The sequence below is a fragment of the Armigeres subalbatus genome, chromosome 2, assembly GCF_024139115.2.
Source record: "Armigeres subalbatus isolate Guangzhou_Male chromosome 2, GZ_Asu_2, whole genome shotgun sequence".
NCBI lineage: Eukaryota > Metazoa > Arthropoda > Insecta > Diptera > Culicidae > Armigeres > Armigeres subalbatus.
Window position 1 is genome coordinate 338,542,765 of NC_085140.1, and position 72,089 is coordinate 338,614,853.

General features: G+C 42.2%; 3 protein-coding genes across 3 annotated transcripts in view; 2 read left to right on the plus strand and 1 right to left on the minus strand.

Moving 5' to 3' along the window:
* The window catches only part of LOC134212830 (uncharacterized), a 148,187-nt gene extending 138,450 nt beyond the window's left edge, over positions 1–9,737 (plus strand). The window contains exons 3-8 of the mRNA XM_062691048.1: positions 6,060–6,118; positions 6,282–6,438; positions 6,506–6,686; positions 6,752–6,908; positions 6,987–7,138; positions 9,601–9,737. Coding sequence (XP_062547032.1) covers positions 6,060–6,118; positions 6,282–6,438; positions 6,506–6,686; positions 6,752–6,908; positions 6,987–7,138; positions 9,601–9,609 — 715 coding nt within the window. The 3' untranslated portion in view covers positions 9,610–9,737. The remainder of the gene's footprint in view (positions 1–6,059; positions 6,119–6,281; positions 6,439–6,505; positions 6,687–6,751; positions 6,909–6,986; positions 7,139–9,600) is intronic.
* A 7,227-nt stretch (positions 9,738–16,964) lies between these two features.
* Positions 16,965–28,990, plus strand: LOC134212831 (putative SERF-like protein). The gene is made up of 3 exons (XM_062691049.1): positions 16,965–17,299; positions 27,541–27,646; positions 28,673–28,990. The coding sequence occupies exons 1-3, from the start codon at positions 17,293–17,295 to the stop codon at positions 28,740–28,742; spliced, it is 183 nt and encodes a 60-aa protein (XP_062547033.1). The 5' UTR covers positions 16,965–17,292; the 3' UTR covers positions 28,743–28,990.
* A 12,486-nt stretch (positions 28,991–41,476) lies between these two features.
* LOC134212832 (centrosome-associated protein 350-like) lies at positions 41,477–59,197 on the minus strand. The gene is made up of 6 exons (XM_062691050.1): positions 58,736–59,197; positions 58,222–58,619; positions 55,551–58,148; positions 44,961–45,187; positions 44,568–44,900; positions 41,477–44,507 (listed from the first exon to the last, which is right to left on the minus strand). Exons 1-6 carry the CDS (start codon positions 58,824–58,826, stop codon positions 42,080–42,082), a joined length of 6,075 nt encoding a protein of 2,024 aa, XP_062547034.1. The 5' UTR covers positions 58,827–59,197; the 3' UTR covers positions 41,477–42,079.
* Positions 59,198–72,089: the final 12,892 nt, after the last annotated feature.

Here is a 72,089-nt window from a genome sequence, read left to right on the forward strand (position 1 = left end):
ATAGTCTGCATACCGTATCGAACGACAACGGCCAACGATGCATAAACTTTGCAGCCTCCCGCGGAATGGTAGTCCGAAGCACTTTCTTCCCCCGCAAGAATATCCACAAGGCCACATGGAAGTCACCTAATCAAGTAACGGAAAACCAAATCGACCACGTTCTAATCGACGGCAAATTCTTCTCCGACATCACGAACGTACGCACTTACCGCAGTGCGAATATCGAATCCGACCATTACCTCGTCGCAGTATGTCTGCGCTCAAAACTCTCGACGGTGATCAACACGCGTCGGAGTCGTCCGCCGCGGCTTAACATTGGGCGGTTACAAGACGTTAGACTAGCCCAAGACTACGCGCAGCAGCTGGAAGTGGCACTCCCAACGGAAGAGCAGCTAGGCGCAGCATCTCTTGAAGATGGCTGGAGAGATATTCGATCCGCCATTGGAAGCACCGCAACCGCTGAACTAGGCACGGTGACTCCGGATCAGAGAAACGACTGGTATGACGGCGAATGTGAGCAATTAGTTGAGGAGAAGAATGCAGCACGGGCTGGATTGCTGCAACACCGCACAAGGGCGAACGAGGCACGATACAAACGGGCGCGGAACAGACAAAACTCGATTTTCCGGAGGAAAAAGCGCCAGCAGGAAGATCGAGACCGTGAAGAGACGGAGCAACTGTACCGCGCTAATAACGCACGAAAGTTCTATGAGAAGTTGAACCGTTCACGTAAGGGCCACGTGCCGCAGCCCGATATGTGTAAGGACATAAACGGGAACCTTCTTACGAACGAGCGTGAGGTGATCCAAAGGTGGCGGCAGCACTACGAAGAGCACCTGAATGGCGATATGGCAGACAACGGTGGCGGTATGGTAATGAACCTAGGAGCACGCGCGCAGGACATGCGACTTCCGGCTCTGAATCTCCAGGAAATCCAGGAGGAGATCGGCCGGCTGAAAAACAACAAAGCCCCTCGAGTTGACCAACTACCAGGAGAGCTGTTTAAACACGGTGGTGAAGCACTGGCTAAAGCGCTGCACTGGGTGATTACCAAGGTTTGGGAGGATGAGGTTCTGCCGCAGGAGTGGATGGAAGGTGTGGTGTGTCCCATCTACAAAAAGGGCGATAAGCTGGAATGTAGCAACTACCGCGCAATCACATTGCTGAACGCCGCCTACAAGGTACTCTCCCAAATTTCATGCCGCCGACTAACACCAATTGCAAGAGAGTTCGTGGGGCAGTACCAGGCGGGATTTATGAGTGAACGCTCTACCACAGACCAGGTGTTCGCTATACGTCAGGTATTGCAGAAATGCCGCGAATACAACGTGCCCACACATCATCTATTTATCGACTTCAAAGCTGCATATGATACAATCGATCGGGACCAGCTATGGCAGCTAATGCACGAAAACGGATTTCCGGATAAACTGATACGGTTGATCAAGGCGACGATGGATCGGGTGATGTGCGTAGTTCGGGTTTCAGGGGCATTCTCGAGTCCCTTCGAAACGCATAGAGGGTTACGGCAAGGTGATGGTCTTTCGTGTCTGCTATTCAACATCGCTTTGGAAGGAGTAATACGAAGGGCAGGGATTGACACGAGTGGTACGATTTTCACGAGATCCGTCCAGTTATTTGGTTTCGCCGACGACATTGAAATCATGGCACGTAACTTTGAGAGGATGGAGGAAGCCTACATCAGACTGAAAGGCGAAGCTAAACGGATTGGACTAGTCATCAACACGTCGAAGACGAAGTACATGATAGGAAGAGGCTCAAGAGAGGTCAATGTGAGCCACCCACCACGAGTTTCTATTGGTGGTGACGAAATCGAGGTGGTTGAAGAATTCGTGTACTTGGGCTCACTGGTGACCGCCGATAACGATACCAGCAGAGAAATTCGGAGACGCATAGTGGCTGGAAATCGTACGTACTTTGGACTCCGCAAGACGCTCCGATCGAATAGAGTTCGCCGCCGTACCAAACTGACTATCTACAAAACGCTTATAAGACCGGTAGTTCTCTACGGACACGAGACCTGGACGATGCTCGTGGAGGACCAACGCGCACTGGGAGTTTTGAAAGGAAAGTGTTGCGTACCATCTATGGTGGGGTGCAGATGGCGGACGGTACGTGGAGGAGGCGAATGAACCACGAGTTGCATCAGCTGTTGGGAGAACCATCCATCGTTCACACCGCGAAAATCGGAAGACTGCGGTGGGCCGGGCACGTAGCCAGAATGTCGGACAGTAATCCGGTGAAAATGGTTTTCGACAACGATCCGACGGGAACAAGAAGGCGAGGTGCACAGCGGGCAAGGTGGATCGATCAGGTGGAGGACGACTTGCGGACCCTCCGCAGACTGCGTGGTTGGCGAAGTGCAGTCATGGACCGAGCTGAATGGAGAAGTCTTTTAAGTGCAACACAGGCCACTCCGGCCTTAGTCTGATGATAAATAAATAAATAGCAGACATATTGTCACTATGAATGAGGTTTTAATTAATTGGTCTAGCGAAGCCAAATATTTAGGACTTTTGCTGGACCAAAAACTAACTTTTAAAAATCACATTGAAGGCCTTCAAGCCAAATGTAACAAATATATTAAGTGTCTATATCCACTTATAAACAGAAAATCAAACTTTTGATTTACAAACAAATTTTAAGACCGCCCATGTTGTATACTGTGCCAATATGGACTAGTTGCTGCAATACCAGGAAGAAAGCACTCCAGAGGATTCAAAATAAAGTTTTGAAAATGATTCTGAAGTTGCCTCCATGGTATAGTATCAATGAACTTCATAGAATTTCTAATATTGAGACATTGCAACAAATGTCCAACAAAATAATTTTCAATTTTAGACAAAAATCGTTGCAATCTTCTATTGCAACATTTAGCTCGTTGTACCCTTAGTATAAATTAGGATAAGTTTAATTTAAGTTCAAAACATTGTAATTCCTACATGGTTTAATTCAACCAGAGGAAAATTTCAAACTGCCAGAGGTAATGGAAATTTATTAATAATAACTAACAATGTAACATAGCAAATAAGGATGATAGTGTTAAGACAACACGGAACACCTAGTCTTAGAAATGAATGCATGTATTAGATAATTAGCAAATAAAATTAGTTAAAAAAAATGAATGAGCGCAATTCAGTAGAATGATATTTCAAATATATTTAGATATAAATAAGAATGGCAATTCGTTCATTAAGTATAGGAGCTAGAACATATGGGAGAAATACCTGTGTCCCATCCTTGAAAGCTAGGAGGGACACTAATCTTCTTAGCAATGTCCCTCACAACATTACCTATTGGTATATGAATAGATAACGTTGTGAGGGACATTGCTAAGAGGATTAGTAAATATGGAACAATTGGTACGGCTGTCCTCGTTTCTTACTTTCATGAATTAAAAACACTTCGTTGATATTTGTATCATATTTAAGATATACTGCAAATATTAATGCTGACAAGAAAATTCTCGGAATAACAACCGACATTCCCAGGATGATTTTCAATACTGGTTGTGCATGTGCTAAGACAAGACAGGACAAGTGCTTCGATATCATTGTTTTTTTTTGGGACTTGGCCGAATGATGTTACGGTTTCTAGCCAGATATTTGATCATGCTCACGAGCTTTTTCGATGTAAACGTAATTCAAACAACAGTGGCAAAACCATATGGGGCGGAGTACTGGTAGCCGTGAATTCCAGCTGTAAACCAAAAACTGTCGGAAACACTTCGTGGGACTGTATCGATCAGGTTTGGACAACGATCGAACTTAGTGATTGAAAACTGTATTTGGGCTGTATATTCCACTCGACCGATGTCGGGATTTAGGATATGTGTTGAAACTCACTGCAGTTCACTTTTCTATATTCTACAAATAACAACTAGTCTCGATGAAATCATAGTTCTGGGGGATTATAATCTACCGAGCGTATCGTGGATAACTTCACGTAACTTCACAATGGAGCAGTACAGCTTGCTATGGTTCAGCAGCATTACTTCAAGTTAATGCCATGTCCAACGAGAATTATTCGTCATCTTGTCGTAATTAGCGCACAGCATCTTCATCGCTTGCACCAGCGCCACATGTCAAGTCTAAAGTCACTAAAAGTCTCTAGAAAATACAAATCGAACGCAAATGAAACGTTCACGAAGGCCTCTATCTTTGCAGTGTATCAACACTTCATGAATCGAAATCTGTTCACCAAGAATGGATTTCGAATCAAAGGATCAATTTTTTGTCTTTATTATCGACACTTTCAGCCCAAGGCTGGCTCGTCTCGAGAGGATCAAATTCCATATAGCTATTTTTCACTTAATTTAAATGTAATTCAAATATAGCCGATTGATTGACTAGACTACTACTGAGAGGCGATTCTTATGATTTATTTGTCATTGATTTGCAGTTTAAATACAGTTATTTTTTGGTAAATTATGGTCAGCACGTGAGCAAATGGCACCTGAAACTACGAGTTTCCTGGGTGGTGACTGTGTGGTGGTTTTCTATTTTTGTCAGAGCCTACTCTACATTTTAAGGAACAAAAAGCATCCTGGCAAGTAGTTAAGTAGTAGGAAAGTTCTAAATGAACAGTATAAGGGCCGATGCCTGAGTAATGTTTTTTCAACGTCACGTGCATGCAGCGGTAAAATGACGCAGGTGTGCATCAGTGCGGCGACGCTGCGTTACCGCTTTTTCCCGATACACACTTGCGTCTGGAAGTCACGTGCACTCAGCGTTGAAAAGACGTTATATGCGCATTACGCCTAAGCTAAATTATTTATAAATTAAGTACATTGAACTCCCTCTAATTTATTTATTTCTCCTGTTGTGGGTGGATTTCAGCCACTCACGGTATAAGTTAACACACATAAAACTTTGGTTCGTTACTTTACTCGCTTAAGGTGATTATACAATCAAGCCATGTGGTGAATTTTAAATTCACCACGGTTTTCTACTCCTATTAACAAAAATTCCAATCTAGCATAATAATTCTCGTACAATGCTGAAATTAAAGTCGATTGGTTAGCATAAGTAAATAAACAATCTACCGATGTTTCATCCCCATGGGCGTTGTGGTTCTCTCAATTCGTGCTCTTGAAAAATCACTAGAAAAAGCACGTGGTTTCCAAGATGGCCGATTTGTGGCTTTGTTGTAGAACCACCTTAAAGTCTCTAACCACTTTCTACAGATATATGGAGGCGCACGGTTCACGGTTTTTCAAATTTGCACATTAATTATTGGTGCTGCTTCTTTTGACAAACATGGTTATGTTGCGAAATGCATCCGCAGGCGGATGGCGTAATACTGGATGCGGGTGGCGTAGACCGACTTTATTTAGATAGTAGAGATCAAATCTTTGCAGACATGTAAGCAGAAGTACAGATTGCACCAAGTGCGCAACGCGAGTAGGGTAAAACGTCCTATCGTTGTGGTATGCCCTAATGTTGCGATAGTGTTAAAGTAGTCCATTCTGGATATAATACCATTGTTAACAATTGTGGGTACGCTAAAACTCTTCGGATTGACGACTAGAACAGCTTTTGTTTGACAAAATTCCGTTCAAAACTATGAAAAATCAACATTTTTCGTTAAAAATTTGAATCCTTTGAACCCATTATTGCGGTAGTGCTAAGCTCCTATTGTTGCGGTATCGCTCTCCATAAGAATTACAAGCAATACCGCAACAATAGGACTGACCTTCAAACAATACCGCAACGATAGGCAACTGCGTCCTATTATTGCGGTAGATTGTTTTTATTGTGATAAAAACAAAACATTATAAGTTCAGCACAATTGACGTAATATTTACGAAACTATAGTTAACGAGCATTCTATTAAACTACTACAATGTGAAAATCGACCATCAGGTAATTTTTGAAGAATGGTTTTGACACGGTGCTTAACCCCTCCATGATAGGTCGTTTTACCCTACTCGTTTTTTTTTATAAAACTACAATAAAATTTTATGTAATTCTATTATACGTTCGATATACGAGGCAATCATTTCTTACAGTTTTTGTTTTGGTTTCATCTCTTTACAGTAAACTAGCCGTATTCGATGGCAAAAAGGCGATACGAGGAGGCATACCATTCGTATTTCGTAAGTTCCATTAATCATATTGAACATTATTCGTTTTGCAACTGACTTTATATTTTAAATTCAAGTAATTCAGTAATCTTCTACACTAGGGGTAATATTTTTATCAAATTACTAATTTTTTAAATGTTTTTTTTTTCAAAACATCGTCAAATTATCTTTACAGCACAATTCGGGCCCTGGAACTTCGGACCACAACACGGTTTCGGCCGAGTAGTGCGATGGACGCTAGAACGAGCGCCGGAACGTCTACCCAGCGGGGACGTGGAAGCAGTTTTCAGCCTAATGGACAACGAAATCACACGATCGATGTGGAATTATCCGTATGTTGATATTGGCATATGAGTGAATTTAGGTTCAAAACTGTAGTCAAATGTCGAATACTTTCAGTTTCCGCATAACGTACCGATTGATCCTCCGGGAGAAGGAACTTCACTTTCACATCGGTGTGTACAATCCCAGCAAAGACCTAACGTTTTCCTTCAACATGCTGCTGCACACATACCTGAAGGTGCCGGACGTGCGACGGTGCCAGATAACCGGTCTACACGGCTGTACTTTTATCGATAAAGTGAGAAACCCGAAAAGTAATCTAGTACTTCATTAATTAAATTTATTCGCTTTCCACCCCCACAGACTAGAGACGGTGCTATCTACCAGGAAGGTCGTGACGTAGTGACAATCAACGAATGGACGGATCGAATTTACCAGCACACGCCTCAGGAACATATAATCACGAACGTCGTGTCTGGCAGGAAGATGCGGTTGCAAAAGTACAACTTCCCCGATACAGGTGAGAGCGGTAGTAGTAGAATATGTAGTAGGTCACATGTATGGTTTTGATGCTAAACTATTTGTTTTTGTTTTTCAGTTGTGTGGAACCCCTGGATGGACAAAGCCCGGGAATGTCAAGATTTTGGTGATGATGAGTACCCGAACATGATATGCGTCGAGGCTGGCCACGTGTCCACACCGGTTATCCTTCTGCCGGGTACCGCGTTCGAGGCAAGCCAGATACTTCAGGTGAGTGGCTTGGTACAGAGTCTATTATATATAGAGTTACGCAAAGAGTGAAGCCAAATCTACCTATTGAACTGTCAAACCGTCTACCTATCGAGCAAAGTAAACAAATGCTAGTTGGTAAGGCGGAAGTATTGTTATCGCCTAATGATTATTATGGCGAATTAAAACGCATGAACTGAAATGTATTAGATTTGTTCTAGAAACAGCTTCACAAAACTTCAATCCACCCCCCCAATAAAGTAGCAACAAGAAACTCACGTGTTTGCACTCTGTGGGTGACTTGGTTATCAAATTAAAAAGCTTTAGCAGTGAACACTCCCGTGAAGTCACTTTAAGGGTTGAACAAAAATGAAAGTTGCAAACAGAATAACAAAAAGATCATTCAGAATAAGTGTAAGAAGATCCTCTTTGCGCAACTCTATATAATAGACTCTGGCTTGGTAAACCTTGTGAGGATTTATAACTTTGAATCAGCTGTTTGTGAGGCTACGTTTTGGTTATGTAAACCTTTTTCGATTTATGGATCCAGCCAGGGTTGTAAATTTTCGGCAGCACTGGATGAAGGTGATGTTTTTTTATATCATGTTTTTATTTTCTTCCTGCTTTGAAATCAACCTCACATTCCCGGGGAGGCAGAAAAGTAAACAACAGAACTCACATCACCCACTGCGCCGCGAAGATGAAATTTACCACAGCAAAATGTACACATTCACCCAGCAAATTGAAAAAAATCACCACGCGTTTAAATGGGCCACTCACAGTCATACGGTAAGGCGCGAACTGAGCAGCCTGTCAGAGCGACTTGTGAGTGGCTGAATGTGAAATTGAACTGTTGGTGTTGGAAATGATTTTTCGGCTGCACCCAGTCGCACTCACCACGGCGGCGATGAAGGCGACTGCAGATTATACTGAGATCCATGTTTTTCACTGCATTGACTGTGAAATATTTCTACCCTGGATCCTGCAGCTTGTGAATTAAATCATTAGCCGACTTGTTTTTGAATGAAATTTCAATTGTCGATCGAGATTTCATTTGGGGTCGAGACGAGCCAGCCTCGGGTTGAAAGTCTCGTTGAAGTCCAAAAAAAAATATTTCGGATTTTTCGTTTGCGAATTGTAGCCTAAACACAAAGTAATATGGAAAAAGCATTAGCATTGAGCAATTCGAACAAATTTGTAAGTGGTACAAGCCTGGACTATCGTATGAGAGTATTCCCGAGCAACACACATGTTGTAAATCAGTTGATGGTACACATATATGACCAAATTTGGTCATATATGAGTTATTGCAACCAAATCAACGTGAATTGTGCTGCTAGGGTTTAGCATCAGTTTCATCCGTTACCACAGATATTGATTTGGGACTAATCACTATCTCTTAGATGGAAGTAATGCACTATCCGATAGTCGAGATCTGTCCTGGCCACGTCCTTGCGAATGCTGAGGAAGGGGAAGAATGGTTAGTTGGGCACTTACTTAAGAAAGATGCAGAGAACTCTACGACCTCTTATAGGTGCCACGGGAGGTTTTGAAATTGTTAATGTGGAAGTTTATAACAAGTAGAAGTCATTTTGGTAGAACGAAATAACTAAGATAGAAATACAAAGTAGAAAAGAGACGAGCCAAGAATTGTACCCACAACCTCCTGCTTGTAAGGCAGAAGCGGTAGCCACTAGACCACCGAGCTCAACCGATGAACATGGCACAGTGCAATGAATATTGTTATTCGAATCTTGAATTGTGATCAGGATTTCACAATATTTATGATTTCATGATAACGTTTTCATAATTTTAAATTGGTTTGTTTCCGAATAGAAAACTGTTCTGTTCTGTTTAATGACTTTTGACTTTTTTTGTGCATCACAACAATGCAAGTCCGTCTAATTCTCTTTATATGCATCTGTATCCTCATCTGCAAAGTAGTACTAAAATAAAAGCTAATGTTTTTTCCAAAAGATCTATGATCTCGATACAATGCTATCATGACAGCGTTTATATTCGTCGTTTCCATATAGCCAAAATGCCGTTCATCACGTTTTATCAGCTCTGACACCGAATTTCAAATAATAGTACTTATATTGTGGATTTACTTGACCAATGGATTCGAAGGTCGGTTCACTTGCCTATTCCAAACGTTCCCTTTTCCAGCAAGGTTTGCCAAACTCAATCAATGTTTGGTAGATTACCTTGTTTTTTGCTCCTTATCTATCAAAACAGATGTCAAAACATCGAAAAAAGAAAGAGAAGTCCGAGGGGAACAGCAAAAAGCACGTGGCAGACTTGTCTGTTTTGACAGATTTTACTATGAAGACGAGTGTGAAGGTGAAAACGGCGATTTCAACGACCGTTCAAGGAGCGACTATTTCGAACGGTCGGGTCCAATAGGGAAATCCACGTACAATATATAATTTAGAACATAATTATATTACTAATAATAATGGAATTCCATGGCATAATTTCAGGTCATGTGAGTAGAAACCCAGGGAGGTGCTGTGACCCGCAGTAAAGGTTCCTCCCGAGCGAAATCCAAGAAAAAGCAACAACAGCAAAACCAGCAACAAAATCAAAATCAAGCCAATCAAAACAATCCTCCCGCTCAAAGCGCTCACCAGCAGAGCCAACAGCAGCAGCAGCAACAACAACAGCAGCAGCAACAACAACAACAGCAGCAACAGCAGCAGCAACAACAACAACAGCAGCAACAGCAACAACAACAGCAGCAGCAGCAACAAGCTACCCTCCAGCAGCAGCAACAGCTGGCCTCGAATGCTGCAGCCTTATGGCAAGTTCCGGCGGCGGCAGCAGCCGCTGCGGCATGTTGGAACAACTATGCCAACTTTCAAACTGCTGGTGTACTGGCGTTCAAAATGCCACCGTCCTGTGGGGGTCTCTGCGGCCCTCAGAACAACTGTGAACTGTGTTCGCTGAACACCAACTGAGTGAAGCTGGAAGCCAGGGAAGATCTGCTGGGTGATCTATCCGACGAACTACTGGGAGACGACTGTGAATAGGAATTTTACCGAGGCTGGTCCGTGCTGTACTAGATTTAGTAGAAGAGCTGTCTGCCGGAATAGAACACGCGTTCTAAAGGCTACCTTACACCTCGGGAAAATTTTCCGCCGGATTTTGGTCCCCGTGCATTTTAAATGGGGCTGGATTTTGATTTTCCGTGCCAAAATCCTGAAAACATCGCATATGCAAAAATACATGGGGAAAAAATCCGCAGATCAAATTCCCGAGGTGTGAGGCTACCTTAATGCCGCAATTCACAATCGCATAGCTGTTATGGATTTTGCTCAAGAAAGCGCAAATTAAGGGTATTTTAATTTTAATCGAATCAAATCAAAATCGCATGCTCGTCTAGAAATGGTACGATAATGAAAAGCGAGTGAGAATGACCGATGAGTTTTAGCAAATAAATCAATTATTTAAACATAAGCTGTAGTAATTACCTTTGTGGTGTCACTGATACTACTGCAACCCGGTTGTGTAGTGCTAGTTTACATATTATTTCTTTACAAGTTGGAAATGAAGCTACCATCGTTTAATTAGATAAATTTCTTATTTTTTAAACAATCTTCTAAGTGCATTTCCTATTGTGGATTCATTACACGTGTAAATAGAAGGAATACGGTAATCATATAGTTAGCATGAGACGTGAGACAGGGAGCGTGACTGTAATTAGACTTAAGTTTTAATGGATAATTTTTTACCAATGTTATGAAAATCATTTGTTTAGCCCATTCTACCTTCACCATTCTCTTGGTTCAGTCGCAAAGCGACTCGTTTGATCCGAAATCAAACTGCTTCTAGTAATGTGTAGATTTTTGAAATTTCACTTCTAAAATTTACTAAATAAAAATATAAAAGCAAAAAATGATAATTATGAAATCTTTACTAAACAATAAACATTTCAAAAAGTCAAACTAATAGGTAGCGTTAGCGATAAGGGGATAGGATTTTAGCTATTAATTCGGCGTTTAACTGGTAACTTCCGAGAACATAAGAAAAATAAAATATCGCAAAACAAATTTCAGAAATCACCATTCGGCCATTCATAGTGATAAGGAAGATATTTTTCGAAATTTTAATTTAAATTAAATATGGCAGCGTTTCCAAAATAGAAATCAACAGTGGGTTAAATATTTGTTTGTTCTGTTGATATATACAGATTTCGTTACTGCCATTACGTTCTCGGCGTTTATTTACAATAACGCAAAATGCGTGGAAGCTATGTTTAGTTTTGAAATTGTGGACAGGTTGACCTTAACTATAAACGATACGTTATTTTTACCATATTTAGTTACTTCAATGTGAGGTTCAAACGAATTGTATACGAATACATTTTTGTAGTGTAAATACCCATAAAATTGTAAGAGTAACACAAATTATTGACACACAGGTACATTAGAAACATTATTTTTCTGACATCTTATTTTATAAAAATAAACTTTAAAACTATATCTTTTGAATATTTATTAAAGAAATCCTTCATAGTAGTGCTTCATTCAAAGTTAAGTGGTTCTTATGGGTATTGAGAATCTTTTTGCCTCTCTCACAAACTAAGTGTTCATAAAGGCTACATTCCTGATAGGCTACAGCGTCAGTACACCTATGCCAGGCGTATTGTTTAATAATTAATAATTTAATAATTATTATTCATTTTTAGACTAAGGCTACTTTACACCTCGGGAAAATTTTCCGCCGGATTTTGGTCCCCGTGCATTTTAAATGGGGCTGGATTTTGATTTTCCGTGCCCAAATCCTGAAAATATCGCATATGCAAAAATGCATGGGGAAAAAATCCGCGGACCAAATTCCCGAGGTGTGAGGCTGCCTTAAGGCTGGAGTGCCCTGGGCAGTTTTTACCATACATGACTACACGTCTCCAACCACGCAGTCTGCGTGCAAAACCCTCTCCGCGGAGGGTCCGCAAATCGTCTTCCACCAGATCGATCCACCTGCCTCGCCTTGTTGTTCCCGTTGGATCATTGTCGAGAACCATTTTCACCGGATTACTGCTCGACATTCTTGCTACGTTGCGGCCCACCGCAGTCGTCCGATTTTCGCGGTGTGAACGTCGGATGGTTCTCCCAACAGCTGATGCAGTGATGCAACTCGTGATTCATTCGCCTCCTCCACGTACCGTCCGCCATCTGCACCCCACCATAGATAGTACGCAGCACTTTCCTTTCGAAAACTCTAAGTGTGCGTTGGTCCTCCACGAGCATCGTCCAGGTCTCATGTCCGTAGAGAACTACCGCTCTAATGAGCGTTTTGTTGGAATATCAGGTAGTGTGCGACGCTTCGCTGTAGATCGAAGATGGATAGGAAGCGGGCGCCAGTTGGTTGTAGTTGCTCTTGGGTAGATTAAGGAATATTGTTATGGATGTATTGTATATACCTATTGTTGAATAAAGAGAACTGCAGCTGCTGGCAGAAGTATCAGTCAGTAGCCTGCCGTGGTGTAGAGAGGGAACTCTAGTATTTTGTTATTCTTTGTGAGAGGGTTAACCTTCCTATGGCCAACAGGTTATGGGCCCAGGAACGATTCCCGTTCTCCATCTTAGTGGGATGTTATGGCCGTCGACGTTATCGCAGTGGGATCATGGATCGGCCGCATAAGTCGCGTGGCGCAGTGGGATCATGGATCAGCCACGTAAGTCTTGGGTAGCGCCGGACGGAATTCATCAGGAGGTTGGAACGTTCGGTAGGATGCTGGCTGGTCAGCAGAACTCCAGGAGGAGCGTCGGAACATTCAGGAGCTGGTCAACAGAGGGTGCTGTGCAAACGTCGGATAGAGGCCATTTGTACGGGCAACGGATTGGGCCAGGAGGAATTGTTCGGCGAGGAGGAGCTCTGGACGGGAGGCTCGGTGTTAGAAGGAGCCAAGAGAGTTGCGAGGCGTGCACACTAAGGAGGAGTGTTGGAATATCAGGTAGTGTGCGACGCTTCGCTGTAGATCGAAGATGGATAGGAAGCGGGCGCCAGTTGGTTGTAGTTGCTCTTGGGTAGATTAAGGAATATTGTTATGGATGTATTGTATATACCTATTGTTGAATAAAGAGAACTGCAGCTGCTGGCAGAAGTATCAGTCAGTAGCCTGCCGTGGTGTAGAGAGGGGAACTCTAGTATTGTTTTGTTCTTTGTGAGGGGTTCCCTTGTCTGCCTAACACGTTTTGTAGATTGTCAGTTTGGTACGGCGGCGAACTCCATTCGATCGGAGCGTTTGTGCAAAGTCCAAAGTATGTTTGATTTCTTGCCTCGATGAGTCTCCGAACTTCTCTTCTGGTATCGTCATCGCAGATCACCAGTGAGCCCAAGTTCACGAATTTTTCTACCACCTCGATTTCGTCACCACCGATACAAACTCGTGGTGGTCTGATGTATGTTTCTTCCATTTTCTCAAAATTACGTATCGTGATATCAATCTCGTCGGTGAAACTAAATAGCTGAACGGACTTCATGAAAATCGTACTTCGTATTACTCCCGCAACCTCCGTATTACTCACTCCAAAGTGGTGTAACCCTCTGTGCGTTTCGAAGGGTGTTGAGAATATTCCTGAAACTCGAACTACGCACATCACCCGAACCATCATCGCTTTGATCAACCGTGTCAGTTTGTCCGGGAACCCGTGTTCGTGCAATAGTTGCAGTCTGATGTAGCCTTCCTCCATCCTCTCAAAGTTACGTGCCATGATATGGATGTCGTCGGCGAAACCAAATAACTGGACGGACTTCGTGAAAATCGTACCACTCGTGTCAATCTCTGCCCTTCGTATTACTCCCTCCAAAGCGATGTTGAATAGCAGACACGCAAGACCATCACCTTGCCGTAACCCTCTGCGCGTTTCGAACGGACTCGAGAATGCCCCTGAAACTCGAACTACGCACATCACCAGATCCATCGTCGCCTTGATCAACCGTAGCAGTTTATCCGAAAATCCGTTTTCGTGCATTAGCTGCCATAGCTGGTCCCGATCGATTTTACCATATGCGGCTTTGAAGTCGATAACGTTGAATTCGCGGCATTTCAGCAATGCCTGACGTACGGCGAATACCTGGTCTGTGGTAGAGCGTTCGGGGCCCTCCTTAGCCGTGCGGTAAGACGCGCGGCTACAAAGCAAGACCATGTTGAGGGTGGCTGGGTTCGATTCCCGGTACCGGTCTAGGCAATTTTCGGATTGGAATTTGTCTCGACTTCCATGGGCATAAAAGTATCATCGTGCTAGCCTCATGATAATACGAATGCAAAAATGGTAACCTGGATTAGAAACCTCGCAGTTAATAACTGTGGAAGTGCTTAATGAACACTAAGCTGCGAGACGGAGTGTGGGGATGTAATGCCAATAGCAAGGAAGGAAGGTAGAGCGTTCACCCCTAAATCCCGCCTGGCACTGCCCCATGAACTCTCTTGCAATTGGTGTTAGTCGGTGGCATGAAATTTGGGAGAGTACCTTGTAGGCGGCGTTCAGCAATGTAATTGCGCGGTAGTAGCTACAATCCAGCTTATCGTCCTAGCAGCACAATTCACGTTGTTCTGGTTGCAGTGACTCATCTATGACCAAATTTGGTTACATATCAGTATCAACAACTGATTAACAACATGTGTGTTGCTCGGGCGCCCTTTTTGTAGATAGGACACACGACACCATTCACTCCTGCGGCAGAACCTCATCCTTCCAAACCTTGGTAATTACCCAGTGCAGCGCTTTAGCCAGTGCCTCCACCACCGTGTTTAAACAGCTCTCTTGGTAGTTGGTCAACTCCAAGGGCTTTGTTGTTTTTCCTGGATTTCCTGGAGATTCTGAGCCGGAAGTCGCATGTCCTGCGCGAGTGCTCCTAGGTTCATTACCATACCGTGCTATATCAGGTGCTCTTCGTAGTGCTGCCGCCACCTTTGGATCACCTCACGCTCGTTTGTAAGAAGGTTCCGTTTATGTTCTTACTTACACATACCGAGCTGTGGCACGTGGCCCTTACGTGAACGGTTTAACGTCTCATAGAACTTTCGTGCGTTATTAGCGCGGTACAGTTCCTCCGTCTCTTCACGGTCTCGATCTTCATGCTGGCGCTTTTCCCTTCGAAAAATCGAGTTTTGTCTGTTCCGCGCCCGTTTGTATCGTGCCTCGTTCGCCCTCGTGCGGTGTTGCAGCAAATATCGCCCATGCTGCATTCTTCTCCTCAACTAACTGCTCACATTCGTCGTCATGCCGGTCGTTTCTCTGATCCGGGGCCACCGTGCCTAGTGCAGTGGTTGCGGTGCTTCCAATGGCGGATCGAATATTTTTCCAGCCATCTTCAAGAGATGCTGCGCGTAGCTGCTCATCCGTTGGGAGTGCCACTTCCAGCTGCTGCGCGTAGTCTTGGGCTGTCTTGTAGCCACCCAACGGCGGACGACCCCGACGCGTGTTGTATGCCGTCGAGAGTTTTGAACGCAGACATACTGCAACGAGGTAGTGGTCGGATTCATTATTCGCACTGCGGTAAATGCGTACGTTCGTGATGTCGGAGAAGAATTTACCGTCGATTAGAACGTGGTCGTTTTGGTTTTCCGTTACTTGATTAGGTGATTCCCATATGGCCTTGTGGATATTCTTGCGGGGGAAGAAAGTGCTTTGGACTATCATTCCGCGGGAGGCTGCAAAGTTTATACATCGTTGGCCGTTGTCGTTCGATACGGTATGCAGATTTTCCGATCAGATGACTGGTCTATACATTTCCTCCCTTCCTACCTGAGCTTCCATGTCACCGATGCAAAGAACGCTTCTTTCTCGTCGTCGGGTCTCCCTTCGTGTGGGTTGTGCACATTGATGATGCTATAGTTGAAGAATCGGGCTTTTATCCTCAGCTTGCACATCCTTGCGTTGATTGGCTGCCACCTAATCACGCTTTGGCGCATCTTTCCCAGCACTATGAAGCCGGTTCACAGTTGTTGGTGCCACAGCTTTGGTAGAAGGTAGCCGCTCGATGCCCGCTTTTCCACACTTTCTTTCCTGTCCAGCAGATTTCCGGCAGCGCTACGACGTCGAAGTTGCGGGGATGTAATTCATCGTAGATTATCCTGTCGCAACCTGCGAAGCCTAGTGACTTGCAGTTTCATGTTCCATGCTTTATTCGTCGTGATCCTTTATTCGTCGCCTATGTCGTTGCCGATTGTATCGAGTCGTATTATCTTCTATGTCATTCGTAATGGTTGTTTTTAAAGGCGGCATATTAAGCCTGTGCAAACCTCCTGTCTCGTCGGAGGGCCGTCGTGTCAGGGCTGTTTAGCGTCCCACAACACCAGGACTTGGGCTTGTGCGCTTTGAGCGGCACACGGTCGCTTTGGCGGAGCCTACTTGCGGATACATGCAGCTTTTCATAGAGGTTTAACAGGGCCCACTGTCAAATCAACCCCCACAGGCAGGCGCCACAATTCGTAGATGGCCTGAGCAGGGATCGTCAAGCCTGGATTGGATGTGAACACATTCAATAGTGGCATGTAAAATTTTAAATCCATTCTTTCCTTTTCATGTGTTGTTCTTTATAAAGAGATGGCTGCAGGGCTGACAGGGTTACATTTTCTATCTGCGTTTCTCTTATCAAGGCATCTAGTCCAAATGGTGGAAATCGTGGAAACAGTCGCAATATTATTATATTATTGGACTCCAAGTATAAATATTTTAATATTTATTTGCCGATTTACTTTCCTTTTTGCGATACTTTTTGAATTCTTAATTTTTTCCGTGAATATATCCGCCTGTCTACTCTGTATTTTATTTCGCTTATCAATAAACGTCAAAATTTTGACATTTCAAAAAGTCGAAAAAATCTAGAAACATCGAAAACATCGACTCGCCATCGCCACCATCAGAAACAGCCATCATTTTTGTGAAGGGTCATCTTTTTGATTCGGAATCGATCACAGCCTTTCGGGGACGTCGTGAAAGAGTGAAATCCAAACTCCACCGGAAGTCTCCGCTGATAAGGATACCGATTTCCTATAAAATCAGGACACGTTGAAAAGAAAAGGATCGAACATAAATCGGCAGTGCAGCAGGTTACCGAAGAAAATCGCGTCATTAGTTGGGCGGAAGAGCACCGAAAAAAGAAGAGCCGATTGGAACTTTTCTGCTTTTGGAGGAATAAATTCATTTATAACATCAGACAAAATGACTCGTAAGTAGTAAAATGACTCGTAGATAATAATCAGTCATTGTACTGTTAATTTAGGTTAATATATGGAATATCGGATTCATTGTTACACACTTCTTCATTTCGGCAAACCAATATGGATGCTGTTCTTAAACCAGGGCTGTTACTCCATGAATAAAATGATTGTTCCACATGATTTATTGAACATCCACAAAAGCTGCGTTCTCTTACTTGAAAATTCAAAGTAAAATTTAATGTTATAAGAGATCTGAAAGGAAATTCAACTATGTGTTGACAAGGTTTGGACGATTTTGGATATTAGTAAATAAAGTTCGAAGCATCAAAAACGAATGCCAAATATGGCGTTAGTTCAGTGATAGAAAAAGTAGCCTCAGCCTTCGGGAAATTTGTCCACGTATGATGGTCTCATGCTATTTAGGATACAAGGAGACCAACGGGATTTTCGCAACATGTTGCATTCGATAGGGTAGTAGTAGTTTCATTTTCATGCCATTCTGGCACAACAAAGAAAATTTGCATCGAAATATATAAAACCATATAAGGTTGGTGTTTTGATAAAAAGGCAGTATGAGGCCGTTCACAAATTCTTCTTCTTATTGGCATTACATTCCCACATTGAGACAGAGCCGCCTCGCAATTTAATGTTTATTTAGCACTTCCACAGTTATTAACTGTAAACCAAGTTACCGTTTTTGCATTCGTATATCATGAGGCTAACACGATGATACTTTTTATGCCCAGCGATGTCGAGACAATTTCCAATCCGAAAATTTCCGGCACCGGGAATCGAACCCAGCCACCCTCAGCATGGTCTTGCTTTGTAGCCGCGCATCTTTCCGCACGGCTAAAAAGGGCCCCAAATTACAGGGACAGGGGACAAATTACGTAATGCAAATTTTGACAGATTTAGACCCTCTTCTTCCCCCTCGTAACACTATTTGTATGGAAGTTTTATTTTTTTTTTGTATGGACCGTAACGCTTGGCCTGACCCCTTCCTTCCTCCCATAGCATTACCTAATTTGTGAACGGCAATCACTAATAATTGATGAATTAAGTTGGGTTGTTTAGTATTTGTTCAAATTTTGAGAGCAGAGTAACGAAATGACTACAACAGATAAGAATGTGTTTATACCTTTTTGTTGCCTACACAGGTCTATACTTATTTTTGCTACTAGCAGCCGAACGTCGTTACTCGAGCCAGGTCCTACATCTACAGGATACCTTATTTCAAATTATATAATTAAATAATGAAATCTTTTCACAATATAAAATTACACACAGGTAGATAGGTTTATTGCCAATGATTTTATTGAACAAAAAGGGATTTTTTTTTGCTGTTGATGAAAAAATGGCTACATATTATGTGTATTGTTTTCTTAAAAACAAAAAGTATACATTATCTATGAACATGCCTTAAAATAATTATATCAGCCAGCACTGATTTGTTTATTTGAAGTTTGCTGTTTAGTGTGTGCCAGTGTGCCTAGTGTGAAACATGAAAAACATCGTTCACTATTTTAAACGCATAGGCTTTTCCACATACCATTTGAAACCATTTGAGGAACTATCCGGCTTTGTCAAAAGTATAATGAAAATGATATTGAAACCAGATTTCTTCAATGTCGAGTCTAGAGCTCTTCTCGGTAGTGATAATGGAAAGCAACATGTCACCTACGTTTTTCAAGGTTTCTAAAACCAAGAATATCTTTGAGAGTCTTAGAAGACGCTAATTAGCATTTCGTTGTGGAACTTGTGGATTCCTGAAGAATATGTTTGGTTTATATTCTCTTGAAAGCGACTCGAGTTTTGTCAGTCAAAAAGCCGCTTGGTGCGGTTTGGCTGAACCCCGACCACATGGTAACGCTGTACAGAAGAAGTGCTTTAGATTCATGAACACTATTTGGTCGTAAACCAGCATAAGAATGAAGGAAAGACTGGCATAAATGATAAAATATGATGCCATAATAAGATCAGGATTCTTAGTAATAGTATTCATTCATTTATTTAGTCTACATCTATACAGATAACACTGAATCAACAATTTGACGCCACAATACACGGTTCGAGGCCGCATCTCTCCATCCTCGAATACGCCCCACGCTCGCCAAGTCGTTCTGCACCTGGTCTGCCCATCTCGCTCGCTGCGCTCCACGTCGTCTCGTACCTGCCGGATCGGAAGCGAACACCATCTTTGCAGGGTTGCTGTCCGGCATTCTTGCAACATGCCCTGCCCATCGTACCCTTCCGGCTTTAGCTACCTTCTGGATACTGGGTTCGCCGTAGAGCTGGGCGAGCTCATGGTTCATTCTTCGCCGCCACACACCGTCTTCTTGTACACCGCCAAAGATTGTCCTAAGCACCCGTCTCTCGAATACTCCGAGTGCTTGCAAGTCCTCCTCGAGCATTGTCCATGTTTCATGTCCGTAGAGGACTACCGGTCTTATTAACGTCTTGTACATGACACATTTGGTGCGGTGGCGAATCTTTTTCGACCGCAGTTTCTTCTGAAGCCCGTAGTAGGCCCGACTTCCACAGATGATGCGCCTTCGTATTTCACGACTAACGTTGTCGTCAGCCGTTAGCAAGGATCCGAGGTAGACGAATTCCTCGACCACTTCGAAGGTATCCCCGTCTATCGTAACACTGCTTCCCAGTAAGTAATCCCAGTCTTAGTAATAGTAGAATTAATCAAATCAATAATAATTCACAGCTTAAGATAAAATACGTCTCAAGAACTGAAAATAAATTAAGGAAAAAAATAGAGATAGGAAACAAGCAATGAAGAACATAAAGGCTATTGTTATTATTATCTTAATTAACGAGATTTGCTGCCCTAGGCTGGCCCATCTCTGAAAAAATAAGGTGTTGGAAAAGATGGATGCCAAAATATTGACAGAAGCAAAAATGTTTATTTACTTAACGGATTCTTCAATTTAGCGAGCAAAGGCGTAGGACTGCCAATTCGGAGATGGCGAGTTCGATTCTCGGTCCGGTCTAGGATGTTTTCGGGTTGGAAACTTTCTCGAGACCCTGGACATAGTGTATCCATTCTCATACAATGGCGGGCATAGAACAGCTTTCAATTAATAATTGAGGAAATGCCAATAGATTACTAAGTTGAAAAGTAGGCCAAGTTCCAGTTGGAATGTGGAGCAATAGAAGTAGAAGAAGAAGGTTAACTCTAGACCAACAATTGAAAAGGGCGCAACAGCCTAAGTTTATTTTTCTCGGTTCCTCGTTGACTGCCGTTGAATCATTGCCGATTTTACTCTTAGAAGCCTTAGAAGAATTTACCCTAAATTAGTCAAAGAATTGAATGAGAACGAGGTGAACCGGCCCAGGGTCGAAAACCTCACTAATAAAGATAATATTAATAATAATTGACTGAGACAATTAAACTAGATTTTTTTTTACAGTAAATGTCAATTAAAAGTGCTTTAATTTTGACTTGAAACTTGAAATATAAACGAAACTTGAATATAAATTTTTATTTGGAATCTTCAAAATTACATCGGGAATTTTTCAAAAATATCGGGAAATATGCGGGAATTTTAAAATGTTTGACGTAAAAGTAGTAGAAGTAAAAGAAGAAGATGATTATATATCCAAAACACTTAACTACACAGCATTATTAGTTGATTTATTATACGTAGTTCAAGTCCTGCGGTCGTGTCTTCTACACAACCTTAATCTACACTTAAAATGGTCAATTTTAGCGTTATGTTATTTGTGAATGAACTGCAATCGAAATTACCTCATTTCTCAAACGCGTAAATTGGGTTGTTCAGCAAAACATGTTTTTTTGATTTCCAACATTTTCTTTTGTTTGTAAACCTTTTATTCACATGCAGCAAAACCATTTCAATCGATAGAATTACACTAACATTCATAGAATGGCTCCATAGAATGGAGCATCAGAACAAATTTTTAGTTCCATTTAAATTTAAAATAGTTACGGTGCCCCAAAAATTCTGAAAAATCAGAGTTTAGCTCAGTTTTTTATGCAGATCCAGAATATGTTAAAACATCTTTACTCCTAAACAACCCAATTCTATTTAGCTGGAATCCGTTACCAGCCCTGCAAAAAGCATCTTTAGATTTATTGCATGTTCGTTTTGCTCTGAGATGTCGAATTGTGCCATTCTACAGTATCTTAGCTTAGTGACCTATTTCTGTGTCATGGGGTCCAACCATTTCTTATTGGACAGAAAGAGAGAATAAGTTAGTTCAATCATTGATAAAGTCTAATCATTCATCAGTTGCAATGATTCATTCCTCGCTCCGCGTTTTCTATTATTAGGTACCATCATGTTGCACAGTGTGGTAATTTCGACATTTGTTTGTTAGTATTTGCGACAAAATACAAATAGGGTTCTGGCTTCTTGAACTGCATGCATTGGTCCGGTATATTGAAAAATAGTTGAATTTGCCTACCTTACATGCGTGCATCATCCCGGTATGAAGCAAAAACAGGGGTTCTGCCTTCTTAAAATGCGCAAATTTGCCCGGTATATAAGGCAAAAACTGGGATCCGTTTACATCTGTATGTTGGCTAGTGAATTTATGAACAATATAGAAGAAGGATGATTTCAACAGATAGCATTTGTTCAATGAAATTTTTTTCATATGCTTAAGTTGTTAATTCAATGATTATTGAATGCGAATGAGATAAGTTTTACACAACATTGTACAAATGTATCATACATGCCAATCTTCTATTTCAAAGTGGACAATAGCCCATATGAATATAACTGTGTAAATACTTTTTACTCAAATTTTATCACATTGCGAGATAGCATGTTTGATGTGATTTGACATACCAGGCCAAAAAATATTTGCACGTGCTAGTTTCAGTGTACCTTCTACGCCAGAATGTGCCATATGTACCCGGTCAATCATGGAACGCCACAGTGAGGGAGGAATTAAAATTTTCTCGTTCCGAAACACCAACCCATCTTGAGTTATTTGTAATACATTTTAGCGTGACCAGGAACTTGATCTATGGTTTGCGGCCATCCTCTGCGTACATCATCATCAGCTTCATCACAGGCCGTATGGCGTATGATCTCCGAAATGCGTTCGCTGGATACATTTAGGCAATTTGTGAGATTGACTTCTTCCAAATCGGCAAGTATTTTGTACACGCACTGTTTTGCATAATCATCCTGATTGAGAACATCGCTAGGTGCTCTGGATATAGCATCCGCTATCACATTATCCTTGCCTTTTACATATTTGACCGCCAAATTGTATCGCTGCAATGCTAACAACATGTGTTGCACACGTTTAGGGGCGGTGAGAAGAGGTTTGTCAAAAATGCTCAATAGCGGCTTGTGATCAGTTTTCACGATGACTTCGGGATTGCCAACAATCAGTTGATCAAAGTGAGTACACGCAAACACGATAGCCAATAACTCCTTTTCTATTTGGGCATACCCTCTCGCAGTCTTGGTGAGCGTCCTGGAAGCGTAACCAACAACTCCCTTGGATTGACACACTGCTACTCCTAGACCATAACAACTAGCATCACATTCGGTTGTAGGTCATTTGGCCTACAGTCGTTTGGCCTAATGACGTTTGGCATAAGGCCGTTTGGCCTAAAAGTAATTTGGCCTAAAGTTGTTTGGCCTAACGGTTGTTTGGCCTAATGGTCGTTTGGCATAATTTGAAAAACGTAAATTATTCTTTCAAGTAAAATATGTGAAAATGTTAATATTTTATTTAATGCTACTATTATTGGTGTATAACAACATTATCCGATAGTCATCGTCAGTCACATACGATATGTACACTCCCGGCCAAAAGTTTGGGTTCACCCTCGAAAAATATAGGCAAAAGTTTTTGGTCGTATTTTCGCCGTCTTACATCCGATTTCGGGTATTGTTAGCTCGATACAAAGAATTTGAGTAGATCTTGCACCGTAGGTATTTTAAACTAACAATTTTTTTATGTACTAAAATATTACATTTAGATACTCATTTGTCTTATTATTACGTTGTGAAAATATGTTGATTTTTCTCTAAATTGAGCCCACAAAAAAATTCGAAATGAAAAGTGAAATGGAACCCAATTTTTATCATCTTTGAGGGGCATTCATGATTTTCGGAGGAATTTTTTTAATTTTTAAAAATCAAAATGTTTACTCAAGTGCATAGTATGCATCGGCTCAAAGTTTTCTATTATTATTATTATTATTATTATTATTTTCTTTATTAGGGAGACGGCTGGCGGCCAAAAGTTTGGGTTCACCCACTATATGGCCATAAGTTTGGGTTCACTCTGCTGATAAGCGATTTAATTCAATTTTAGCCGAATATTGTCTGAAGTACAGTTTTTGATGTTTTGTTTGGAAACTCACTTTCTTCAATGTATATTTTGCCTGAAAAAAAAAGTTTTGGATAAACATTTTGATTTTTAAAAATAAAACAAAATGTTTCCGCCGAAAAATCATCAATTCCCCTCAAAGATGATTAAAATTGGGTTTCATTTCACTTTTCGTTTCGAATTAAAATTCTGTGGGTTCAATTTTGAGAAAAATCAACATAGTTTTACAACATAAATATAACAAAAATGAGTATCTTAATGTAAAAAAAGGTTAAAGTGTGGCTAGCGTCACAAAAAGTGAAGAAATGTTAAAGTATTGTGGATTTACTTGACCAATGGATTCGAAGGTCGGTTCACTTGCCTATTTCAAACGTTCCCTTTTCCAGCAAGGTTTGCCAAACTCAATAAATGTATGGTAGATTACCTTGTTTTTTGCTCCTTGTCTATCAAAACAGATGTCAAACATCGGAAAAAGAAAGAGAAGTCCGAGGGAAACAGCAAAAAGCACGTGGCAGGCTTGCCAGTTTTGACAGATTTTATTATGAAGACGGGTGTGAAGGTGAAAACGGCGATTTCAACGACCGTTCAAGGAGCGACTATTTCGAACGGTCGGGTCCAATAGGGAAATCCACGTACAATGTCATAAGAAAACAAAAATCATTCGATTTTGACAACATAAATGTTCTGAACGTGATGCCAAAATCGAATGGAGTTTGTATTTTGAGTTTTACAGTTTTGACATTGTATAGGAAACATACAATCTTTACTATATGGTTGACACCTTCTTTAAAGCATGTGCTGTTCTTTCGAGTTTTACTGCATGTTACTTTGGTATTGCATATGACAAGCATTTTCCAAAAATGTTGATGCCTTCTTTAAAGCATGATCAGTTCTTTCAAGTTATACTGTTTTCATATGTCGACATTGCCAAAACATATCTGATTCATTGTTTTTTATACCTTCCTTTTTATAAATTCCTGGTTTTATTGTATTGTAAAAGTGATTTGCAATATTTTAACGTTAGTTTGTATTTTGCTTTTTTATCACATGTACATGGCTTTATTTTGCACCTACAGAAAGAATTTCATATAACAATATATTTCAATCGTTTACGCCTATATGTACCTATTATTATTAATTTCTTTATTTTTTTGTTTGACTATTATCGGCTCTTTCAGTCTTATAAAGCAGCTAAAACGTTATTGCATCTATTTTCCGACGTTTCGGTGTATATTTCACCTTCTTCAGGGATTTCTATGATTTTGATGAAAATTAAAATTAGTTGTTAACAAATATTCTTGATAATTTTAGGCTTATTGTTGTGTTTAACTTACAGAGGCTACGTTTTGTTGTGTATGTGTGTGTCCTGTCTGACATAACGTTGTCAATTAACAATGGCGTCTCACTACGGCTAATTATGAATTTGGAAATACATTAATTACAACATTATTAATTTTCAAACTACACTCACTTCATACGTCTCATTATTTTTGCACTGCACTATTATGCCAAACGACCATTAGGCCAAACGACCATTAGGCCAATCGACCATTAGGCCAAACGACCATTAGGCCAAATGACTTTAGGCCAAACGACCTTATGCCAAACGGCATTAGGCCAAACGACTTTAGGCCAAACGTGGCACAATCTCACATTCTATGAACAGTGACTCCGTGCAGTTATAGTATTGCAAAGCGGTATGATCAGAAATAGCCAGTCTCACGTTATCAAACTCCTCCTCTCCTCCGATGTCCATCTCCAACGAGAATGTTCTGAAATAAGCTTCCTAAGCGCAACCAGTTTACTGCTCAAATTTGGAATGTACCTTGCTAGGTGGTTAACCATTCCTACAAATCGATGGACTTCCTTTGGCGACGTGGGCACAGGGTAGTTTCGTATCGCCTCTACTTTTCGTTCATCAGGTTTCACCCCTTCGGAAGTGAGAACGTGACCAAAGAAATTGACGGACGTTTGGCACAAAGTAAGCTTCTGCAAGGTTGAGTTTTATGCCATTACTCCGAAGACGAACAAGCAATTTTTCCAGTCGTTGGTTATGGCACATTAGAGCTTCTTCAAAGGTGTCCCCTGCATTGCAGAATTTTACCAGACCCAGTGTGGTACACACAGTGACCGATAATAGTGGTGCATGACTCATGTTGACAACTTGGAATACCATCCTGTATCGCTTACTCTTATGCTGACAAAAAACTTTAATTTGCCCCAGTACTTCAATCGATGTTCCGTTAAAGGCTCGTAGGCGGCACCTTGACGTATCCAATTCCGGATGAGCTCCTCCCGACAACTTTTTCAACCAGTCGATACCAATAGTGCTTGCTCTGGCACCGGTATCTAGCTCACAGCTAATAACCTTCCACACGTCTCCGAATTTCAGTGACAAATCCGCCAGAACAGCACCACTCCTGGCAGAGTTATCCGTAATTCTCCCAATAATTGCCTCTTCCTCTTCTTGAATCCAGATTTCCTTTTCTTCATCTGCGTCGTATACATCAACTGGGCGTTCGGCTCTTGATGACGATATTACTGCCTTCACTTTCCTTCCACTTTTTGGTTTACTAGATGACGATCCGTTCGACTTGCAGACTCTTTGGAAGTGGTTTTTTTCTCCACACTTATCATAACGTTTCCCGAAAGCTGGACACACTCCACGTTTGAGCGGATGTCGTCCACCGCAAAACTTGCAGACCCGGTCGAAGATTTTGTTGACATCTACGGGCGCTTCTAACGATAACTGTTTTGAATGTCGGGCGGTAATTTCTTCCATCCGACATAAATCAATAGCTTTCGACAAGTTAACATCAGTCATGGTAAGCATCTTGGCTTTTAAGCTAGACCACTTGTTTGATGTAACTATTTTGAACACCATCATATCTTGCTCCAATGTACCAAAACGACACGGTTTTCCCAGCACTTTCAAACGGCTCACATATTCTACAATGGATTCTGTCGGTGTCTGAATCGCAGAGAAAAATTTCAGTCGGTCAACAATGATATTTCGAACTGACACTACTTTCGCCCTAATGGCATCTAACACAGCTTCGGGTGTAGCTTTCTGCTGATCGCTGAGTTCGAAATTGAAATACCGCTTCAGAGCATCGGTTCCAACAACCGATAACAAAAAACTGACTTTCTTCTTGTTTTCACTATCGGGCCAATCATTCATTCCAACAGCAACAGAATAATTTTTCTAATTGAATTCGAAAAATGTTAAACTCTCCTCCATATCTCCTTTCAAACATAGTGGTGGTGGTAGTGGCACTGACTGTGAAGTTAGAATCTGATGTGCTGGTGACGATGAGTTCGGAATGGTTATCTGGAAGTTTCCCATTCTCTCTGCCCAATACGCAAAAAATTGATTCTGTTGCTTAACCAACTGTGCAACTTCTTCCGCCATCTTGATAAGGCTCCTGTGTAACACCTTCGAACGCGATAATTCGTGGTCGTCGACGATCCGTGAAGTAATTTGAAAAACCGAGACCGAGACCGAATACTATTCGTACGATTCAACGCGAACTAAGCTAATTTAATATTTCTTGTCCACTTCTGACACCATGTTTTGGTTTTTGCTGGTGCAAATCTCTGTGAATCTTCACAGATATTTGAGTAAAGAGTATTTACTCAGGTTTATTTATTTTAGTGTATTTTAGATTTAAATAATAGTGTATTTAATGTTTCTGCGAAATGGTTTATTCCGGGAAATGTTATTCTGCGAAATGGGTAATTTCCGCGACATGAACCATTCCGCGGAATGTCACACTCCGCGAAATAGATTTCCGCAATGTGGGACTCCGAGATATGGAATTCCGCGGAATGACATTCCGCAATTTGTCATACAATCGTAGAAATCCTTGTTCCACCAAACGCTGCAGAATGAAAATGAAAATGTGCACTATCTTTCCAGGTGGTAACCAGCGCGAACTTGCTCGTGAGAGAAACATGAAGAAACAGCAAGCAGCTCAAAAGAAAAACAAAGAAGACGGATTGACACATGAACAGCGAAAGCAACGGTATGTATTTGGGGGTTATTTTCGCTAAAATGCTTACATACAAACTTTTCACCAATTTGCCAGTAGTATTGAAACTTTTTATTTCAATGCTAAACTATTGAAAGTTTTAGTTCTTTCATGAATTCTCCATCATGCATATAGCGTGTTCAAATCCTTGGTAATTGACTACTTTTAGGGTACAATTATTAAACTGGGTTGTATGAAAAGGGTGGTCTAGCTACTAGACAGTGGAGTCCCCACTCCCTCACAGAGTGGGAGGGGCTGCTAAAGCTTTGTAGTAGCACGTAGTAGTGTCGGTGTGATGGTTCCTTCTCTATATAGAGCGGAATGATTGGTTCAGAGTTCTATATTTGGTTTTACGTAGTTTACGCCGACCGGTCGTGTCTTGTATACAACCCCAAGATTTTTTACCGAATTCTTTAAACGAATTCTGTACCGTTCGTTAAACGAATTCTGTACCGAACGTACGGTACTTGATTGCGACTGCTGAACTGTCAATCTTTTTAATTTCGAGCAATGGAGAGTTGCCTGGTACAGCACCATTATCGTACATTGGTACATCTTATGGAATTGGAATCTCTATTAGAGCAAGTTAATTCATTTCTTTCCTGTTCACTTTTGTTTAGAATGTATAAAATTATTAATTTTTTTTTTTGAAAATTTTTAAATCAATATTTTTACTGAATTAAAGCTTTTGCATCATATTAGTTTTCTGATATTCGATTCAAAAATAGGTATTCTATTTTATTTGTGTAATTTTTTTTTTATTCTAATATTTTCTAGGTTTCGCCCACCTTAACCTAAGATCAGTGTGCGATTATCAAAGAGTGAACATCGTTGTGTTAAGTTAGAACTGTTGTCTGAATTTACTTTACTTTTACTTAAATCAAGACATTACTAAAAATACGTTTAGAATCGAATAACGATATTCCAATTCCAATTTAGTTTTTTTCTTTCAATTTTGCAATAATTTAGTCTTTCATTGATTTTTTTTTTCACTCGAACACACAAACACTCTCGGTGCAGCGATGCCGACATTATGCGCCAGAAGCAGCAGAAGAAGGAACAGGATCAAGCGACCAAAGCCAAGAGTTAATATACACTACCGACCAGCAGCAATCAATTCATCCTGAGCTAACCGAAGAAATCCCTTCTTTTAAAGTGAAACAACACAAGCGGTAAAAAAATGCAGTTTAAAATCACCGTCACTACTTTCTCTCCACTCACGCTAGAAAGCACTTGACCCCTTTTCTACGAATATGTTAGTGACGAATGATCGTTTTGCAATAGAATTAACAACTTGCGTTAAGTAATAAAATCTTTAGTAAAATATTTCTACATAAACATCTTTGTGCATATTGTTTAATTTTGATTTATCCGACACCTCAATCATTTACAACTTAGGAAAAAGCAATGCGACATGAAATAATCGGAATCACACGAATCACTTACATAGGCGAACAATAGGGTAAACACATAGCAAACACAAGAACAACAAATACAGCAGGTATTACTATAGTAGAGACCATAATAAAACGGAGGAGTACTAATTTTCCGATAAAAACATACGAGCAGAACAATAATAGTTACTGTAATCAGCCATTTGAAAAAAATATCACGTCATAATCTATGCCGATTTATAGAGCAGTAACAGTAAGATCGCTCACAGTTCAGGTTAGCGGTGGAGATCGTTCACTGACGGGGATAGGATTGATAAAACGAAGCATATACTAGAAACAATACACGTGTTCGAAAAAGCATAAGTTATTACGCATTATATACAGCAGATTAACAGCATAAAGCGAGAGACTAGCGGCGAGAGGGATTACTAAACAAAGATAAATTGTAGTTCAAAGTCATGGCATGCATCAGAAACGAAAACTGTATAAACTATAATAGTTCTAAGTAAGAAATCCACCGAGTTGTTTTAATTCTTAGATGGAGAAAGAAAATTCAAATAGGTCGAATGGTCATTAGTTCGTCCAAGCATCCGAATGATATTCAATTTGCAAAGAGCGTAACGCAAAAATGGCAATTTTCAACCCCCGCCTCCACCTTTGTCACTTTTTTGTATGAAGTGTCTAAAAATTTTATATGGATCGTCACACTTCTGGCAACCCCACCCCGTCCAAGTTTTACGTAATTTATGGATGCTTCCTATGTCACACTTTTAGTAAGCAGCGTCTAAAAAATGTATAGGTCGTCACGCTTTAGTCAACGCTACGTGGGCATCGGCCCTTAATAGGTCTTGTTGTGTACATTTTAACGTTGAGATTATGAATATGTAAGAAGAATAATTTGGTTCTACTTTATTGTTACTCGTTTGGAGGATAAAATATCATTTTAGTAGAGTACGGCAAGGTAAAATATTTCTCAGCTATGTTTCTTATGCGGAAAATACTTTAATTAATCGTGTAATCTAAAAGATATTTTAGTTACAAGATAAAGATTGTAGCTTCGATTCCCTTTGTTCTGCTGTCCGAAACATGTGTGGTACCTAACTGTCAAATCGTATGTATTTTCCTTCATTGACATTTAGCATCCTATCCTCGCCAGCAAAAGATGTTCCGGACAGCGAGAATCTTTATCTTGTAACTTAAAATATCTTTTTGTAAGCTCATCAAGCAATGCGAACTTTAAACATTTTTAGTAGGGGGAATGACGGCTTTGGCAGGTTTTGTTCTATTATTGGCAGGGGGGTTTTTTATGACTGACTATGCTCAAATTTGGCCTAAACATTTTTTACATATCAAAGAATATTGTGGCCAAATTTCATAAAATTCGGTCGACAAAAAACCCCCTGTCAATAATAGAACAAATCCTGCCAAAGCCGTCTTTCCCCCTATTTAATTTAATGAAAGTGTCATATGTCATGAAGGTGATGGAGGTGATGTTGTACTAACTGCTTTGAAATAAATAAGTCTTGTGAGGAGTAAACTCTCAGTGGATAGAAATACGTCTGGTTAGAATGAACGAACAAATGCGAATGATTTATTTTCTAAATATTAATGACAATAATTATTCTTACGCCTACTATGACCGTTTCCGTTTTCTCTACAACACTCCTCCTAAACGGCAACAGTCAGTCCAATCAACTTGACTAACTTCTCCAGTCTTGTGCGCCCCAACGGCTTCGTTAGTAGATCCGCCACCATGTCTTCGGATGGGCAGAACACGCACTTCATTTCTTGCTTCTCAACCAGATCTTTCGTAAAATGAATTTTCGTTGCGATATGTTTCATTTTCCTTGATAGCTTCTCCCTCTCCATGATCTTCAGGCAACTTTGGTTGTCCTCGTGGATGACTACATGCTGCTCGTCGTTCAGTTCTTGCAGTAGTAGCTTTAACCAAAGTGCTTCCTGTGCCGCCTCAGCAAGTGCGATGAATTCGGCTTCTGCTGTTGATAGTGCTACACATGTTTGCTTACGGCAAGCCCAGCTTACCGTTCCTCCGTTGACCTTGAACGTAAAACCGCTATGGGATTTTCGGTCGTCTCGATTTTCCGCCCAGTCGGCGTCAGAATAGCCGATGATGGTACCGGTCTCACCTTTCCTGCTTAGTCGTAGTCGATAGTCGGCTGTACCCTTGAGGTACCGTACCACACGTTTCAGCTCGGTCCAGTCCTCTTGGGTGGGCCGATTCGTCTTCCTGCTCAAAATGGATACCGCAGTCGCAATGTCGGGTCGGGTGTTCACAGCTATGTACAACACTTTCCCGATAAGCTTCTGGTACTCGGTGTTGGTCTTCAGCGGCGTCCCGTTGCTCTCGCTCTTGATGTATCCAGGGTCCAACGGTGTTTTGGATGCTTTAGCGTCCGTCAATCCGCTTGATTCGACTAGCTCTCGAATGTACTTCTGTTGGGTCAGAAAGTAATCCCCGTGTTTATCTTTCTCTACTTCCATCCCTAGGTAATGACGAATATCACCCAGTTCGCTGATCTCGAAAGACCGCTTCAGCTTCCTCACGAGCGCTTCAATCATTGACGGATCATCGCTCACCACTACAAGATCGTCGACATACACCAGTACGTAGCACCATTGCCCCTTCAACTTCTTCCGGTACAGGCAAGGATCGGATACACAGCGTTCGAATTGCTGTCGAACCAGTTCCTCATGTAGCTTCTGGTTCCACGCTCTTGCCGCTTGCTTCAGCCCGTACAAGCTTCGATTAAGTCGGCAGACTTTGCCTTCGCTTCCTCTTTGCACGAATCCACATGGTTGCCGCATATATATCTCCTCCTCAAGATCGCCATTCAGGAATGCGGTCTTGACGTCGTACTGCTTCACCACCATGTTTTTCTTCGCTGCAACTGCCATTAGCGTCCGGAAGGTAGTTTGATGTACCACTGGAGCAAACACTTCATCGTAGTCCGATCCGTATTGCTGGCTAAAGCCTTGGGCAACCAAGCGAGCCTTGAACCGTACAATCTCTCTGGCGATGCCATGCTTGATCTTGTACACCCACTTGCATCCTACAGCTTTCCGTCCTGGAAGGAGATCAGCCAACGTCAAAGTGTTGTTGGCATGAATCGACTCCAATTCCTCCGCCATCGCCTGCTTCCAGCTCTCTGCGTGCGGCGATGCCATCGTAGTTCTTCGGTTCGCTGTTTCCCACGTTCGTGGTCATCCTTCGGTTCGAATTTGTAGTTAAGCACTGGTTTGGATCGGGGTTGCTATCCACATCGCTGAAGCCCTCAAAGTCGCTTGAATCATATGGCCGGACCTGAGAAATGTTTTGTACAGGAAGTCGTTTGCTTTGCATATGAAAATATTGGTACTTGCCTGGTAGTACGTGCTCCCGTCCGCTGCGCCTCAACACCTTTGACTGAGAAGGTGGATTTGAAGATTTTCGCGAAGGGAGCACAGTCATTTCAACAATAGTATCAGTAGAAGTGTCAGTGATGTCTTCATCTTCAGAGATTTCTTCGGCTGTTTCGTATGCTGCCTCATCATGTTCGGAACATTTGACACTTGACCTGGAGCACTCCCGAAGTCCACCGGCACCACCGTGCGTTGCTGCCTCGTTGGTAGAGCACAACCGCCAGTGCATTCGTCGATGAAACTCACCTCTCTACACGCAGAGAAAATCTACCTTTTTGAACTAAAAAATAAAATTATTGAAATGTTTTTTAAACTCAAATATTTTATTTTTAAAATCGAAACTGAAATATATTTAATTCTAAAATTTTCATTGTTGTTTCTACTGCAATCCAGTATAAATAATACAGTATATTATAAACTAGTTTGTGAAGTAAATATTTGAAACAATTACAAATATAATTATTGTGGTTTTATTTTCCACACGACGCCTAATCAAAAATGAAAATAATTGATAATCACAAGAAATTTAATATAACATTTAAAATAAATTTTTGAACACAATATTTTTTTTTTGGAATTTAAGAAAAATATTGTTGAAAGCAAACATTTTTCTTTTTGGTTTAAAAATTGTTTTGTACAAACAAAAAAATATATTGTAAATTCAACCATTTTTATTTTGAGTGCTGTTTTGGAACATTGTAGAAACAACAATATGTTTCGTCTAATCAAATCTGTTTTTTGTTGAATTCAACAAATAAAATTATTAGCCGGGGAACAATAATTATTTTTGTTGTTTTTTATACATAATATCATTGAGTTTAAGAAACATTTCTCTGCGTGTACTTTTCAGGAAGCACTTCGTACTGGGATCGTACAAGCGGTAGCCTTTCGTTTCCTCCTCAAATCCGGTCAATACGCACGGTCTCGATTTTGGATCCCACTTCCGTCGTTTCTGCTTGGGTACTTGCACCATGGCCTTCGTTCCAAACACCCTGACGTGGGAAATGTCCGGTTTTTTACCGCTCCAGACCTCTTCAGGAGTCAATCCGTGACCGCGAGTGGGAGACCGGTTCATTATGTAAACCGCCATTGCCGTTGCCTCCGCCCAGAAAGATTTCGGAAGGTTTGCTTCAAATAGCATGCACCGTGCACGCTCAGTAATCGTCCTATTTGCACGCTCTGCCAGCCCATTTTGCTCGGGCGTGTAGTCGTTGGTTGGTTGGTGCCGTATTCCCATCTGCTTCAAGAAATTTTGAAATCCATTATTGATATACTCCTTACCATTATCTGTTCTCAGGATCTTGATCTTTCGTCCGCACTGGCGCTCTGCCTGCGCCTGGAATTCCTTGAATCGGCCGAGGACCTCTTCTTCAGATTTGGTCTTCAGGAAGTATACGAACATCCTACGCGAACGATCGTCAATGAACGTCACGTAATAACGGCTTCCAGATGGTGACGATACCTCCATTGGTCCCGCTACGTCTGAGTGAATCACTTCCAGCAATTCTTCAGCTCTTGAACCGCTTTTGCTGAATGGAAGCCGGGTATGCTTCCCCATCGGACACACCACGCAGTCGCTGTGCTTTTTTGTTTGTGTTATAGTTACTTGCGCACCCCATTGCGCTCTGAAATGTCATTTGACGTTTGTCGCTCGGATAAACGAAATGAGTCGAAGGGCTCGAGTATATAATTAATAAAACCAGATAGTCAGTCTGTTCTGAAACCTCAACTGAAACAGTTTATTTTATTTAACCGCTCTTGATCGAGAACCCCTTTAGTAAAGTACCCTTATTCATTTTTAAGTATCCTCCTTAAAAGTGGCGACGAGCAGAACATAACGCTTGTGCAAAAGTGACTGAAAACCACTAGTTTAGTGGTTGCAACGGTGCAAATTGGAAGCGAATAATCATCGGAAACAATCAACGTTGGTGTAGCCATTGTGTGCTGAACTATCTCCTACCGCCGGCGAGAGTCAAGATATTGAGTTGTTCTACAACCAATCATCCGAAACCCGCAGACGTCGCTGAATCGTAAGTAAAGTGTGTAGCTGAAAGAAAACTCAAAAGAAAAGTTTTCTTTTCAGCGAATAAACAAAAAGCGTGGAAAGATAAGCGTCATTTTGGTAATCGCGGTGGTAAGAAGCGAAAAGGCCTTTTCACTGTATTGTGTGGTTGGAAATAATAGGGTGACCAGAATAAAAATCTTTATTCGCATTGACAGAACAACAAATGTGTTATTGTATTTGTCTTTTGTTCAACATATTGTTAATAGTTATTCTCTTTTATTGAATAAAGGTTTTTTAAGCAGTGTGCTAAGCATCGAGCCTCATTCCGGTATTTCAGGCAAAAAGTGAGTCGGATAGCTGGATAAGAGATGATTCTCTCCATCCGCTAAGGAATTCAGTCCCTTTGTTTTTCACGGAAATTTAGTGGTGTTCGACGGAATCTAAAAAAGCAAGCCGCAGACTGGTTAATTGTATTTCAGGAATTGAGTCCTCCATGTTAATGTGTCGTAATTTATCAAATAATTTTGGCTAGATAATCGTGATTTTATAGAAATTTAATGTGATATTTTTTGTTTATTTCTATTTTATTTTATGCTGAACATTGTATATGCGGTGATTACGTATTGCTAAATGAATTGACAATTTGTTTTGAATGGTACTGTGATATTTTTTTTATTAAATATTTGGCTTTGGTTCTATATTTTACATAAAAAAGAAACTTGTTGGCTTTGGTAGTTCGTACAATGAGCTCCAGTGTAGCCTTCTCACTAGAACCCTACCGTAGGGAACATCGTTTAACGATTGGTTCACGTTAAATATTTCTTCAGGGTGAATAAGGTGAAGGAAGAAGACCAACTGGCCCTATTTCATCACCATGGTGGTCAGTAATATTCGCAGAAATGAAGCTTCTTTCCGGAAACTTTGAACATGCAGCACTAGATGATGTGTGTCCAAGTTGAAGAATCGTCTGGACAAAACAGACCCTGATCTAGTACAAAGGTACAAATTTGGTACCAGAGTACAAAACCCAGATGAGTCAACGGAAGATTTCATTTTAAACTTGAAACTTCAAGCAGAATTTTGTTGCTTTGAGAACTTTAAGGAGGTCGCAATACTCGACCGCCTTATTGCCAGCGGCATTACTGATAACAATCTTGAGCAGCGCCTATTAAGTGAACAAATTAAATCTAGCAAATGCAGAAAATAATCGCTACATGGGAAGTAGCTAGAAGCGAATGCAGGGACAGCTAATCAACCGAACTTAGTGCATCCAGCTATGGTAGCCGCAGTTGCAAATAATGGGCCAAATGTACACATGGGCGTGGCGGCGACAAGATTATCCAAGGTTTATGATTTCGTTCGGAAAGACCAAGAAGGAAGTGATGATAGGAAAGCAATAGCAGAGGCCTGTAAGGAGCAGATTAGGGTTTCGACCGGCAGAGCGAACGCACAGAATCAGGATCGGAGGCATGGAATTTTCCGGCAAGGGAGGACAGTTTGGAAGACAAAGACAGTGGCGAAGTGGAAGAGGAACAGGCTCCGAAGGGAGGAGGAAAAGAAAACGTCGAACTTCCGAAAGTCGTCGGGTGGTGGAGCTCCGAAGATCAAGCGCCCTAGGAAAAAGAACACCGTAGTGCTGATTATCATTATGATTGAATTTTGGAAATTTTCGGATTAGATTTAGTTTTTCAATGATTTGAATTCGATATTTGTTCTTGAATTGTTTGAACTCTCGTGGATTTATTTCGCGTTCCGATTATTGTTATAACATAGTAAAGGGAAGAAATTGTTATAGTTACTTGCACCCTATGCGCTCTGAAATGTCATTTGACGTTTGACGCTCGGACAAACGAACTGAGTCGAAAGGCTCAGTATGTATATAATTAATAAAACCAGATAGTCAGTCTGTTCTGAAAACCTCAACTGAAACAGTTTATTTTATTTAACCGCTCTTGATCGAAGAACCCCTTTGGTGAAGTACACTTATTCATTTTAAGTATCCTCTTTAAAAGTTTGAAATTTGGATTCCGCACGCTATTCCATCGGCCAGTTTCTTCACGCTATTGTAGTTGAGGTGTCCCATCCGCTTGTGCCAGGTATCGATAGATGCACATGCGGAGCTCAACGATTGCTTGGCCGGGTTTTCTTACCTGTGCTAGCTTGAACAACTTGTTCTCGATGATTCCGGTTGCCATCAGCTTACCTTCGGAGTTGAAGATTTCGCAGCCCGTCGATTGGAATATAATCTTGAAGCCTTTCTTCACAATCTGTACCACCGACAAAAGGTTTGTCGACAGATCCGGGATGAACTGCACGTCGTGAACAGGAATTCCATCTTGATCCTCGCGGCACACCGGGTAAATAGTGGCTGTACCACGCGCTTCAATCTTCATCGTCTCCTTGTTGGCAGCAAAAACTACCCCGCTGGCGTTGCGCACATCATCTAGCAGCTGCAGATCCCTCGTCATGTGCTTAGTTGCACCCGAGTCCAGGTACCACTGGTCCGCATCCTGGCCCTGTATTATCGACAGCACTGTGCAGAAGGCGTCAGCCTTTTTACTTCCTGGATTCTCCGGACAGAACTTCGCGATGTGGCCAAATTTTTTGCACTTCCTGCACTGCGGCCCTCTGGGCGGCGCCGAATTTTTTCTGTTTTTCTCGTTGCCATGGTGAGCTTGTTGTTTTGTTTGAAACTTACCCCTAGTAACGAACGAAGTTTTTTCACATGGCAACAGTTCTTCCTGCAGCAAAATCGTCTTGATGGAATCCCCCGTTATGGCCGTTCCGGAATTCTTCAGCGCCATGACCATTGGCTGATACCGCTCCGGTACTCCAGCCAGCAGGAGAACCCCGACGAAACGTTCTGGAATCGGAAACCCAATTTCGTTCAGCTGATGGCACGTGGAAATCATCCTGTTTGCGTAGGCCTCCATAGTTCCGCAGGACTCCAGGTCGGTCCGAATCAGCTTGTAAAGCAATCCAACTTCTCGTGTCAAGCCATTCTCCTCGAACGCCGCGTTGAGCTTCTTCCAAGCCTCCAGAGCTGTCTTCGCGTCCCGAACGTGGTAATAATTTGCTGGTTCCAGAAACAGGATAATCTTCCCTTTCGCTTTCTTGTCTTTCACGGGGTCCACCGCCGCAAACGATCCATCTGCATTCTTCTTGGGCTCGACGGCTTCCCAAAGGTCTTCCACTTCAAGATAAGTTTGGACGGCAAATTTCCAAGTGGTCCAATTTTCTCTGCCGACCAGCCGTTCGATTCCGGGATTCGAATTCGCCATTACTAACTACTAACACTGGGACCCGTAACCTCTTGTGAGGAGTAAACTCTCAGTGGATAGAAATACGTCTGGTTAGAATGAACGAACAAATGCGAATGATTTATTTTCTAAATATTAATGACAATAACTATAGAATATATTCTTACGCCTACTATGACCGTTTCCGTTTTCTCTACAACAATAAGTTTGATCGAAAATTAGACATTCTTATGACCTTGCAAATGGGGCAAGATGGGTCAGGACATACTGAACGGCAAACTTCGTATCCAAAATATATTTTTCAGTGCTGATATAATCATTTTATGGGTATCTTTGAGCACATTGATGTTAATTTATGTATTTGAAGCAGCACTACGAGGAACATTTTATACTATTTAATTGTATCTAGCGACGTCAACAGATTGTGGGAAAATATCCACGAAGCTTTGACTACAACAGCGCAGAAAGTGTTAGGCATTGTACAGCGACGCCAACGAAATGGTTGGTTTGATGAGCAGTGCCAGCGAGTGACGGACAAGAAAAATGCTGCTAGCCTAGGAGTCGAAAGCTAGTGTCTCCTACCTGTTTAAACAAAGAGCGGTACAGTGTAGCATGGGCAGAAAAGAAACGAATCCACCGCGGGAAAAAGCGAGCCGGTGACAAGCGCGGTGTCATCATCATCAATAGACATAGACCGCTGTCATCACTGAAACGCAGTATGAAAAAAATTATAGCCCGGAACATCTTGGCTACGATCTGGCGATGGGCTAAACAATAGGATGTCAATAGGCTGGGAAAAAGGCAACACGTAGGGACTGATATCTATTTTTTTAATCTTTATCAGTGGCGTAGCCAGGGGGGGGGGTCGGACGGTTTGTCGGCGTTGGACATGCCCCCCCCCCCCCCAGAGACAAAGTTTTTAGAAGATTTTTTTTTCGAAAAACAAATGTTCAGAAACGCCCCCCCTCCCACGCTTTCACGGGTCTTCCGATGACAATTGACCGCCAGCTAAGGGTTGCGTACTTAGCTAGTAGTGCAGCCTGGGCACTGTTGTCCTTCTGACATCAGCTAGAGTGAGAGGGTGCGTCCTGTGGGGTCTGCCTAGGATGTGGTGGGGTTCGACAGTGGGCTCTGTAGAACTTCTATAAAAAGCTGCATGTGTCCCCAAGCAGGCCCTATCAAAGCGACCGTGTGCCGCTCAAAGCGCACTAGCCTAGTCCTGGTGTTGGGTGGGACTTTAAACAAATTTGACCCGACTGATCGAGCGTCTGTCCACCAAGGAGGTGCGGCTCCAACAGCGTCTGTTCTGGCATCCAGCGGCTGAGTATGAAATGCTATTCCCCGGAAGCTATACCTAAGATGGCAGCCCCATCCCGGTGGATAGGGAACCTTGGGCCAACAACCTACTGTTCCCGAAAACATCAATTTGTTCGAGAATCCGATAATGAAAGAATACGGACTGATTTTACGGCGACGACTCTTAGCGCGACACAACGGACACGAATAGGAACATGGAACGTTTTAACCCTAGCCCAGCAGGTTAAATTGGCACAACTTGCCAATGAGGCACGCCGCATGAAGCTTGAGATCCTGGGACTGAGTGAAGTCCGTTGGCCAAACTTTGGAGAACATAGAACGCCGTCGGGACAAGTTCTGCTATATTACTCTGGTTTACGAGGTGAACACGCTCCCCGGTATCGCGGAGTTGGCTTCCTACTAAGCGCTCAGGCACACTCTGCGCTTATGAAGTGGGAACCTATAAGTGAAAGGATAATCGTTGCCAGATTTAGAACACGGGTCCGAAACCTTACTATAATCCAATGTTATGCGCCAACCTATGCTGCCGATCTGCAAGACAAAGAGAACTTCTACAGTCAACTCAATGCCGTCGTAGATAGAATTCCGAACGGTGATATCAAGATCTGTTTGGGCGACTTCAATGCGAATCGGATCCGACAACTCGAACCATGAGCGCATTATGGCACGCCATGGTCTCGGAGAAATGAGCGAAAACGGAGAGTTGTTCGCAGAATTTTGTGGTAGAAACGACATGGTGATCGGGGGATCGCTCTTCCCTCATCGACCGGTTCATAAGGTCACGTGGGTCTCCCGTGACGGCTTTACAGAAAATCAAATCGACCATATCTGCATCAGCCGAAAATGGAAGCGGAGCCTTCTTGATGTACGGAATAAACGTAGTGCCGATATCGCATCTGATCATCACCTACTCATCGGCGAAATACTCCTGCGCATTGCGCGGATTCGTCGGCAGGAGGAAAGAGTAGGACAACGATTCAACACACGCCGACTGGAAGATGCCACGGTGAAACGGTCGTTCGTTGAAGAACTGCAGACGCGTGCTGCAGATATTCCGGAAGGTGGCAGCGTGGAAGACCAATGGACCGCCATCAAGAATGCCTTCATCGCCACCAGCGAGAACAGTCTGGGCGAACTACGCACCCAGAGAAAACAATGGATCACCGATGAGACCTGGAGGAAGATAGAGGAGCGAAGAGAAGCCAAAGCCGCGATAGAGCGATCGAAAACCAGAGAAGCCAAAATCTTAGCCCGTCAACGATACGCGGCTCTTGAGAAGGAAGTAAAACGCTCATGTCGACGGGACAAGCGAGCGTGGGCAGACTCTCTGGCCAACGAAGGAGAGAGCCGCCGTAACCGGGGACATTCGCCTCCTCTACGATATCTCACGACGCTTAAGCGGGGCGAAGATGAATGCAACGCTGCCTGTGAAAGACGCGAATGATCAGTTATTGACCGACCCAACTGACCAGCTGAAACGCTGGATGGAGGACTTCGAACAACTTTTTCAAGTGCCAGCCAGGCCATCACCACCTCGGCATAATCTGCCTAGGATCCGACGTATAACACGCGTCAATACCGAAGCTCCATCACTGCTAGAGATTCAAACAGCCATCCAAAGCATGAAATCGAATAAAGCCCCAGGGGTCGACCGCATATCAGCCGAGATGCTCAAAGCTGACCCCATGACATCCGCTCAACTACTGCATCGTTTATTTCGAAATATCTGGGACACCGCAACTTTCCCGGTCGACTGGATGCAAGGTTTCTTAGTGAAGGTGCCCAAAAAGGGTGACCTGACTGTATGCGATAACTGGCGAGGCATTATGTTGCTGTGTACCGTTCTCAAAAGTTCTTCAAAAGTTCTGTGCAAAATTATCCTAGCCCGGATTCAGGAGAAGATCGATGCGACTCTCCGGCGGAAGCAGGCCGGATTCCGTGCCGAAAGATCCTGTGTGGACCATATTGTCACGCTCCGCATCATTCTGGAGCAGGTCAACGAATTCCAAGAGTCCCTTTACTTGGTATTCATTGACTACGAAAAAGCTTTCGACCGTCTCAATCACGAGAATATGTGGGGCGCCCTGAGACGCAAGGGGGTTCCTGAGAAAATCATCGGCCTCATCGAAGCACAGTACGAGGTCTTTTCGTGTAGAGTGCTGCACAATGGGGTCTTGTCCGACCCTATCCGGGTCGTAGCTGGTGTGAGGCAAGGATATATTCTATCACCGATAGTGTCCCTCATCGTAATCGACGAGATACACTGATATTCTTCCCTCCCCCTTCATACGGGAGTTTGGAAGACGTTTGCACTAGAAGTCCGCCCGGCGATCGCTTCGCAATCGCAACAATTGGGTACTGGCTTACAACCCGTGCAGTATCAACCAGGATAACGTTCTTAAAACAATAAACAAAATTGTATCAGTGCCTCTTTTAACGTGTTTTATTTTATTTCCATGTTTGTCCTCAAGTTAAATTGTTCTTACTTTGTTTTTCGTTTTGTGGATAAGTTAGTTTAAACAATATATTCAAAAAAAAATAAAAAATTGTTGAAAGTCCTTCGGTTGGGCCTAGAAGTGGTCTTTGACCCTTCTCTGTGTAGAACTGGGGTATACATCCCTAAATTCACTTGGATTAAAAAAAAAACATACACATTCTCAATTTTATATTGCTTCTATGTTAAAATTAAAGCAGTACTTCAGTAGCTTATATATCATTTAATGACTAATTAACTATAATCAGATCTCTTCCTCAAGCAAAAAATAGTTGTAAAATTGAGCAAAAATTAAAATCATTTGTAGCTGAATGTTGTAGTAGTAAGTACTTCAAAACTAAATTAAGAAACTATCGATAGTATATTAGTCAAATACTATCAAAAACGAAAAAAAAAACATTCTTAAAATTATTTAAAAAAATCCTTACTGGCTAACCTTAAAAAGGTATAAAATTGAAATGCACTTTCAAACATCACATTTGATTTTCCTTCTGTCTATTCTGTTTTACACATCAGAAACCTAGAAGATTATCAGTTCTACTCCTCTACCAGCTCTTCTACCAAAGTACTGTTGCTGCCACTTTCGCCGCTGTTCCCGTTTTTCTCCTTCCATGCCTCCTCCATATCCTTGAACGCATCCGCCACCAGCAGCTTGGTCACTTCGCCCACGATACGTTCCTTCACTTCAATTTCTTCGCGGTCAAAATTGGTCCAACGCGCTTCCTCGTCAAACATTTCCTGGGCCAGAATCTCGTCCACCTGATCCCGCTTGCGCTTGGCACTGCTTCCTGCGAACATCAGGAACGGCACCGGGCAATGGTGGAGGTTTAGCTGTTGCTGTTGTTGCTGAAGCAAAAAATCCTCGTTAAGGATCCGTTTGATTTTCTGCTTCATATAATTTTGAACGCAGATCAGGCGATCGGGTGGGTTGTAGAAAGTCAGAGGACGCTTCTCGAGTTTAACCGTGCGGAATGATACGTCCTCTTTTGGGGAACGTACGTCCGTGTACAGCTCTTTGCACATATCCAGGATAAGCTTTTCGTAGATGTTGGTTACGTTGTCGGCCTGAAGCTTTTCTTGAGTTGGTTCATCAAAATACAGTTCCTTTGTGCGCGTTTCGATAAGGTCATTAATTCGCGACTCCGGTGGAAAGATGAGTGCTAGAGGACTCCCGTTTGCTGGAGGGATGTATGGCGGTGGAGGTTTATTGGGGATTTCACGGAAGAAAACGACCTGTTGTTCCAATTGCTTGATCTCTTGCTCGATTTGCAGCTGTTGCCGGCGGAGTACTTCGGCTTCGTTGATGATGTCTGGCATTCGGTTGGGAATAACACTTGCTTGAGTGGAGTTACTGGGACCGTGCGCTGGTGGAGTCAGATAAGAGAAACTGGAAACACCGGAAGTGGAGGGAACATTCACTGTGGATGAGTGAGGAAAATTTTCATTCACGTTCTTATTACGAATCTTGATTTCGATCTTATGGCTTTCAACGATTTCTCCTGCTAGCGGTAAATCCTTGCTCTTTAAAGCGGTCGTATCATCCAGAAACGAATTTTTGTCCATACTTAGCTCTTCAGCGACAAAATCCATATCCGTGGAGTATTCCTCCTCGACGATGGAAGATGTGATTATTTCACTTTCTGGCGATTGCTGTCGATCCACTTTTGGAACTTCTGGGGATCGTATTACAGAAACTCGCTCAAAGCCTGCATTGAGATCACCCAAATTTTCATTCAGTGTGATGAGACGTTTTTCAAGATCCGATGTTGTTGAATCCTTAGACGCCCCTTCAACCGGAGTATCGTTACACTCAGTTTCTGTTTCTTCTGCGGTGGTTGGCGTTGTTGCCGTAGAGGAACTTGCTTCCTCTAAGGAAACGTTATCGGGTATGTCTTCAGATACCTTTTCAATTGAGTCTGCCATCGAGTCGGAAATGGTTTCTTCATTTAACAAGGAATCGTCATTCATCATAGGCGGGAGCGACGTATCTTCAATCAGCAGTTGACTATCTTCCGCCGAAAGAGCTATTCGGTTATCCTCAATTGTAGGAATGTCGAAGGTGACTGAGTACGTATCTGAACTTAACTTAGGATGACTGCCAGAGTCCTGCTCTTCTTCTATGGTATGGAATTCCACTGAAGTGGATTGATGCTTTTGTTGTTCTTCATGCTGCAACAGTTCATCTATGTTGGTTGTGGAAGATAGGAAACCATTTATGTTATCCGTAATGTCGCTTACACGTGATATGATCTCCTCCACATCTATGAGACTGCTTCGTTCATCATTCTCACTGTCATCCTTTGTTTCCGTTTCCACTTCTTCTTTTGCCATATTTACAATTTGGGATGTTTTATGTATCAATTCAGCCGAGTTGACCGTTGTTTGAAAGGAACTGCCTTCACTGGAGTCGATTGACGTATGAATATGCTCTGCACTAACATTTTTTAGATCACCGATCCCACTCATATTCCTTTCAGCGGCGCTTCCGCTGCTATTCATCCCACTTGTTGACTGTTCTAGCAGTGCTTTCCTCATGCTGCTGTTTTGCCTGAACCCTTCCAATACTCGCTGCTTTGCATCTTCGTATAAACTTTCCAAGTTTGCCTTCGTTAACGTATATCTCCCTCCCGGTTCATATCTGCTTTCCTTTACTCCTGTCAAACGATGCCATAGCCGGTTGAGCCTATTCCCACTTGCATGCACTTCATCATCGTCATTGTCCGATGATTTAGTTTCCGGTATTTGTTGCAGCGTTTTCAAACTTTTCTCGATGCTTCGGATGCGGTTGAGGGTGTGCTCGTCGGCCACTTGACTTTCGGCAATTTTGCGCTGATTGTACTGAAGCAGGTTTCTTTCGATGTCCAGGATTTCCTGTTCTTCCCGATCGAGTTTCTGGTGCCACTCGAGCAGTGTCTGGACATGATGCCGCCGTTTTTGAAGTTCCTCCTCCCGTCGTTGCAGTATGCTGAAAATACAGAATACTTTTAGAACATTTGATGCAAATATGTGGAATATTGCTACCCACTTTTCTAAGCTATCACTAGGCTGCAGTTCCATTCCGCGAACAGCTCCGGTCGTCATCATTAGCTGAAGCTGCGCATTGGAAATCGTCGTAGTAGTAGTTCTGGTCACCATTCTGTTCTGAGACATCAGATCGCTATTTCGCGCAGGCGTTGGCGATGCCCCAAGAAGCGAGGCATTGCGTTGATCACTTTTACCGCTGCCGCTGCTCGATTTCCTCAGCGAAATCTGGTTGGAATTGTGTGACGAAAACGAGTTCAATTTTTCCAGCGACTTAGGAGTCATGGGTGAACGGACGGTGCTTCTGGAGGAGACATCCGGGGTGAATTTTTTAAATCTGAAACAAAAGACCCATTCTAAAATTGAAACGCATCGACGTGAGCAAACTTTTACATACTTGTTTAAATCAGCACGTTCCTTTTCTAGTCGCATCAGGATGGCACGTTGCTTTTTCTTGATTACGCTTATTTGTTCCAGCATACCGCGTTCCCTATAACGTTGTTTCTGCAGTTCTAACCACGCAAGCTGACCTTTTGTGCGGTTGAGTAGTGCCTTTTCCTTAAGCCGAGCGTGAGCAGCCAGCTGATCTCCTTTGCACTTCTCGCTCTGGATCAGTTGATCGTACTGTAACGAACGTATATCAATGAAACCTTAATACTTGAAAGGAAAAATCTTTCTCGCTTAACTTTGCAAAAGGGCCTAAGTAACATTTTTTTTCATGAATTAATTTGAATATTGCAATCGACAGACCAATGTCAAAGTACAGACAAACAGACATAACACATTGAACATTCATTCATCAAATTCATCGTCGTTCAAACACTAACGACATCTGTTGATTTTAGTTAGTTGGGCAAACCACGAACCAGATGGCGGTAGTGTGCAAACGTCAAACTCGAGCAAATGATTATATGAATTGACCAGTAAATCAGGGAGCGATGGAAATTTGTCGAGTGTTATATCTGTTTGTCTGTGGTGAAAACTTAATTTTGATTGCAGTACTCAAATTGAAACCAGTAAAACCATTGCAGTACTCAAGGGGGACCCTTGAAAACAAAACACAATTTTGTCAAAAATTCAAAAACCATATATACAGAAAGGCAAAGCTTTTTTCACGATAATCACGTAATAATCTAATGCAGGAGATTCAAAATAATATATCATTGTCGTTTTTTTAACGAAATATTACTGAAAATCCTCCTTCCAATCGAAACTTACGATCTGTTCGTAAAAAAACTGTTCTCAAATTGACTTTTTTTATGGCTCAAATTAATCTGGAGTGTTACTAGGAAGCAAATAAAGCCACTACATCACTACTAAAAATCCACACATATTTATTGGCAAAAATCCATAGATTTAACTTATGATGTATATCAGAGCACACATAATCATTCTCCACGCGAACTACTAATAAAATATATATCCAAATAAACTTTATGTGTGGTCTCGAATTAGCAATTATTTAATTTATGTGTTGTTCGATATCGATTATATTAGGGTGGAGCTATTGCAAAAATTTATAACGGCGACACATATATCTTATATAGATATTTTTGGCAGTGATGGGAAATAATAAACTAAGCTCTTGTTAATAAATAGAAAAACATATAATTTGTTGGTGACAATATAGTTCAATCAATCAATATAGTTCATCAAGCCGGTGCAACCCAGTCGTCAAATCGTTCACCGGGACGCACAATCGATACTAGCTGTAAGGAAGCCCCTATTCCTCTCAGCGCAGTCGAGCTTCCGCTGCCAGCGACCAGCAGCCGTCCCGGTCCTGCGTCTGAGTTGGGAGACGGGGTCTTCCGAAATCCTATAACCGGCAAGTACAATCAGTTACCAGTATCTTCTGTACCTGAAAGCATTCCGATTTCCAGTATTGCTACACCATCTCCACGCCAGTTCAACTCCATGTTACCGGATGTTTCAAGAGATAGGCGTGCGGTTCAAGAATCTTCGAATGTATTGATATACTACCAGAACGTGGGCGGGATCAATAGTTCTCTTGCCGATTATCATTTGGCCCTTAGCGATGGCTGCTACGACGTCTATGCCTTCACCGAAACCTGGCTCAACAATAATACCACCGTAAATCAACTCTTCGACGAATCATACTGCGTTTATCGGCAAGATAGGTCATCTTCTAACAGTAACAAAAGCACTGGAGGGGGTGTTCTGCTAGCCGTTCGCTCCTGCTTCAAATCTTGCTTAGTGAGTCCTCCTGGAAACTCGTCAGTTGAGCAATTGTGGGTCGCTGTAACTACTGCTGATGCCGCTCTCTTCATCTGCGTTCTTTACATCCCTCCCGATCGAATCAATGATGCGGAGTTGATCGACAGTCACCTCGCTTCGCTTAACTGGGTGGTCTCGCAATTAGGACCAAGGGACAAAATGATTATCCTCGGTGACTTCAACTTGAGCACAATCAACTGGCAGCGCCATAAATCGGGATTTCTCTTCCCGATTGCATCGAGATCCCTGATCGGCCAGACGTCTCGTTTGCTGCTTGACGCGTACAGCACAGCTGGACTGAACCAGATGAATGATGTGGAAAATGAAAACAACCGAATACTTGACCTGCTTTTCATCAGCAACGAACTCCGCGGGAGCTGTTCGGTTATGCAGGCCCCATCACCGCTCGTCAAGATTGTCAGACATCATCCTCCCGTCCAGATGCAACTCAAGATAAATGCGCTCCATAACTTCCACGAGCCGACTGAAAGCATTTCATATGACTTTACAAGGCCAATTTTAACGGGATGAATGCCTTTCTTGCTCAAGTTGACTGGGATACGGCTCTTCGAGATTCTGACGTCAACCTAGCTGCTTCGACCATGTCAAACATACTACTTTACGCCATCGACCAGTTTGTTCCCGTGAGATCCACACCAGAACCGGTCAAACCAGCCTGGTCTAACGCTCATCTCAAAAATCTGAAAAGAGTCAAACGCGCGGCCCTCAGACAACACTGCAAGTATCGTACGGACTCTACAAAAGCTAGCTATATCAAGGCCAACTCCGAATATCAGCAACTCAACGATCATCTCTATAACGCCTTTCAAAATCGTTTGCAAAGTCGTCTCAGGAATAATCCCAAAAGCTTTTGGCGGTACGTCAACGAACAACGGAAGGAATCTGGATTGCCCTCAACGATGACTGACGGTTTATCTGAAGCCCAAACTACCAACGACATTGCTAATTTGTTCCGTACTCAATTCAGTAGTGTATTTACTAATGAGTATCTCGACCCGCAAGATGTAGTTATTGCCACTAGGAATGTTCCCAGTCTTCCTGCCGCTAGACAGCCATTGGTCATCACAAACGATTCAATAATAGCTGCCAGTAAGAAGTTGAAATCCTCCACGGGATGCGGCCCAGACGGTATCCCATCGGTTGTTATTAAACGTTGCGCAGAGTCGCTTGTCAGACCACTTACTGCAGTATTCAACCTCTCGCTGACTTCCGGGGTGTTTCCGGTGTGCTGGAAGCAGTCATATGTATTTCCAGTTTTCAAAAAGGGCTGCAAGAGGACCGTATCAAACTACCGGGGAATAGCTGCGCTGTGCGCCGTTTCCAAGCTATTTGAGTTGATTGTTCTTGGCGAATTGACTTCAAGCTACGCCCATTACATTTCAAACGACCAACATGGGTTTATGCCCAAACGTTCAACGACCACTAACCTAGCGTGCTTCACTTCCTTTGTAATAAGACAAATAGAGAATGGCCATCAGGTGGATGCAATCTATACAGATCTTTCTGCTGCATTCGACAAAATGAATCACCAGATTGCCGTAGCAAAATTTGACAAATTAGGCATAAATAACGCTCTGCTCAGCTGGCTTCAATCCTATTTATCAGGTCGCAGTATGGCGGTGAAAATTGGAGACCACATTTCTTCACCGTTTGTAGTCCGATCCGGCGTTCCACAGGGTAGTCATCTTGGACCGTTTCTGTTTCTGCTTTATATGAATGACGTCAACTTTATTTTGAAATGTCTAAAGTTATCGTACGCCGACGACTTGAAACTGTATTATTGTATCAAGCAAACTCAAGACGCAATGTTTCTGCAACAACAGTTTGAATCCTTTGCAGAATGGTGCCGTATCAACCGAATGACGCTCAATGTTGCTAAATGCTCGGTCATATCTTTTGGACGCAAACACTCTCTTCTCCAGCATGAATACGCTTTGGCAGATAAAAAGCTTCAACGAGAATCGACAGTCAAAGACCTAGGTGTTTTGGTCGATACGAAAATGACATTCAAGGACCACGTAGCATATATTGTTTCGAAGGCATCTTCACAGCTAGGTTTCCTTTTCCGATTTGCTAAGAAATTCCGGGATGTGTACTGCCTAAAATCATTGTTTTGCGCCACTGTTCGACCAATATTAGAATATTCCGCGGTCGTCTGGTCCCCGTATTATCAGAACGAAATTCAGCGCATCGAAACTATCCAACGCAAATTTGTCCGCTTTGCTCTACGACATTTGAGATGGAGAGATCCAGTCAACCTTCCCAGCTATAGTAACCGTTGCATGCTCATCAATCTCGATTCGCTTGAGGCAAGACGTAATGTGGCTAAAGCTTGCTTCATCGGTGACCTTTTACAAGCAGACATCGACTGCCAAACGCTTCTTAGCATGCTGGACATCAACACACGCCGCCGTAACCTCCGAACGCACTCGTTCTTCAATCTTCCTGCATCCAGAACTAACTATGGGCTACACGAGCCCATACGAAGCATGTCTCGCCTATTCAATAGATGTTATTCTGTGTTTAATTTTAATGTGTCACGAGAAACTAATAAGTGCAATTTCAGACGTGTTTTATGTTAATCTTGACAATACTAATGTATTTAGTTTTAAGTAAACGGTCATTGGGGTGACCATTTCACCTGTTGACAATAAAATAACAATATAACAATATAGTTGCTACTGCCTTATAAAGGGTTAAACGATCAATTTGAATTTGATTGAAGAAAACTGGACGAAAGAATAAGGGAGAAGAAAGAAAGATGGAGGAACAAGGAAGAAATGAGGAAAGAATGAAGATGAAAAAAAACGAAAGGAGAAGAAAAAAACTTCTTGAGCGATTTCAGCCTTGGGCTTGTTCATCTCTTAAGAATGAAAAGATGGGCGACTGTTACACTTTGTTAAATTTGATTCTATAGTTCTGCATTGGCACGGCAAATGCTGGGTAAAGCGTACCATTGGTACTTCGCGTACCTGAAGGAATGAAATAGACCCCATCTTGCGGTCCTTAGCCTCTTACCCAGCTACTCCTATCCCTACCTCCCCGTGGTGCTGGCCGGGATACGAGCAACCTTAGAGAAGATCGGGTAACCAACCCCGGTGGGAACTATGGTCGCATGCTGACAGGGAAGGGGGGTTTGCTCCTCCCCGGAGGTGCAAATCTTACTGAGCGTCTGTTCTCCATGTCAGGATCGGCTCACAACAGCGTCTGTTCTCCATGTTAGGGGCGGCTGATCATCGTCCGAGTGCCAGCGAGGGACTCTAAGTGAAACTGTGCACCATGGTCAACCGGGAATAAGGAGGAATGGTCCTCCGAAAATTTAGGGGGTTTGGTGTCAGGCCCTGCAAGCCAGCCTTTAAAAAACATAAGCAACAAACAATCAACAAGAGAGTACGGACCGGAACCATCGGCGAAGACCACCGCGACGAAAAGGGACTAGCGATTGGAAACTTGGTTCGTGGAACTGCAAATCTCTCATCTTCATCGGGAGCACACGCATACTCGCCGATGTGCTCAAAGACCGTGGATTCGGCACCGTAGCGCTGCAGGAGGTTTGTTGGAAGGGATAAATGGTGCGAACGTTTAGAGGTAATCATACCATCTACCAGAGCTGCGGCAACACACACGAGCTGGGAATAGCCTTCATAGTAATGGGCGATATGCAAAGGCGCGTGATCGGGTGGTGGCCGATCAATGAAAGAATGTGCAAGTTGAGGATCAAAGGCCGGTTCTTCAACTTCAGCATAATCAACGTCCATAGCCCACGGACGTCAAAATCATCATAGGAAATTTGAACGCTCAAGTTGGCCAAGAGGAGGAGTTTAGACCGACTATTGGGAAGTTCAGCACTCATCGGCTGACGAACGAAAACGGCCTACGACTAATTGATTTCGCCGCCTCCAAGAATATGGCCATTCGCAGCACCTACTTCTAACACAGCCTCCCGTATCGGACTTTTTCAGGAGAAGAAACGCCGCCTGGAAGAAGCGAAGTGCGGAGGAGATGGAACAGCTGTGCCGTTCTCAAGAAACACGCAAGTTCTACCAGAAGCTCAACGCATCTCACAAAGGCTTCGTGCCGCGAGCCGAAATGTGCCGGGATAAGGATGGGAGCATCTTGGCGGTGGTGATCGAAAGATGGAAGCAGCACTATGAGGAACACTTGAATGGCGCTGAGAGTACAGGCAGTGAAAGTCAAGGCAGCGGAGGATATAACTACGTCAGTTTAACGCACGATGGAAGCCAACCAGCCCCCACCTTGAGGGAAATTAAGGATGCCATCCAACAGCTAAAGACCAATAAAGCAGCTGGTAAGGATGGTATCGGAGATGAGCTCATCAAGATGAGCCTGGAAAAGCTAGCCACTTGCCTGCACAAACTGATAGTCAGAATCTGGGAAACTGAACAGCTACCGGAGGAGTAGAGGAAGGGGTTATATGTCCCATCTACAAGAAAGGCGACAAGCTGGAGTGTGAGAACTTTCGAGCGATCACCATCCTTAATGCCGCCTACAAAGTGATATCCCAGATCATCTTCCGTCGTCTGTCACCATTAGTGAATGAGTTCGTGGGAAGTTATCAAGTCGGCTTCGTTGACGGCCGCTCGACAACGGACCAGATCTTTACTGTACGGCAAATCCTTCAAAAATGCCGTGAATACCAGGTCCCAACGCACCATCTGTTCGTTGATTTCAAGGCGTCATACGACAGTATAGACCGCGTAGAGCTATGGGAAATTATGGACGAGTACAGCTTCCCTGGGAAGCTTACCAGACTGATCAAAGCAACGGTGGATGGTGTGCAAAACTGTGTGAAGATTTCGGGCGAACACTTCAGTTCGTTCGAATCGCGCCGGGGACTAAGACACGATGGACTTTCGTGCCTGTTGTTCAACGTTGTGCTAGAAGGTGTCATGCGGAGAGCCGGGTGCGTGTAACAGCCGGGGTACGATTTTCAACACATCCAGTCAATTTATTTGTTTCGCGGATGATATGAAACGCCTGAAACGCGAAACAACAAAAGTTGGACTGGTGGTGAATGCGTCAAAGGCAAAGTACATGCTTGTGGGCGGAACCGAGCGCAACAGGGCCCGCCTGGGAAGCAGTGTTACGATAGACGGGATACCTTCGAGGTGGTCGAGGAATTCGTCTACCTCGGATCCTTGCTAACGGTTGATAACAATGTTAGTCGTGAAATACGAAGGCGCATCATCTGTGGAAGTCGGGCCTACTACGGGCTCAAGAAGGAACTGCGGTCAAAAAAGATTCACCACCGCACTAAATGTGTCATGTGCAAGACGCTGATAAGGCCGGTAGTCCTCCTACGGACATGAAACATGGACAATGCTCGAGGAGGACTTGCAAGCACTCGGAGTATTCGAGAGACGGGTGCATGGTCCTAAGCACCGGTTTGGCGGTGTGCAAGAAGACGGTGTGTGGCGGCGAAGAATGAACCAGCCCAGCTCTACGGTGTACGATGGGCAGGACATGTTGCAAGAATGCCAGACAGCAACCCTGCAAATATGGTGTTCGCTTCCGATCCGGCAGGTACGAGACGGCGTGGAGCGCAGCGAGCGAGATGGGCAGACCAGGTGCAAAACGACTTGGCGTGCGTGGGGCGTATTCAAGGATGGAGAGATGCGGCGTATTGTGGTGTAAAATTGTTGATTCAGTGTTATCTGTTTAGATGTAGACTAAATAAATGAATGAAAATGCAATGTCTTCTTCTTTTGCCTTGGAAGCAGCTGATGTGGTTTGAAAGGTCACTTAGTCATATAGTTCAATTATAAGTTATTTAATTTGTTAGCTTTATGTGACCACATTGAAAATATAAAAAAATGTTGCATATTAGTGTTCGGTAAGACGCGCGGCTACAAAGCAAGACTATGTTGAGGGTGGCTGGGTTGGATTCCCGGTGCCGGTCTAGGCAATTTTCGGATTGGAAATTGTCTCGACTTCCCTGGGCATAAAAGTATCATCGTGCTAGCCTCATAACATACGAATGCAAAAATGGTAACCTGGCTTAGAAACCTCGCAGTTAATAACTGTGGAAGTGCTTAATGAACACTAAGCTGCGAGGCGGCTCTGTCCCAGCGTGGAGATGTAATAGAGATGGTCGGGTTTCACATTTTGTAAACCCGAACCCGATTTAGAAATTCATTTCAAACCCGGACCCGACCCGAACCCGGAATGAAAAATCTTATCAAACCCGAACCCGACCCGTACCCGACAATTTTTGCAGTCTCAAACCCGAGCTGGACCCGAACTAATTTTTTGGCGGAAAATTCAAATTAGATTCTTTATATTTCTCTTTACACCCAAAAGGGTATAGGCCTAAACAACGAACAAGCCTTAAAATTACCAGAAACGAATAAAAAAATATTCAAAACTTTATTTTTCAAACTTGTACCCGACCCAGACCCGGCATTTTATCATCTCACAAACCCGTACCCGACCCGAACCCGACATTGGTCGAATTTTCCAAACCCGAACCCGTCGGGTTCTCTAGGATGTAATGCCAATAAGAAGAAGAAGGAGATTTATGCAGAATGAAAATTTATTAACATTGTGTGTTCTGGGTTTAGGGTATGCGATACCATCACGACAGAATATGTTTTTGGTTACCATATCAGTGCTAATGGCTAATGGTAAGCTCACCCATCGCGGCAAGATCACATATCCGAGGGGAGGGAAATCCCTATTGAACGTATATCCGAAACAGTTATTAGGTCGAAAAGTAAATAAATGTAGTTTGGCCGAAAACGATGTATAGCTGAAAGAGTTTTCGGCCAAACGACCGTTTCGGCCAGACAATCTGTTAGACGACTTTTTCGGCCAAATTACCAGTTTAGCCGTCTGTCGTTTTCGGCCAAAAGAATTAGCCTTGAAAAAAAAATGTCTTATGGACAATACAAAGAAATTCCTTGAAAATTCCGAGCAATTTCACGTTGAAAACAAAATTTTTTTTTTGGTTGTGATCTACACTTTGACCAATCTTCCTCAAAAGCTTTGAAGAATTTTCAGTGAAAATGCTTAGGTAATCTAGATTAACTAAGCATCCCTTCTACAAATCAGAAGCTCCCACAATTACGAAGGATTTTTTGTGTAAATTCGAGGAATTCTCAACAGGAACTTTCCACGGATATTTTTTGTAGAAATTTGGAACAACTTCCAGTGAAAATTCAGAGGAGGCTGTTTACCATGTTTGCTCTCTGTCTGGTGTAATGGTGTAAGCTTGTGATCGGTGTTTCAAAATGTGCGGTGATGGCCTTCCACCGTCCCAAGAGTTCGATAATTTTGACTTGACTTCCAAGTCGATAACTGCTGCTGCGCGCCGCCGTTTACAATTTGTCACGCCACTTATCTATAATTTCCCACGCCGATTCAAATTTGAAGAAATCCGTAAAGTTTCCTGATTGATCCCTACCACATCTCGTTGTAACACCAGAGAATTTTTCGTAAAAATACCAATGATTATCTTGAGAGTTTAATTCAATTTCTAATTGAAATTTCTAAAAAGTAGAGGGTTATATCAAAGATACGACCGCATATTGAACGTAGAATTTACGTAATTATGTAGTGCGATACTGGATGCAAAATTTGACCCTCAACATTTTATGCATGTTCATGCCGGATGGCTAATAGCCGAAATGTAGGCAATTTACTCTTTAAGTGCAATTTCAACATTGGCTGGCGAAATTCAAATTTCAATAGCTAATCAATAGCTAAATGCAATGAATCAATTGTTTACAATAGTTGTATAGAATCTTAGAGAGAGTTTATTGATCGACTCATACAAAAAGTTATTGGCGCGTACTTCCTGATCTTTTCGTGACGGCCTCAAATTTGACACTTTGGAATGACCCCCCTCTATCTTACCGAAGGACGTAATTCTACGTCAAAACTCTCCGTAAAAACTAAGAAAAAACTCGCGTAAAGTTCCGAGATTTTTTTTTTAAAGTTCGAGAATTCTTTGGAATTACCAAGTGGAGCTCTTTGGATTTCCCAACGGAAATTGTTTGACCTTTCATCAAAAAAACTTCGGATTTTACATGAGAATCTCATCAGGATATTGTTGTTGAAGTCATCAGAAGTTGTTCTAAATTTCTACAGAAAAATATTCTGAATATCCGCGGAAAGTTTCTGTTGAGTACTCTTCAAAATTTACACAGAATATCTTTCATAATTGTACGATATTGTGATTGGAAGATGCTTTAACGTTGATTTTCTCAATGCAGATTAATTTGACTAGGTTGGCATAGCCAACGTTAAAACAGACAATTCTTCGAAAAAATCACGGGAGACTCCCTGGAATTTTCAAAAATTCTTCAAAGCTCCCGCGTAAGATTATTCAAAATTATTCACATCAACGGAAAATAGCTCAAACTTGATTAAGGATTTTTCTTTGAATTTCTACAAAAAATTCTTTGTATGGTCCATAAGAAATTCGATTGGCCGAAAGCACCAGACGGGCGAACTGGTAATTTGCCTGCAAAAGCCGTTCGCCCTAATAAGCCCTCTGACCGAAATGATAGTTTGGTCACAGAACTACCGTCATACGCATATTTGTCGAAGTCATTAGACAAAAATGCTATTTGGCATACGGCATTTGGCATAATATCAATTACTGAATGAGGCGCATGCACCACAATTCGAATCAGCTTACTTGAATAGTTTACCACAGAAGTTTAAGGTGAACGGATTGAATCCTATAGGTAAAACATCAATAACTCACCAATCCAATCGTGGAATAGCTCAGATTCGTCTCCGAAATGGTGGTAGACATAACCGACAGTTCCATATCGGTCCGATTGAACACTGCCATGATGTCGCTGCCCATCGTGGTGTCGTTTCCGATGCCCGTTGCCTTCGTTGCCATTTCGATGGCTTCCAGTTCGGAGTCGTCTGCGCTGGAACTGTAAGCAGCTTTGAGTATTTCCATTTCGTACTGCTCTTTCGGCGATTGATCGTTCAATGCTTCACTCCGTTCCGAAATGAGCATGCTGATGGATTCCAGACTCTTCGAGTGGTCGAGGGTGTCCCGCAGGGTTGTGGATGCTACCGGAGCTTCGTCGCTGATTTGTGTTTCGATGCTGGTCGAGCTGTGAGCAGGCTCGATTCGGATTTCGATTTTGTTTGCGGCTTCCGTGGAGTTCGATAGTAGTTGTTGCTTTTGGCGAAGGCTTTCCTCGAACGAGGGAAGGTACTCCTCTGGCATGGGTGGATTCGTGTTGTGGCTGTCCGACAGGCTGAGCGATTTGGAATCGAGCAGTTGCGATTGTGATTCGCTTGATTGGGTTTTACCGGTGGGACTTTCTTCCGGGCTGGTGGAGCTAAGCGGGCCGGTCGATGAGGAGGATGTTGTAGTGGCTATCGATATTGAGCTTTTCTCCGGTGTTGATTGAGTTGAATCAGGAGGATGCTGGTTGGACGGCAGCTTAGAGTCATTAGATCGTTCAAAGTCTTCGCTATAGTTGGAATTTCCGGAAGCGTTGGCAACGATTGAGGGAACCGGAGTGGTTTGGGTCATTTCGTCGCGGATTTTAATCCGCTCCATTGGTACGGAATCTACAGGCTTCTTCAGGGCGGAATAAAGTTGCTGATTAACTTCGATCACTTGTGTAAGGCTGCGATTGAAGGCTTCAAGCATCTTTTGGTACTCGAGTTCCTTTATTGTCTTTTCCGTAGGTTTCTGCAAAAAGTGTTGCTGCTTTTCTGAGGTGTTAAGACTGAGTTGGCTTTGGCGCAAATTTTCCGGATGAACGTTGCGGTTGTTGAAGGAGACTCGGTCGGGTATTAGTTCCGCGTTGGGCATGTGGTCCCCACGGTGAACGTTGATGCTCCGATCGAACGCTGAGCTATTGGCGGTAATCTTGAGGTTCGATATGCGATCTACAGAAAGGGGGCTTATTGGACCCGTTAGTTCTGGGCGAATAGATTCCCGAGTAGCCGCATGAGTGGTGTCAAATTTAGTGCTACTCAATGGTGGCAGTGGTAAGGCAAAGTCCGACTTAATAGAGCTTATCTCCGAGGTAGTATTAGAGTCTGAGTGATGAAGTAAAACTGACGAAATATTCTGTTCGATTTCGGATGATGGCTTGTTAACGTAAGGCACAGATTTCAGCGTTTCCAAATAATCAATACACTTTTGACTGTTTGTAGTTTTGGAACGCCTTGGAACAGTCTCTTCAATTTTCTTAGGAATGATTGATTCATTGGGGCGCGCAGTTTGATTCGGATTCATGCCACGAATCGCTTCCAGCTTTTTTCGAACGGCCATTATAAATGGGTAGGGATCCGGCTGCAGCAAAGTGTGCTTCAACCACGGAGGTACTGGTCTGAATTCTTTCTTGTCTGGTGGTGGAGTTACTTGAAGTGGTTTCATAGTTGAGTCGGGCACAAGCGTTATTTCCGGAACCTTCAGCTTAAGCTCTTCTTCCAAAACAGATACACGCTTCTCGGGTGAGATCTCAATTGATTCGTCTCGATCCTGTTCAAGGTGCTTTGATGGACTTTTTACTGCAGGCTGTTGAGCTGGATTCGGTGGAGTTTTTAATCTCAACGGACTCATCATGACCTCTTCCAGTGCAACTTCGTCAGGTTTCCGCATGATTCCCATCTTTTCAGTAAGATTTGCTTTCAGCAAAGAAGACCTTCGTTTGGACTCTTTACTGTTTACTGAAGACTTACCGGAATCCGACTTGGCCGTATTCGGAGCTGGAGCTGGTTGGAGTGAAGAAGTCGAAACACTTTTTCTCAACGGCTTTACGGGAGGCGTTTTACTTCGTTCTGCAACTTTTACAGGAGCAGCACCGGATTTTTGACTACCTGTTCCGGAAGCCGAAAGCGATCGTTTACGAGCTTTCTGCACATTTTTTGACACGAGCACCTGCGTATTTTTCTTGAGATCGTCTAGTCGCTTCTTGATCAATTCCTTTTTGTTGGTTTGTGGACCCAATGCTTTCTTGTCCTGCTTACGCTTCGCCTGTTGCTCTTTAATAAACTCTCGGGCTTTTTGAGGGTCGTATGATTTTTCTTTTTCTTTCTTGGGTTCCGAAGTTGATTTTCTGCTGTCCGTCGTTTTCGGACGCGACGGACGCTTCTGTACGATCGGCTCCACTAACTCTTTAGGCATATCTGAAGGTTTCGATTCTTCCGACATTTGTCCAATTTCCGACGCAGTTACAGACTTTGTAGAACTTGGCTTATCAGAGTTGCTGTTACTATTGCTGGCATTTTTGGTAGAACTGTCAGATTTGTTGTTTTCAGTGATATTCTTCTGAATCGAGTCACCACTGCTCATGCTCGTTGCCTTAGAAATTTCAAAGGCCGCCTAGAAGAAAAATTGCAAAGAATCAATTTGCATTTATAAAATCAGGAGCATCTCCTCTTTAATAAAACTATACCTTGGTCACATTCTCCTTCTGGATACTTTCTAGTAAATAATTCTGAAATTCACTACTCGCTTGATTTCTTTCGTTCTTTTTTGCTTCGAATTCCTCCTTGAGTCGACTGGAGCTTGTCTGCGGAAGGGGAAGAATTCTGTATCCCTCCCCTTGAGTTGCAGGTTTAGCTTCATCCTCCACACTTAATGAGTGTTTGTGATGTTGCAAAACATGACCATTTTCAGTTATGGCAGCCGAGGAGGTAAACGTTTGAATAGACTTGATAACCATCGACGGTGGTTTACGCTTCGGACTTGTTGGCGGATCTTTGAGCACAAGCTTTGTGATTTGCATTGTTCCTTTTTTTCGAGGCGATCCCGGTTGAATCGAATCTGTGCTGCGTTCACGAATGATTTGAACTGAAATATAAGAAACAAGAGTTGATTACATTTTAACATTTTGGTAAGCATTGTTGAATTAAAATACACCCTTTAACAGCCCTGCAATTGAATCAAAACTCCACATAGATACCAACCTGCACTTCTCCGAATTGGGACTTCGTCCAGTGAGCGTATTGAATAAGTAGCTGAATTACGGCTATCATGACTCTCGGAATCAGTTGACATGGTTCCCCTCGCATTAATTTTCTGTCAAAAACGTTAAATCAGAACCGCATTCCTTCTCGTCCTCAAAGATTGATCCGACTCAAGAACACAACCACCAAGAAGAAAATCTTGCTGTGATTTGATTCCGGGAACCGTGCAGACATTCCACCACTTTGCATGCTAGATTTCCGTGCTGAACTACATGAATTCCGAAAATGTTTTATCACTTTCACCTTCTGCGATAGGCGAACTATACAATTCACATTATTAGATAGCAGATTATTACGGTAAAAGCACTTTTTAACCAATAATATAAATTCACTTTCTCGACCTTGTTACCGGCCACGAACGCGTTTTTCTTCTGTTTGTGCTCGACTCGTTTCCCAACAACCGTTGGTTTTGTGTTGAATGTCGAACAGAACGAGGAAGGGAAAGAGGGGATGTATCAAAACAAGTTTTATTTTTTGACGTTCTCTTTTGGTCGTCTCGCACGTCGTAGCCGTTCGTCAAATCAAAAGCAACGCGTCGCTGCATTACTTGTTTCGTTGTGGTTGCTGTCTTGGCTATAGGCAGTTACAACTTGATAACGCATAACGCTTGCCATGTGCGTTTCGGCGATTTCAAAAGGATTGGCACGAGCCACAGTCGGTTTTTTTTACTAATTTTATTTGCTAATTATCTAATACATGCATTCATCTCGTAGACTAGGTGTTCCGTGTTTTCTTAACACTATCATCCTTATTTCCTATGTTACGTTTTTAGTTATTATTAATACATTTCAATTGCCTCTGGCAGTTCGGATTTTTCCTCTGGTTGAATTGAACCATGTAGGAATTACAATGTTTTCTACTTAAACTAAACTTAACCTAATTTATACTAAGGGTACAAGGAGCTAATCGTGGCAATAGAAGATTGCAACGATTTTTGTCTAAAATTGGAAATTATTTTGTTGGACATTTGTTGCAATGTCTCAATATTAGAAATTCTATGAAGTTCATTGGTACTCTACCACGGAGGCAACTTCAGAATCATTCAACTAGTCCATATTGGCACAGCATACAACATGGCAGGTCTAAAAAATTGTTTGTAAATCAAAAGTTTGTTCTTAAGACAAAGTTTTGATGTTCTGTTTATAAGTGGATATAGACACTTAATATATTTGTTACATTTGGCTTGAAGGCCATCAATGTGATTTTTAAAAGTTAATTTTTGATCTAGCAGAAGTCCTAAATATTTAGCTTTGCTAGACCAATTAATTGAAACCCCATTCATAGTGACAATATGTCTGCTAGAAGGTTTCAAATAAGAAGCTCTCGGCTTAGGTGGGTAAATTATAAGCTGAGTTTTGGAAGCATTCAGGAAATTTTCCATTTTGCGAGTAAATGAAGAAAATATCCAACCTTTTTTGCAATCTACTTCAAATGGCACGAAGGCTTCGCCCTTTGGCTGAAAGGCCCGTGTCATTTGCAAACAAAGATGTTTGACACCCTAGTCATCGGGTAAGTCAGAAGTAAAAATGTTATACAATATGGGCCCCAGTATGCTGCCTTGGGGGACACCAGCCCTTACAGGTAATTTATCAGATTTGGAATTCTGATAGTTTACCTGAAGTGAGCGATCTGATAAATAATTTTGGATCAGTTTAATAATGTACAGAGGAAAATTAAAATTAATCAATTTTGCAATCAAACCTTCATGCCAAACACTGTCAAATGCTTTCTCTATATCAAGAAGAGCAACTCCAGTCGAATATCCTTCAGATTTGTTGAGCCGAATTAAATTCGTAACTCTTAATAACTCGTCGAAATTAATTTATTGGCTTTTTCGGTGATAATTATTAATAATTATCACCAAAAAAGCCAATAAATTAATTTCGATAAAATCACGCGGTGATCAAAGCTTTCCTAATTACTCTTAATAACTGATGGGTGGATGAATGCCCATGGCGAAAATCAAATTGCTCATCAGCAAAAATAGAATTGTCATTAATATGAACCATCATTCTATTTAAAATAATCTTTTCAAACAGTTTGCTTATTGAAGAAAGCAAACTGATTGGGCGATAACTAGAAGCCTCAGACGGCTGCTCGGCCACATTGATATTTGACATAAAATCAATGTAAACTTCTCTCCCCGAACATCCAAGATAGCTGTGTGGTGTCGGCAACCAGTTATCTGGCTAAGAATAACTCTACGGATTGCCTGTTCCGGTGGTATTTATAAGTCCACCATACAGGTGACCCCAAATTCTTGGTGTGATGCGGCTTTATGCTTACCGTGCCTACGAATGAATGGTTAGCGGGGTCTAACACGACCCTAACCGCTACCGGAGCCTGTGAAGCAACAGGGCAGGCTTCACCGTATCTAGCACTTACTGCGCTAAAAGGAGCTATGGCGTAGTTGACTTTTTGCTTCTCCGCAATCATCGGCTACTCTTATTCAATCTCAACTTGAGGTTAAATAAGGGTGGGATTATGAGCATGTTTGTATTTAGTTTTTCAACAAATTGTCGCCTATATGGATTCGCTTTATGCGTTATACACATTGTACTCTGTGTTTCGTCTTTGACTTTCTTGATAAGATACCAATTTGGTTTCATCGTTGCTGTTCACATAAATGTTGAAGTTGTGGAGTATATTATCCTAATTTGCAATGGCTATAGTTATGATAGCTCAAATTAATCTTCACCATAAAAGAACGGCAACGAAAAATCTTTGTAGACTTATGCAAAATGGCAAATCTCAAGTGGCTTTGGTGCAGAAACCTTATTTTCGCAAGGGTAGCTTCTACCTAGGTAACCTAACCCGGTTTCAGTAAAGAAATGGCAAACTCTCGATCAATGCCGCGTGCATGTGTGCTTGTTTACAACGCTATTGTTGCAACACTTATCTCTAAACTAACAACCAGTGATGTATGTGTTGTCACAATTGATGCAACTGGCGGAACACCCGTCAGGAAATACGTATATCGTTCGGTATATTTACCCCATGATGAACCATCCCCTACGGATGCTATCAATCGAGTTGTCATATATTGCACTTCAAAAGGTCTTTCGCTAATTGTCGGCAGTGATGCTAATGCTCATCACATCATCTGGGGTAGCTCGGATATCAATCTGAGAGGCTCCAGCTTGATGGAATACTTAAGTAGTACCGAGCTTAGTTTACTTAACATAGGCAATCGCCCAACCTTTATGGTATCTAATAGAGCAGAGGCGTTCCAATAGAATCAGTCACGAGTTGACGAATTGGCATGTGTCAGATGAGGAATCGATATCTGACCATCGCTACATCTACTTTGATCATTTGAATGTTACTTCGCAGACCTTGCGTTTTAGAAATCCTCGTTCAACAAACTGGGATCTTTACACAGAGTTGCTCAATACCAAATTTCATGGATTTCTACCTTCCATGGAAACTCCTACCGACTTGGATGATGCAGTTGATACTATAACGTTGCACATCGTGGAAGCTTTCAAAGAAGCTTTGCCCTTTGCGTTCTGTAAAAACCTCAAGAGAAACCCCTTGGTGGAATTCCGATTTGGCTAAGCTAAGGAAGCAATGTAGAAGGAGTTGGAACAGACGCCATTCAGCAGGGACGGATTCTTTCAAGTTGGCTCGCAAAGCTTACAAGAAGGCTCTACGATCTGCTGAACGATCCGGCTGGAAAAACCTTTGTGCAAATGTTTCCAATTTGAGTGAAGCCAGTCGATTGAATAAAATTCTTGCGAGATCCAAGGATTTCCAAGTTGGCGAAATTCGCAAGCCAAATGGCGACTACACTTCTTCTGATGAAGAATCGTTAGAGCACTTATTTGATACGCACTTCCCTGGATGTGTCGATATAACATCTTCGGATGATCCTGATGTCTTTTCATGTAGCTATGGGTCTTGGGCTCAAGCACGTAGAATCATAACTACTGAATCGATTCAATGGGCACTTAACAGTTTTGCTCCCTACAAATCTCCAGGGGAGGATGGGATTTATCCCGTTCTACTTCAGAGAGGTTTTGAGCATATCAAACATGTTTTGAAAAAGCTTTTAGTATGCAGTTTTGCTACTGGGTATATTCCCATATCCTGGCGGGATGTCACTGTAAAGTTTATCCCAAAAGGAGGACGTGCTTCGTATGAAGAAGCAAAGAGTTTTAGACCCATCAGTCTGACCTCATTTCTTCTGAAATGCTTAGAACGTATTATCGATCATCACATTCGTGATGACTGTTTGGCAAACATGCCTCTTCATGTTAATCAACATGCTTACCAATCTGGAAAGTCCACCGTGACTCTTCTACACAAGGTTGTGTACGATATCGAGAAAGCATTCGCTCAAAAGCAATCGTGCTTGGGTGCTTTCTTAGATATTGAAGGTGCTTTCGACAACGTGTCTTTCGATGCAATATTGGAAGCCGCACGTTGTCATGGGCTACCTAATATTATTACCAAATGGATTCACCAGATGCTTAAAACCGACATCTCTACTCGACATTACGTCAAGCAGCGATTAGGAAATTAAGTGTCTGCGGATGCCCTCAAGGGGGAGTATTATCTCCACTTTTGTGGAATCTCGTTGCAGATACGCTATTGAGGTTACTCAATAATGGCGGTTTTCCTACCTATGGATTTGCCGACGACTATCTTACATTGATAGTGGGTTTGTGCATTACTACCTTATTCGACCTGATGCAAAATGCTCTTCAGGTAGTTGAAAGTTGGTGTCGCCAATATGGCTTTTCGGTCAATCCGAATAAAACATCTATTGTTCTTTTCACGGAAAAACGTAATCGTAATGGTATTCGTCCATTACATCTTTTTGGTTCTGAAATCAATGAAACTGATCAAGTAAAGTACGTGGGTCTAATTTTGGATTCAAAGCTTTCCTGGACTCCTAACATTGAGTTCAGAATCAAAAACGTGTATAACTTTCGGCCAATGCCGACGAACCTTTGGTAAAACTTGGGGTCTTAAACCCAAATATATCAAATGGATTTACAAAACAGTTGTACGACCAATTTTTGCTTATGGATGTCTTGTGTGGTGGCAAAGGGGGAAGTGAGGACAATTCAGTCTAAATTAGGCCATCTTCAAAGGATGTGCCTAATGGCGATGACTGGTGCGTTCTCTTCAACTCCCACGGCTGCTCTCGAAGTTCTCTTCGACGTGGCCCCACTACACATACATCTCAAACAAGAAGCATTTTCTTGTACTTACCGACTATGGGTACTCGGTTTTATGGAAGAGAATCCTGTAAACCGCAGTTCTACACACACTTCGTTGTTACCGCTTATGGTTAATTGGGACAAAATTTTCCTTGCTCCAAGTGATCTCACACACGTTAGTAGTTTTCCTTATAGGACATTTTCAACACAATTCCCCTCGCGGGATGAGTGGACATCTGGCTATTTGGAGAGAAGTATGTCGGACAGCATTGTTTGTTACACTGACGGCTCCCTCCTCGAAGGTAGAGCAGGTGTAGGCGTCTATTCGCGTGAGCTGAGATTGGAACAGTCACACTCACTGGGTACACACTGCACTGTCTTTCAAGCGGAAATATTTGCCATCATGTGTGGAGTGCAATCTGCACTGCAGCAACGCATTATGGGCAAAGTAATATACTTCTGTTCAGATAGCCAAGCAGCTATTAAAGCTCTCGCCTCGGCCAACTCAAGGTCGAAGTTAGTAATCGCATGTCGAACTCAAATTGAAGAACTGAGCTCAGTTAATACTTTACACCTTATATGGGTACCTGGCCAATCTTCCATAGCTGGAAACGAATTGGCTGATGAGTTAGCTCGTAATGGAGCATCGCATGACTTTATTGGTCCTGAGCCAGCTATTCCAATATTCAAGTGTTGGGTGAAGCTTTTGATCAACTCTTGGGCTGTCACTCAGCACAAATGGCATTGGAGTAGTCTGGATTCATGTCATCAAACAAAATTGAACATCCGGGAGCCATCTCCGGTAGTAGCAAGCTATTTAGCTAATCTGTCTAAACAGAATTGCAGTGTCTTAGTCAAGGTCTTGACAGGTCACTGCCGATTGAACTATCACATGGCAAATATTCAACGCGTTGAATCATCTGTTTGTGATAGTTGTGAATCCGATTATGGAACTTCTTATCATCTAATATGTAATTGCCCAGTCTATGCACAATTGCGCTTCCTAATATTTGGTAAACACTTACTTAGTGTAATTGACTTCAGAAACCTGAATCACAGACAAACAGACGTAACAGTTTGAACATTTTAAAGATAAATCCATTGCCCATTTCCTCTACCACCATCTTGCGAGTATGTTACACGAAACAATGTTTCGTATGACATTGTCACCAGAGGGCGCTAGAGTGAAATGTCAAACTCGAAGGATTACGACGCTAGCGCCTCTATTTGTGAAACGCGCAATCGATCAAATTTGAATTGATCGTTTAAGTCATGGTCGATGGAAATTTTTCTAGTGTTACGTCTGTTTGTCTGTGCCTGAACCTTCAGAGTATTGTGTTGTTCATAACCCGTTGTGGTAAGGAGTTGTACGCTTATGCGTTGTATGCCCTCTTCAAGGGCCCTTTTCCAAACATTCCCTTTGTTCTCCCATCCACATTCCTTTCCTTTTTGTTCACTTCCTTTTCCGTCAGGTGTGTGATGAAAAATGCTGTGAAGGCGATGGCACAAATCTCCCAAATTGAGGTGAACGTGCCCCTGGAGCCGATGTTCTGATACCTGAAACTGATTGGGCGATAACTAGAAGTCTCAGCTGGATTTTTGTCCGGCTTCAAAATAGGAACAACTTTGGAGTTTTTCCATTTATCTGGGAAGTATGCCAATTGAAAACATTTGTTAAATAAATTAACCAAAAAGAATAAAGAGCTCTCAGGAAGTTTTTTGATAAGTATGTAGAAAATACCATCATCACCCGGGGCTTTCATATTTTTAAATTTTCTAGTAATAGATCTCACTTCACCCAAATTAGTTTCCAACGAAGGGTCGAAAGCATTCTCTTGATTGACAATGTCTTCGAAGCTCCGTGTAACCTGATCCTCAATTGGACTAGTGAGACCTAGACTAAAATTATGGGCACTCTCGAACTGCTGAGCAAGTTTTTGAGCCTTTTCGCCATTTGTTAATAACATTTTATTACTCTCTTTAAGGTCACTCCTGACGGAATCCAAGTTTCAAAGTGCTCGCGTTTTCGGGGGCACACCACTCGATACGGAAGCAACGCTCAACTGTCATTTTTATTTTTTTACGCATGCTGCGACGCAGCAAAACTAAATCAACAAAAATGACAGTTGTGCGTTGCTTCCGTATCGAGTGGTGTGCCCCCGAAAACGCGAGCACTTTGAAACTTGGATTCCGTCAGGAGTGACCTTAAGCGCTGGAATTGGCTTTTGAGGTTTTTTAAGAATTTTCGTTAATTTCCAAAAGGGTTTCGAACTGGGATCCAATGAATCGCCTGCTTTGAGCGTGCTTATAGCGGCACACTAGGAGTTAACTTTCTGAAATCAGGATGGCAAAGGCATCTAAGGCTCGATTTCTCAAAATTAAACACCGTCATCGAAAAAATATTTGGTAGGCGTAGTAGCGGACACCTTCCTACATAACCGGTACCAAATAGTTTTTCATGAAAAGATCCTAATTTTGAGAAAACCCGCGTTAGATGTCTTTCGCCATACAAATTTCTTGCGGTTAACTTTCGCTGGCTATTTGCGCATATACGATAGCGCCTGGAAGTGGAAGCGGCGAGTAGCAAATCAGCCACTGCCAATAATTCATTTCGAGACATTATTCTCAAAGTTGGTATTTCTCAGAATAGCGAAACGTTTTGCCTTTCTCGTACAACAAAGTTGTACCGAAAGGCTATCATTTCACTCCGAAAACGAACTTTTGATAAGAGTTCCGGAGACCCATAGTATTATATACCAATCGATTCAGCTCGACGAGCTGAACAAATGTCTGTCTGTCCGTGTGTGTGTATGTGTGTGCACAAAATGCTATAAAAACATTAGCCAATTTTTCACATAGTAACTCTTAACCGATTTTCTTGCAACAAGTTGCATCCGACAGAGACTAAAACGCTGTTGATCACTATTGAATTTCATAATAATTGCGAATCGCATAAAAAAGATAATATTAAAATAGTGATGAGACATAGTCACATAGAACAATAATGTGTTATGAAAAATGCCTTGCATCTATGAATATTTTTGAAGTTTATCCGTGGCTTGCTCCCATTAAGAGTTTCATCTTTCATCGTACTATAAAGATGCTCGTGTTGCACGCATTTAGGCGTAAGTATGCTCTTCGTTCAGTTTCATAGTACTAAGATACGTTTGCGTTCGTCTTGACAATTTTCTCATGGGAAAACTGTCAAAACGTACGCAAACGTATCAATTGTGTTTGGCCCATAAAGGCTACATTTATTACCTTTTTACGCGAGAAAGGCGCCATCACCGCTAGGTGGATTAATCTGGGTTTTTTAATTTCATTTTGCAAATCTCGCCAAATAACTTTCAACGCGGGATCGCGAGTTCTTTGGTATTGCCTTCTTCTCACATTTTTAAGACGGATCAGTAGCTGAAGATCGTCGTCAATAATAATGGAGTTGAATTTAATTTCACATTTAGGAATTGCAATGCCTCTGGCTTCGACAATTAAATTTGTCAAAGATACGAGCGCATTGTCAATATCACTTTTGGTATCCAAAGGAATATTAACATCAAAATTCCTATCGATATATGTTTTATATAAATCCCAATCAGCTCTATGATAATTAAAAGTAGAGCTGATTGGATTATAAATGGCTTCTTGTGAGATTTCAAACGTCACAGGAAGGTGATCAGAGTCAAAGTCAACATTAGTTACCAATGAATTATTGGCGGCGGCTGATTTTCCACTCGCCGCTATCACATCCAGGCGCTATAGTATATGCGCAAAATAGCCAACATGGAGTTAACCGCCAGGAATTTGTAAGGCGAAAGACATCTAACGCGTGTTTTCTCAACAGTAGGAACTTTACACGAAAAACTATTTGGTACCAGTTATTTAGGAAGGTGTCCGCTACTACGCCTACCAAATATTTTTCGATTGAGGTGCTTATTTTCGAGATATTAAACATTAGATGCCTTTCGCCATATTGATTTCCAAAAAATGATCCCTAGTGTGCCGCTGTGCCGCAGGCGATTCATTGGCCAACACAGCTGACTTGAATCCGTTAAAACTAAATCAATGAATCGCCTGCTTTGAGCGTGCTTACAGTGGCACACTAGGAGTTAACTTTCTGAAATCAGTATGGCGAAAAGCATCTAAGGATTAATATCTCGAAAATAATCACCTTCATCGAAAAAATATTTGGTAGGCGTAGTAGCGGACACCTTCCTACATAACCGGTACCAAATATTTTTTCATGAAAATCTCCTAATTTTGAGAAAACCCGCAATAGATGTCTTTCGCCATACAAATTTCTGGCGGATAACTCCTGCTGGCTATTTTATGCATATACTATAGCGCCTGGATGTGGTAGCGGCGAGTAGAAAATCAGCCACTGCCAATAATTCATTGTAGAAGGATTTCGACTGGAAGAAAAACAAGTTGGTCCATTGGGATATTGAATAGTATAATATCCCGCAGAACAATCTTCAAATAAAACTTTGCCATTGGAATTGCTTTGAGCATTATTCCATGAACGGTGCTTGGCATTGAAGTCACCAATTACGAAGAATTTTGATTTGTTGCGAGTCAGAATTTGAAGATCAGCTTTCAACAAATTCTGTTGCTGCCCATTGCATTGAAAAGGCAAGTAGGCTGCAATGAAGGAAAATTGTCCAAAATTTGTTTCAACAGAAACTCCCAAGGTTTCAAAAACTTTGGTTTCGAACGAAGAAAATAATTTATGTTTGATACGTTTATTAATGACAATGGCGACTCCACCACAGGCGCTGTCAAGACGATCATTTCTGTAGATAAAATAATTTTAATCTCTTTTAATGGAGAGTCCTGGTTTTAAATAAGTTTCTGTTATAATGGCAATGTGCACATTATGAACTGCTAGGAAGTTGAATAATTCATCTTCCTTACCCTTTAGAGAGCGGGCATTCCAATTTAGAACTTTCACACAATTATTTGGATCCATTGAAACGGAGTCCGATAACAATTTTTTGTGTGTACTTTATACCAACCTGAACAGCTTCTGGTATGGTATTTGCTTTGAACATTGCATCAATCATGTGATGCAATTGTTCAGTTAAAAAATCAAAATCGGAAGCAGTCATGCTACCTGAATCGGTAACATGACCGTTATTTTCCGTTGGGACATGGGTATAAACCTCATTTTGAGAAGAGAAATTTTGTCTACCAGCAGCGATGTTTGCATACGTGGGTACATTCGAAAAATTGGAATTTACTGAAGTGCTTGCTACCCGTTGACGAGCGGCAAAATTTGTTTTTGAATTGTGGTGGGTATGAATTGCTCGACCGGTAACCGGTTTCGAAATTTGAGCGTTTGAAAAATTTTTACCCGTCGAATCTGGGATCCGATTGGAATTTCCCGTCATCAATTTTGCACGGGAATTCAAAACTTTTTTACGTGAAGGGCATTCTCAGAAATTGAAATTATGATTGCCCCCACAAATTGCGCACTGAAATTTATTGGAATCTTCTCTCACAGGACATGCGTCCTTGGCGTGAGAGGTTCCACCATAAATCATGCATTTAGCATCCATGTGACAATGTTTGGTTCCATGACCCCACTTTTGGCACTTACGGCACTGGGTGGGGTTTTGGAAATTTCCCCCAGGCCTGCGGAAATGTTCTCATGTAACACGGACATGAGACATAATACAGGCCTTTTCCAAACTTTTCATATTATTTAGTTCACTTTTGTTAAAATGAACTAAATAAAATTCTTGAGAAATGCCCCTCTGGGAAGTACCAGAGTGGGATTTCTTTTTCATCTTAATTACTTGGACTGGTAAAAATCCAAGTGATTGATCCAGTGATTTATCATCACTGGGGAGACCTTTCAAGACGACTTTGAACAATCGCTCAGTTTTGTCGTCGTATCGAAGAATTTATGGCGCTTCTCAGTTAAATACTGAAGAAGACGTTTGCGATCGTCGAAGGATCCCGGCAAAACGTGGCAGTCACCCTTCCTAGCAATCTGAAATGAAACCTTGATCCCCTGAAGGTTACTCAAGATTTCATTCCGAAAGCCAGAAAACTCGGCAACAGATACCACAATTGGCGGAATCCGTTGTTTTTCGCATGAATCGAATCACCTGGGCTAGAGGTAGATTCGATTTTCTCAAATTCGTCATCAATCAAATCGAACTGATTGCTCAGTTCGATAGGAGAAGAAATAATGTCAACGTTCGATTTAGAAGGAATATCTGAAGTCTCCAGCTTCCTTCTATTTTTCCGCGTTTGGGCAGGACGGTCTGGAAACCTTGTTTCTTTGAAGGAAGTGGAGAATTCAAAGACTCTCCCTTCCTCTTGTTTTTATTAATACTCATTGCTGAGCGTGGAGACGTGACCTTCTAAGAGGTTTTTTCCCAGAACGGTGTCCCTGCAGGATTACCACCGCTTGTCGGAATTTTATTTCCGCAAACGGGTCCAACGTAAAACGAAGGCATGGGTCCTTGCAAAGATCGTAACGGGATCAGTGGGTACAAATAGCGCTGAGAAGCACTGTTGAAATTAAAATAGCTTCGGGTAGTATTAAAAACTTCCTTCCGCAAAGAGAGAAAGAACCGCACAGCACGATGCGGTCTGATGACACCGAAGTCTAATTCTCAATACTGCTCAAGGGTTACGAAAAATGAAGCAGGATTCGTTGTTAAATTTTGATTCATCAAAATCAGAGAATAATAAAATAGTTTTAATTTAAATAACATTTTGAGATCAGGTACTTATTAGTGTCGCTGGTAATTTACTATGGAATGTGCTGTTTGATGATCGACATACAAAGAATATTTAAACTTTAATCCATTGAAGTCGATTTTTATACGGGCGATTCGTACGGTGTGAATCAAAACCACGTGAATTCAAAAATCCGCGTTAAAATTGATTTTTTGCCATTGATTATTTTATAATTTTCGATAAAAGCCAACGGCGCGGCGCCGCCGTGACGCCGCCGCCGCCGGGTGAAAAGTGACCACTACGCCGCCGCCGCTTATTATATGACCGGCGCACAGGTCTATTTTTCACCAGTGAGCAAACTTGTTAGCAAAAAGAAGCGACGAGATTTCTGTTGTATTTCTTTGTTTTGTGATGAGATGAATATATGTTCGGGAAAGTCCGTAGAGTAGTTGTCTACACGTCTAACTCTAAATCAGATGGTCATGGGTTCGATTCCCACCCTCCACACCCTTTAAATATTAAAGAGGTGATAGTCTATATGACTTTAAACGAATGCAAAAAGTCTACGGATGTAAAAACTAACGAATTATAATTGTAAGATAGTTACAAATACAATACAGCCGATAAAGTAGAGCGCAAGCAAGCATGATTGTAAACTCCAATGGAGTATAAATAGAAATAGGTAGACATATGGCCTGCGATGCCGGTCCAATTAGGTGGGTGGTGCACAAAAGAAAGCACCACCCAAAACAGAAAGAAGAAGAAGAAGAATATATGTTCAGTGAGATGCAAATCGTAACAGTTCCCCTATTTGTCATAAGACGAGTTTGTACTATCCCATTTAATTCTGGAAATAGGATACTACAAACTCGTCTTATGACAAGTGAAGACGTTCGACTAAAAGCTCAAAATAATCTTCTTATCATATCCAGCTTTTCGCGACCGGTAATGGCGGCTCTGTTGATTTGAAAGTGTATCCGTCCCCGTACTTCTTTGACATCTGACTTGGGTTTGACATTTTGATTACCCTCTCCCCTCATCCTGGAACAGGAGGAAAACGGAGCCAGATGTCAAAGAAGTACAGGAACGGATACACTTTCAAACCCACAGAGCCGCCACTATCGTGCGCGAAAGGCTGGATATAATTCAATTTCAGTGAAATATTCGATTTGGTAGATCACATGCCTCCTCGTGCCCCAGCTTAACGCCGCTAGTGACCTCGAGTCAGCTGGTGTATAGTTTATCGACCACGTCGGAAACCAAACCAATTCCAGGAGGAAAATATTGCAATGTTCGCGATGTTCGGCAGACTCAAGTAGCCGGCGATGATTTTTTTTTCAAAAAGCTTGAATAACCCTGAGAGAAGGCTGATGGGACGATGGATTTTCGAAGAGGAAGGATCCTTTCCATGCATCCGGATGGGGATGACTTTCGCT

Coding starts and splice junctions, on each gene's coding strand:
- LOC134212832 (XM_062691050.1), bottom strand. CDS start 58,826: ATGTCAACTGATTCCGAGAGTCATGATAGCCGTAATTCAGCTACTTAT. Junction 44,901..44,960: donor GAACGTGCTGATTTAAACAA/GTATGTAAAAGT, acceptor CTTTTGTTTCAG/ATTTAAAAAATTCACCCCGG. Junction 44,508..44,567: donor CCTAGTGATAGCTTAGAAAA/GTGGGTAGCAAT, acceptor CTGTATTTTCAG/CATACTGCAACGACGGGAGG.
- LOC134212831 (XM_062691049.1), top strand. Junction 27,647..28,672: donor CATGAACAGCGAAAGCAACG/GTATGTATTTGG, acceptor CTCTCGGTGCAG/CGATGCCGACATTATGCGCC.